This window comes from Thalassophryne amazonica, chromosome 18 (assembly GCF_902500255.1).
Source record: "Thalassophryne amazonica chromosome 18, fThaAma1.1, whole genome shotgun sequence".
In the NCBI taxonomy this organism is placed as follows: Eukaryota; Metazoa; Chordata; class Actinopteri; order Batrachoidiformes; family Batrachoididae; genus Thalassophryne; species Thalassophryne amazonica.
The window spans coordinates 12,719,576-12,791,664 of record NC_047120.1 but is presented as its reverse complement, the minus strand read 5'-3'; the positions used below and the strand labels follow the sequence as shown (position 1 = coordinate 12,791,664).

Sequence of the window (72,089 nt, the reverse complement as noted above, 5' to 3'; positions counted from 1 at the left end):
GTGGAACGCCATAATTAACCTTAGTCTGTGAAGAAGACTCCCCATTTACATGAACAAATTGTAATCTATTAGATAAATATGATTCAAACCACCGCAGCGCAGTGCCTTTAATACCTATGGTATGCTCTAATCTCTGTAATAAAATTTTATGGTCAATAGTATCAGAAGCAGCACTGAGGTCTAACAGGACAAGCACAGAGATGAGTCCACTGTCTGAGGCCAAAAGAAGATCATTTGTAACCTTCACTAATGCTGTTTCTGTACTATGATTTCTAAAACCTGACCGAAACTCTTCAAATAGACCATTCCTCTGCAGATGATCAGTTAGCTGTTTTACAACTACCCTTTCAAGAATTTTTGAGAGAAAAGGAAGGTTGGAGATTGGCCTATAATTAACTAAGATAGCTGGGTCAAGTGCTGGCTTTTTAAGTAATGGTTTAATTACTGCCACCTTAAAAGCCTGTGGTACATAGCCAACTAATAAAGATAGATTGATCATATTTAAGATCGAAGCATTAATTAATGGTAGGGCTTCCTTGAGCAGCCTGGTAGGAATGGGGTCTAATAGACATGTTGATGGTTTGGAGGAAGTAACTAATGAAAATAACTTAGAACAATCGGAGAGAAAGAGTCTAACCAAATACCAGCATTACTGAAAGCAGCCAAAGATAACGATATGTCTTTGGGATGGTTATGAGTAATTTTTTCTCTAATAGTTAAAATTTTATTAGCAAAGAAAGTCATGAAGTCATTACTAGTTAAAGTTAAAGGAATACTCGGCTCAATAGAGCTCTGACTCTTTGTCAGCCTGGCTACAGTGCTGAAACGAAACCTGGGGTTCTTATTTTCTTCAATTAGTGATGAGTAGTAAGATGTCCTAGCTTTACGGAGGGCTTTTTTATAGAGCAACAGACTCTTTTTCCAGGCTAAGTGAAGATCTTCTAAATTAGTGAGACGCCATTTCCTCTCCAACTTACGGGTTATCTGCTTTAAGCTGCAAGTTTGTGAGTTATACCACGGAGTCAGGCACTTCTGATTTAAGGCTCTCTTTTTCAGAGGAGCTACACCATCCAAAGTTGTGCTCAATGAGGATGTAAAACTATTGACGAGATAATCTATCTCACTCACAGAGTTTAGGTAGCTACTCTGCACTGTGTTGGTATATGGCATTGGAGAACATAACAAAGAAGGAATCATATCCTTAAACCTAGTTACAGCACTTTCAGAAAGACTTCTAGTGTAATGAAACTTATTCCCCACTGCTGGGTAGTCCATTGAAGTAAATGTAAATGTTATTAAGAAATGATCATACAGAAGGTGGTTTTCAGGGAACACTGTTAAGTCTTCAATTTCCATACCATAAGTCAGAACAAGATCTAAAGTATGGTTAAAGTGGTGGGTGGACTCATTTACATTTTGAGCGAAGCCAGTTGAGTCTAATAATAGATTAAATGCAGTGTTGAGGCTGTCATTCTCAGCATCTATACTCAACAAAAATATAAACGCAACACTTTTGGTTTTGCTCCCATTTTGTATGAGATGAACTCAAAGATCTAAAACTTTTTCCACATACACAATATCACCATTTCCCTCAAATATTGTTCACAAACCAGTCTAAATCTGTGATAGTGAGCACTTCTCCTTTGCTGAGATAATCCATCCCACCTCACAGGTGTGCCATATCAAGATGCTGATTAGACACCATGAGTAGTGCACAGGTGTGCCTTAGACTGTCCACAATAAAAGGCCACTCTGAAAGGTGCAGTTTTATCACTCAACACAATGCCACACATGTTGCAAGATTTGAGGGACCGTGCAATTGGCATGCTGACAGCAGGAATGTCAACCAGAGCTGTTGCTTGTGTACTGAATGTTCATTTCTCTACCATAAGCCGTCTCCAAAGGCGTTTCAGAGAATTTGGCAGTACATCCAACCAGCCTCACAACCGCAGACCACGTGTAACCACACCAGCCCAGGACCTCCACATCCAGCATGTTCACCTCCAAGATCGTCTGAGACCAGCCACTCGGACAGCTGCTGAAACAATCGGTTTGCATAACCAAAGAATTTCTGCACAAACTGTCAGAAACCGTCTCAGGGAAGCTCATCTGCATGCTCATCGTCCTCATCGGGGTCTCGACCTGACTCCAGTTCGTTGTCGTAACCGACTTGAGTGGGCAAATGCTCACATTCGCTGGCGTTTGGCATGTTGGAGAGGTGTTCTCTTCACGGATGATGCAAAGGAGATGTGTTGCACTGCATGAGGCAAATGGTGGTCACACCAGATACTGACTGGTATCCCCCCCATGAAACAAAACTGCACCTTTCAGAGTGGCCTTTTATTGTGGACAGTATAAGGCACACCTGTGCACTAATCATGGTGTCTAATCAGCATCTTGGTATGGCACACCTGTGAGGTGGGATGGATTATCTCAGCAAAGGAGAAGTGCTCACTATCACAGATTTAGACTGGTTTGTGAACAATATTTGAGGGAAATGGTGATATTGTGTATGTGGAAAAAGTTTTAGATCTTTGAGTTCATCTCATACAAAATGGGAGCAAAACCAAAAGTGTTGCGTTTATATTTTTGTTGAGTGTATGTGGATGTTAAAATCGCCCACTATAATTGTCTTATCTGAGCTAAGCACTAAGTCAGACAAAAGGTCTGAAAATTCACAGAGAAACTCACAGTAACAACCAGGTGGACGATAGATAACAACAAATAAAACTGGTTTTTGGGACTTCCAATTTGGATGGACAAGACTAAGAGTCAAGCTTTCAAATGAATTAAAGCTCTGTCTGGGTTTTTGATTAATTATGCTGGAGTGGAAGATTACTGTTAATCCTCCCCCTCAACCTGTGCTGCGAGCATTCTGACAGTTAGTGTGACTCTGGGGTGTTGACTCATTTAAACTAACATATTCATCCTGCTGTAACCAGGTTTCTGTAAGGCAGAATAAATCAATATGTTGATCAATTATTATACAACCCCTGGCAAAAATTACGGAATCACCGGCCTCGGAGGATGTTCGTTCAGTTGTTTAATTTTGTAGAAAAAAAAGCAGATCACAGACATGACACAAACCTAAAGTCATTTCAAATGGCAACTTTCTGGCTTTAAGAGACACTATAAGAAATCAGGAAAAAAAAATTGTGGCAGTCAGTAACGGTTACTTTTTTAGACCAAGCAGAGGGAAAAAAATATGGAATCACTCAATTCTGAGGAAAAAATTATGGAATCATGAAAAACAAAAGAACGCTCCAACACATCACTAGTATTCTGTTGCACCACCTCTGGATTTTATAACAGTTTGCAGTCTCTGAGGCATGGACTTAATGAGTGACAAACTGTACTCTTCATCAATCTGGCTCCAACTTTCTCTGATTGCTGTTGCCAGATCAGCTTTGCAGGTTGGAGCCTTGTCATGGACCATTTTCTTCAACTTCCACCAAAGATTTTCAATTGGATTAAGATCCAGACTATTTGCAGGCCATGACATTGACCCTATGTGTCTTTTTGCAAGGAATGTTTTCAAGTTTTTGCTCTATGGCAAGATGCATTATCATCTTGAAAAATGATTTCATCATCCCCAAACATCCTTTCAATTGATGGGATAAGAAAAGTGTCCAAAATATCAACGTAAACTTGTGCATTTATTGATGATGTAATGACAGCCATCTCCCCAGTGCCTTTACCTGACATGCAGCCCCATATCATCAGTGACTGTGGAAATTTACATGTTGTCTTCAGGCAGTCATCTTTATAAATCTCATTGGAACGGCACCAAACAAAAGTTCCAGCATCATCACCTTGCCCAATGCAGATTCGAGATTCATCACTGAATATGACTTTAATCCAGTCATCCACAGTCCACAATTGCTTTTCCTTAGCCCATTGTAACCTTGTTTTTTTCTGTTTAGGTGTTAATGATGGCTTTCGTTTAGCTTTTCTGTATGTAAATCCCATTTCCTTTAGGCGGTTTCTTACAGTTTGGTAACAGACGTTGACTCCAGTTTCCTCCCATTCGTTCCTCATTTGTTTTGTTGTGCATTTTCGATTTTTGAGACATATTGCTTTAAGTTTTCTGTCTTGACGCTTTGATGTCTTCCTTGGTCTACCAGTATGTTTGCCTTTAACGACCTTCCCATGTTGTTTGTATTTAGTCCAGAGTTTAGACACAGCTGACTGTGAACAACCAACATCTTTTGCAACATTGCTTGATGATTTACCCTCTTTTAAGAGTTTGATAATCCTCTCCTTTGTTTCAATTGACATCTCTTGTGTTGGAGCCATGATTCATGTCAGTCCACTTGGTGCAACAGCTCTCCAAGGTGTGATCACTCCTTTTTAGATGCAAACTAACGAGCAAATCTGATTTGATGCAGGTGTTAGTTTTGGGGATGAAAATTTACAGGGTGATTCCATAATTTATTCCTCAGAATTGAGTGAGTCCATGTTTTTTTTCCCTCTGCTTGATCTAAAAAAGTAACCGTTACTGACTGCCACAATTATTTTTCCTGATTTCTTATAGTGTTTCTTAAAGCCAGAAAGTTGCCATTTGAAATGACTTTAGTTTTGTGTCATGTCTGTGATCTGCTTTTTTTTCTACAAAATTAAACAACTGAATGAACATCCTCCGAGGCCGGTAATTCCATAATTATTGCCAGGGGTTGTATCATTTACTAACAGGGACTTAGAAGAGAGAGACCTAATGTTTAATAAACCACATTTAACTGTTTTAGTCTGTGGTGCAGTTGAAGGTGCTATATTAATTTTTATGCTTAAATAGATTTTTACTGGTTGTTGGTGGTCTGGGAGCAGGCACTGTCTCTACGGGGATGGGGTATTAGGGGGATGGCAGGGGGAGAGAAGCTGCAGAGAGGTGTGTAAGACTACAACTCTGCTTCCTGGTCCCAACCCTGGATAGTCAAATTTATGGAATCTTTGAGCATGAAATTGGTGGTTCTTTACAAGACGTGACACCAGAAGCAGATCTCCCAACTTTCCAGATGTTTTTGGGGTCTTTTAAATGTTCAGAGGTTTTGGATTAAAAAACATTCAGATTTAGCCTTCTTAATTAGGAAGGTGCTTTTGTTACAGAGCTGACGACCAACTGGTTTAGATTCAGTGAATCACAGGTAGATTTTAGGCTGTCTGTGGCTAAAGACAACAGGTCAAGGTTTAGGTCCCCCACTAACACAAGCTCAACAGGGTTTAACCCTGAGATACAATTATTTAGTGATCTTAGAGCCTCGCAGCAGACCAAAAAACATAATGGGCCCAACAGAAAAATAACTAAAATTCACCCGAGGGGATTTTATCTCACTTGTGGTTGTGTAAGTCCACATTATGAAGTTGTAGGTTTCAATCCTTTCACTGCCTCCTCCTTTCAATGGTTGTGGAAAGTCAAGGAGGCACAGATTTGTCCTACCACTCAACAGAATCAAAGTTCAGCCAGCCCAAAGGCTGAATCAAACTCTCTCTCTCTGAATCAGTTGCAGTCTGCGGATCCGGGTACAATTGGCTCACCACATTTGGACTGGATCAGTTCATGGAATCATACATTAAAAAAAACAAAAACAAAACTGACCTGTATAACACAGAGCAATGTTCAAGAAACTCAGACACATTATCATTTTCCACCATTTAGTTTAAACGGTGTCAAACACTCAAATTAACAAAACAAAAAAATTGTAACTCTGCTTCTTACCAAAGGTTCACGAAACAGGGCTCTCCCGAGGCCTCAAAATGGCGTCCATGCGACACCGACACACGACAGAACAAGCATTTCTTTTAGTACCGAGCAGGGCTGGACTGAGACCAAAAAACGGCCCAGGCATTTTTGGCCATGGCGGCCCACCATGATTACTTATACGATACATGAAAACACACAACATACCAGAGGATATATGCACACATTGTGTTATTTCAAACATTAAAATAAAGCGCAGTAGAATGTGCCACAAATTACTGCATTTACAGTCGTTTTTGACAGGAAGGCGATCAGAGAACCTCTGCCTTGGGTTCCTGAAGCATGGATCTGCTTACTTTTTTCAATTACAGTCGTGTTCAGAATAATAGTAGAGCTATGTGACTAAAAAGATTAATCCAGGTTTTGAGTATATTTCTTATTGTTACATGGGAAACAAAGTACCAGTAGATTCTCCCAAATCCAACAAGACCAAGCATTCATGATATGCACAGTCTTAAGACTATGAAATTGGGCTATTAGTAAAAAAAAAAGTAGAAAAGGAGGTGTTCACAATAATAGTAGCATCTGCTGTTGACTCTACAAACTCAAAACTGTTATGTTCAAACTGCTTTTTTAGCAATCCTGTGAATCACTAAACTAGTATTTAGTTGTATAACCACAGTTTTTCATGATTTCTTCACATCTGCGAGGCATTAATTTAGTTGGTTTGGAACCAACATTTTGCTCGTTTACTAGTGTGCTTGGGGTCATTGTCTTGTTGAAACACCCATTTCAAGGGCATGTCCTCTTCAGCATAAGGCAACATGACCTCTTCAAGTATTTTGACATATCCAAACTGATCCATGATACCTGGTATGCGATATATAGGCCCAACACCATAGTAGGAGAAACATGCCCATATCATGATGCTTGCACCACCATGCTTCACTGTCTTCACTGTGAACTGTGGCTTGAATTCAGAGTTTGGGGGTCATCTCACAAATTGTCTGCGGCCCTTGGACCCAAAAAGAACAATTTTACTCTCATCAGTCCACAAAATATTCCTCCATTTCTCTTTAGGCCAGTTGATGTGTTCTTTGGTAAATTGTAACCTCTTCTGCACGTCTTTTATTTAACAGAGGGACTTTGGGGGGGATTCTTGCAAATAAATTAGCTTCACACAGGCGTCTTCTAACTGTCACAGCACTTACAGGTAACTCCAGACTGTCTTTGATCATCCTGGAGCTGATCACTGGGTGAGCCTTTGCCATTCTGGTTATTCTTCTATCCATTTTGATGGTTGTTTTCCATTTTCTTCCATGCGTCTGTTTTTTTTTTTTTTTTTTAATCAAACTACGCTGTTCTTCTGAACAATGTCTTGAACGTCCCATTTTCCTCAGGCTTTCAAAGAGAAAAGCATGTTCAACAGGTGCTGGCTTCATCCTTAAATTGGGGACACCTGATTCACACCTGTTTGTTCCACAAAATTGACAAACTCACTGACTGAATGCCACACTACTATTATTGTGAACACCCCCTTTTCTACTTTTTTTTTTCCTAATAGCCCAATTTCATAGCCTTAAGAGTGTGCATATCATGAATGCTTGGTCTTGTTGGATTTGTGAGAATCTACTGAATCTACTGGTACCTTGTTTCCCATGTAACAATAAGAAATATACTCAAAACCTGGATTAATCTTTTTAGTCACATAGCACTACTGTTATTCTGAACACTACTGTATGTTGCTGAGGTGCTTTTTTAAGCAGACATATTTCCCCAGCAATATTACCAATTCCAAAAAATTGCCATAATCGAGGCTGTCAATGTCCAAGTTGTACGCAGCTTGTGCTCCTACCTGTAGCTTAAGCCTCTCTTCCCTATGACCTTCACAACCTCCACTACACGTTCCAACACCTGACGCCTCTTCTTAACCTGCTCACGGTGTCCTGTCCAGCTGTCTTCCTTCAAGGAGGTGGTCAATGCTTGCTCTGGAGCAGTTTAAAAAAAATATGCCTCAGTGCACTGTTTGTGCCATGCCTCTCTCATGCTCTTCTATTCTTTGGTGCACATGCCTCCAGTCTGTCATGCCTCTAATAAAAGCACTTGGATCATTGGGTTTACTAAAAGCAAGGCAAACAAAATAAAATAAAGCATGACGTTGACTACAATACGTCAGCCATTTCCGTGCTATGTCTTCTGTTCTGTTAAAGAGCCTCTGGATGACTGGGTTTGTGGCATCCTGTTGTGGATGAAGCTTAAAAAATTCCTGCCTCTTTGTGGGATGAGGGCGGCTAAAATAGTCAACTGCCTGATCTCTGTGTGACTCCTCCACTCCTTCAACAGTCTCTCTTGATTAAACACAGAGATAAAGAGGCAGGAATATTAATTTCACTAGTGTTATTTCTCTGGATACCTACCAATAATCATCCATATTTCAGCAAAGCAATGTTTCACTAATATTACATGATCAACTGTAAGCTATAACACCTGCAAACAACAAATTTATAACAAGCTGAAATAACACTGAACACTTAGGCTAATAGGTGTTTACATGAGAGTGACATGAGCCTGTCATAAACATGACATAATACGTCATGAACATTAATGGCACGTCATTCAGTTTTTGTAATATCTGCACACCAGTGTCAACTTTACATTAGCCTACAAAAATCAAATGACACTTTATAACAGTATAGCCTGCATTAATGTTCATGGCTTAAACCAAATACAGTAGCCAAGGCCTGTTATCTAATATGGTAAGAAGGACAATAAATCTACTCATAGCATTATTCGAAAACAAAGGCTACGAGTATTTTCTCTCTCTATCTCTCTCACACACACACACACATGGGTGACCACCTCCTAACCAAAGAGGTTGTGCATAAAATTCTATAGGCTAATTCATGTTTTAGTCTGACTGAATAAAATGAGTACTGTAATAATTTACACTTTTGGCATATAATAATTCTGCCCATACTGATTTAGTGAAGATGTAGCCTAACCAGTCGTTCAAGAGCCCTCTGTCCTCCCTTTAAGACGGTCATTCTGCTAACATTTTGCCGAACTACTTCTTACCGGGTTGTCAGTAGCTATTCTGACCTCCTCCTGGGCCACTTCTCTCTCTCCTCTTCCTCCTTCTCCATCGCCTCGACTTCTGAATCCACCTGGATTGCTAATTCTTCCTCTATGTTTTGCCTACAACTCTGTTCCACCAAACTCTGCGCCACCTCAACAGCTTGTGTGCTCGGGGCTGCTTTTGATGTTGACAGCGCTGCACTCGTTGATGGCCCTGCATCTGCTGCTGTGGCTGAAGCACTGGCAAACATATCTGTAAATTTTGCACATTTTGCTGCGTCAACTTGTAGGCTTTTGAGCCTTTTCTCTCGCAGCTTCTCTGCGCCTCCCTTGCGTTTCTGTTGTTTATCCATTTCGATAGCCGGATATTCTCTTAACTCTCTCCAACTCCGTTCAGCTCAAATGGCAGAAATTGATAACCTGGGTCAACATGAGGGGGAGGGGGAGATTTTATTGGATTAGCCCAGTGTCCTTCAAGAGATTCTACCAATGGCCACATTTCAAATGCCGTCACGGCTGATTTAAAAAAAAAAAAAATATATATATATATATATATATATATATATATATATATATATATATATATATATATATATATATATATATATAATTATGACAGCCCCGGCCCAAAATATGCGTGGGCCCTAAGCCAGTCCACACCTGGTGCCGAGCACCACACCTCGCTGCTGTGCTGGTGCACAAAAATACACCAACACACCACATGGTATTTTACACAATTACATCTAACCAAACCTTTACCAAATGATTACGAACTTAACATTTCCATAAGCACTGCTCATTGTAGCCATTACTACATCGTCAGAAATTCACATCAGAATTTCTGGTCTCAGAATAAGCTCAACTCACCAGGGAGAATTCCGAAAGACTCAAAAAAAAAAAAAAAAAAAAACCTAGATAGAGCAAAGCTTGTCTCACTGGTAACTCAATGGTTTTTTTTTTCTCTGACAAAGCAGTGTTTTTCTTCTGCGTTTCCCTCCTTTTTCTTGTTTCCAGCACATACCAAGGGGCGGAGTTCACCTTCCCTCCTTTCCTGAGATTTCCCAAATAAAACTCATCTACTTCCAACCCCTTTTCAAAATAAGAGTCTGTATTTAACTCTTGTACATTTTACTCTTTGTCCTTACATTCAATGAGTCCTTACAGACTCACTGAATGTAAGGACAAACAGACTCAAACACGGCTTTTATCTATCTGCAATAACTATGCTCAGTGCCATTAGAGGATAATAAGTGTGACTGTGTCAACTATGTATGTGGAGGTGTGTGTGGTGTGAATGTATGTATTTGTGTATGCATGTGAACTAGTAATTTAAGTTTTTAAATTGTTTTTACATATTTATATACATAGGAATGTTGCACTGATTGGAGAGCACTTTAAATTTCGTTGTACATATTACAGTGACAATAAAGACCTATTCTATTCTTTTAATACAGCATATCCTAATTATTAACCATTTATATATATCTGTGAATTTTCAGACCTTTTGTCTGACTTAGTGCTTAGCTCAGATAAGATAATTATAGTGGGCGATTTTAACATCCACACAGATGCTGAGAATGACAGCCTCAACACTGCATTTAATCTATTATTAGACTCAATTGGCTTTGCTCAAAATGTAAATGAGTCCACCCACCACTTTAATCATATCTTAGATCTTCTTCTGACTTATGGTATGGAAATTGAAGACTTAACAGTATTCTCTGAAAACTCCCTTCTGTCTGATCATTTCTTAATAACATTTACATTTACTCTGATGGACTACCCAGCAGTGGGGAATAAGTTTCATTACACTAGAAGTCTTTCAGAAAGCGCTGTAACTAGGTTTAAGGATATGTTTCCTTCTTTATGTTCCCTAATGCCATATACCAACACAGTGCAGAGTAGCTACCTAAACTCTGTAAGTGAGATAGAGTATCTCGTCAATAGTTTTACATCCTCATTGAAGACAACTTTGGATGCTGTAGCTCCTCTGAAAAAGAGAGCTTTAAATCAGAAGTGCCTGACTCCGTGGTATAACTCACAAACTCGCAGCTTAAAGCAGATAACCCGTAAGTTGGAGAGGAAATGGCGTCTCACTAATTTAGAAGATCGTCACTTAGCCTGGAAAAAGAGTCTGTTGCTCTATAAAAAAAAGCCCTCCGTAAAGCTAGGACATCTTACTACTCATCACTAATTGAAGAAAATAAGAACAACCCCAGGTTTCTTTTCAGCACTGTAGCCAGGCTGACAGAGTCAGAGCTCTATTGAGCCGAGTATTCCTTTAACTTTAACTAGTAATGACTTCATGACTTTCTTTGCTAATAAAATTTTAACTATTAGAGAAAAAATTACTCATAACCATCCCAAAGACGTATCGTTATCTTTGGCTGCTTTCAGTGATGCCGGTATTTGGTTAGACTCTTTCTCTCCGATTGTTCTGTCTGAGTTATTTTCATTAGTTACTTCATCTAAACCATCAACATGTCTATTAGACTCCATTCCTACCAGGCTGCTCAAGGAAGCCCTACCATTATTTAATGCTTCGATCTTAAATATGATCAATCTATCTTTGTTAGTTGGCTATGTACCACAGGCTTTTAAGGTGGCAGTAATTAAACCATTACTTAAAAAGCCATCACTTGACCCAGCTATCTTAGCTAATTATAGGCCAATCTCCAACCTTCCTTTTCTCTCAAAAATTCTTGAAAGGGTAGTTGTAAAACAGCTAACTGATCATCTGCAGAGGAATGGTCTATTTGAAGAGTTTCAGTCAGGTTTTAGAATTCATCCTAGTACAGAAACAGCATTAGTAAAGGTTACAAATGATCTTCTTATGGCCTCAGACAGTGGACTCATCTCTGTGCTTGTTCTGTTAGACCTCAGTGCTGCTTTTGATACTGTTGACCATAAAATTTTATTACAGAGATTAGAGCATGCCATAGGTATTAAAGGCACTGCGCTGCGGTGGTTTGAATCATATTTATCTAATAGATTACAATTTGTTCATGTAAATGGGGAGTCTTCTTCACAGACTAAGGTTAATTATGGAGTTCCACAAGGTTCTGTGCTAGGACCAATTTTATTCACTTTATACATGCTTCCCTTAGGCAGTATTATTAGACGGCATTGCTTCAATTTTCATTGTTACGCAGATGATACCCAGCTTTATCTATCCATGAAGCCAGAGGACACACACCAATTAGCTAAACTGCAGGATTGTCTTACAGACATAAGGACATGGATGACCTCTAATTTCCTGCTTTTAAACTCAGATAAAACTGAAGTTATTGTACTTGGCCCCACAAATCTTAGAAACATGGTGTCTAACCAGATCCTTACTCTGGATGGCATTACCCTGACCTCTAGTAATACTGTGAGAAATCTTGGAGTCATTTTTGATCAGGATATGTCATTCAAAGCGCATATTAAACAAATATGTAAGACTGCTTTTTTGCATTTACGCAATATCTCTAAAATTAGAAAGGTCTTGTCTCAGAGTGATGCTGAAAAACTAATTTATGCATTTATTTCCTCTAGGCTGGACTATTGTAATTCATTATTATCAGGTTGTCCTAAAAGTTCCCTGAAAAGCCTTCAGTTAATTCAAAATGCTGCAGCTAGAGTACTGACGGGGACTAGAAGGAGAGAGCATATCTCACCCATATTGGCCTCTCTTCATTGGCTTCCTGTTAATTCTAGAATAGAATTTAAAATTCTTCTTCTTACTTATAAGGTTTTGAATAATCAGGTCCCTTCTTATCTTAGGGACCTCATAGTACCATATCACCCAATAGAGCGCTTCGCTCTCAGACTGCAGGCTTACTTGTAGTTCCTAGGGTTTGTAAGAGTAGAATGGGAGGCAGAGCCTTCAGCTTTCAGGCTCCTCTCCTGTGGAACCAGCTCCCAATTCGGATCAGGGAGACAGACACCCTCTCTACTTTTAAGATTAGGCTTAAAACTTTCCTTTTTGCTAAAGCTTATAGTTAGGGCTGGATCAGGTGACCCTGAACCATCCCTTAGTTATGCTGCTATAGACTTAGACTGCTGGGGGGTTCCCATAATGCACTGAGTGTTTCTTTCTCTTTTTGCTCTGTATGCACCACTCTGCATTTAATCATTAGTGATTGATCTCTGCTCCCCTCCACAGCATGTCTTTTTCCTGGTTCTCTCCCTCAGCCCCAACCAGTCCCAGCAGAAGACTGCCCCTCCCTGAGCCTGGTTCTGCTGGAGGTTTCTTCCTGTTAAAAGGGAGTTTTTCCCTTCCCACTGTCGCCAAGTGCTTGCTCACAGGGGGTCGTTTTGACCATTGGGGTTTTAACGTAATTATTGTATGGCTTTGCCTTACAATATAAAGCGCCTTGGGGCAACTGTTTGTTGTGATTTGGCGATATATAAATAAAATTGATTGATTGATTGATTGATATATTAACTGGATTACATGTGCAGCTGTTAAAGTATGTTTATAACAGATTTAATTTCTTGTTACAATCGTTCAGACGAGCCGCTGACATCACCACTCGCTCTGTTCACTTCTTTACTCAGCTTGAGGAGCTTCACGTCATGTTGGTGATTAGATCACTCCATGGACCACAACATTTGTGTGTCAAAGACTTTTTTTTTGTTTTGTTTTTTTTTTACTTTTCAAAATTCTCCATGCGCAATAGCACGCACCGGTGCCCCTCTCACATTCAGTCTGCACCCGTTAATGATGAGTTTACTCTCCAACGTGACACAGGTCATGCTAGTGCGTGAGTCAAAGTCATGCTCGTGTCGGAGAGCCTTAGCTATCAGCCAGTCTCCATTTCTCTTATCTGCATGAGAAGACACAACAGGATGCCATTGCAGTGAGTCAACAGGGTGGATCCTGAAAAATAGGCCAAACAATCAACTGCAGAGTCCTGTTTTTGTGTGCTCCAGTGTGCCACTGTGTGTTTGTCTTTTTCTGAATCAGTTTCCACGTCAACTACGTTCACTAAAATAAACGATCTTTTCTGTATTTAAAGCGTTGCTTCTGAGCCCTTTGTTCAGGATGATTTCAACAAAAAGCCGGGCCATTTACACCAGTTAGTATTTTTATATTGAAAAGATATTCAAAAGTGAGATTTTTCACAGTCTGTAGACGTTGAATAAACATTTGGGTTTATACTGTTTTTGACTGGCATTTTCAATAGTGTCATTTTCCCCCTATACAAAGAGTAAATTGGAGCAAATCATAATGTTGGAGCCAAAGAGGTTATATATGAGTCTGCACTCACAGAGCCGTGTCCCGGCAAGGAGGTGTGGTCGCCATTTTAATTCTGGACAGTTTCCTGAGCACCGCTTATAGAATTTCAATTAGTCTCATCAAGAAACAGGTGGAATATGCTGGAAAGCTGTGCATGTTGGCAGTATCCAGGTCAGAATGGCATTTTAACACACATTTTGTGAGCTTTTTTCTGAGTGTGTTCAGTTGCGAATCCCCATTGAAAATGTATTAACATCTGGGAACTTCGTCAATATTTTGCCCGGTTAGGAGGCGTCATGTTGCTGTCCATGAAGGGACGTTCACATTTAGTGGGCAGCATTGGGATTGTGGACACCAGTTCTCATATATAACCTCTTTGGTTGGAGCATAACTAGCAAGGCTACTTTGTGTTGCTTTTTTTTTTTTTTTTTTAAGAAGCTATGATCATTAATTGAGCCTTTAAAAAGTAGCATTTTAACATTGAATAAGTGTTTAATAAAATGGTTATAGTAAAAATATGTTGAAAAAAGGTTTGAAAGTGAAATTTTATTGAACGTCTAGATGTTGAATAAACGGCCTAAAGCTCTTTGAACGTGTCTCAGATGGTACAAAGTGCTGTAGAAATGCAGTCCATCAACATTTTGTTTTTGTGAACAGCAACTTTACAAACTATTAATTAAATTATTTGGCTTATATATTTTTAATGAGTTGTAATGTCATAATAGATGTGTTCATATCATATTTGATGACTTCTGACATTTTGTTCGGGTGCCATGCAAGTAGTAATAATAATATCCCAAAATAAAACAAAAAAGAATTAAATACAACAAAAAAAATAATGAAAAGATGACTAGCCTTAAATCTAATTACAGTCGACAGAAAATGTTTTAAAAGTCTTAGTCACATTTCAAATGCCAACAGGCAGCCTGTTCCACAAGATACGACCACTGCAAAAAAAAGGCTCTGAAGCCTGCTGACGTCTTCTTAACCCTTGAGACACAGAGCAAGTCTGCATCCAAGGACCACAGGGCATGAGGAGGCACATAAGGCTGAACAAGTTCAGCAAGATAGTTGAGTTCATGACCGTTTAGACTAGAGCCTGAAATGTCTAACAAAATCTTGAAATCTAGTCCTCGAGTCAGTGAAGGGAAGGCAGAATATCTGTGATCAAACCTGGTTTTCATCAAAACTCGAAATACAGTAATTCTGTACCATCTGTAGACATCCTACACTATTTTATAGCAATCCAGAAAATAAAACACTGCAATAGTCAGTTGTGGAAAACAAGGACGTGAAATTTAAAACAAATGCTGATGTACATTTCCACTTTATCAGTTCCATCAGTGCAATAACTTACTGTCGTCAGGTCAGACTCATCACTGATACTTTATTTTAATGAGTGTTGTTCTGACATTTATTGTTAATTTGTTTCTTTATAGTCATGCAGCCATTGTTGGTGATTAAAGAAGAAACTCTCCCTGAACACCAGGAATGGAATCTGAGTGTAGACCAGGAGGACATTAAAGAAGAGAAGCTGTGGATAAGTCAGCAGGGAGAGCAGCTTCAGCAGCTGGAGGAGGCAGATCTCACCAGGTTTGATTTCACTGCCATCTGTATGAAGAGTGAAAATGATGAAAAACCAGAGTCATCACAGCTTCATCAAAGCCGAAGTGATGAGAGCAGAGAGGCTGAGCCTGTAGCCAGCAGCTCATCTGTACACAGAACACTGACAGCAGAAGCTGATGGAGAGGACGATGGAGGACCACAAACAGCCAGCAACTCAGGTCCAAACAGTAATTTACAACCAGATACCAGTGGCAGGAGTTCAGACAGTTCTGGAACTGAGACTGATGACAGCGATGACTGGAAACAGACGAGAAAACTTCAGCTTTTCAACTTTTAAATGTCGAAAAAATACCAATATTGTTCGTTCAGTCAACACTCATGAGAAACAATGTAAAAGCTCTAAATATGGAAAAGCATCTGGTCACATGAACATCTGCGGAAAACCATTTACCTGTTCTGATCAGAGTAAAACACAGAAACAGAAGGGCACTCTGAACAAACAGATTAGAATTCAGATAGGACAAAAAGTGTTCTGAGTGTGGTCAAAGATTTGGACAAATGTGCCACCTAAAAACACACATGATAATTCATACAGTGCAGTTGTCTGCAATTAAGGGAACGATCACCATCTTGAAGAGAGCCCTCGGATACAATGCCAGATCTGGTTAGGATAACGAGCCTAGGGTGCAACTTTAGACCCCAGGTTTGGGGCCCATTGCATTGTACTAAAAAGACATCAAAGATAAATGAAAAACCAAAGGCAAAAAGCATTTATCTGTTCTGAGTGTGGTCAAAGATTTGGACAAATGGGCCACCTGAAAACACATGATAATTCATACAGGACAGGAGTTCCTACTGGACACGAGCCTCGAGTGTCCTCGGTCCCACTGTGAAGGGCTTTGCCAGGAGAGATCTTGGTATGAGGATGTTTCTAAAGAAACAAACCCCAGCTAAAACCTCCACAAAGCGCCTAGGCACCAGGGTGTATGAAGAAAATGGTGCAGCTTCTCTGTGCTGTGGGGAGACATCTCCTCTATAGCAGCACTCAGCTGGGTCATCCACCAGATCAGCGGTGTCATCCACCAGATAGTTGTGATCCTGGACCCCAGCAACAACACCATCAATGGGCTGAAAGAATCCAGTGAAACTGCATCATTGTAAATTGGTCCATTGGGGAGAAGAAAAAGATCTCTCACTGCTTCGCCTACTCAAACTTGAGAAGTGGGGCAGGAGATCAAAGGCAGTATTTGAGGAGAGGAAGGGTCACCATCTTGAGGAGAGCCCTCGGATACAAAGCCAGTAATGTTAAGGGTGCAGCTTTAGACCCCGGGTCTGGGGCCCACTGCACTCTATTAGAAGGAAATTCAAGGCAAATGGAAAAAGACAAAAATATATCTCCCCCGTCGAGAAGGCGGCTTAGGTCTTACGGAGATCAACCAGGCTTATAGAGCATCTTTAATAAATATCGGGCAGTACTTAAAGAGTTTTCAAGAAGAAGTCATGAAAAAGGTAACGCAACATCATATTAAGACCTTGTCACAACAGACCTTCATTATTAAATTGGCAGAAAACTTTGGTGGAGATCTCTTGCAGAGAAAGAAAGCAATGATCTGACACCTGCAGCGACACTAGCAAGACAGGCCAGGGAAAAATTCTAGAAATCAAGTCAGAGCCCCCTGAAGACGTTCGAAGGCTGGAAGCCCCGACTTCACCACGCAGATGTAAGTACACCGACCGAAATTAAATCACGGTTAAAACTCTGGAATAACCCGATTTTTTTTTTTTTTTTTTTTCTGTTACAGCCCGTGGAGAAGCAGGTCAGCGGCAGAGAACCGTAAAACGATCCACGGATTTACACGGTAAGGAGTCGGAGTTTATGTATTTATTTATTTTAAATATTTAATAACTAACGTTTTTCTCTTTTTTTTTTCAGCACGCGGTGGTGGGAGATCGTCTATTTTCCACCGAGACGCAAGGCTCGAAGATATTCTGAGCTGGATTAATCTCATCTCACAACTTTTTTGAAAATGTGTATTCTGTTTTTTTTTTTTTTTTTTCGTATTCCGATGGAACGGGAGAATTCATTTTGAAGAGGTATATTAATTGATTTTCTTGAGGTAGATTCATCCTGGTACGGATTTTAAAAGATGGAAGGAGAGAATTCAGGTCAGGAAAATAACTTCGGACGTGTATTGGATTTAAACGCTTCAATAATCGACTCAGTGGGGAGCGCTCCTGGAACAGATGGCCCATTACCCGAGGCGTTAAATTCGCCGCCTCGAAATAACATCGAGTCCGGAGAGAGACTTTTAAGCCGTGTTCGTTTAACACCGCTAAATGATACTCTTAACAATTTGGCAGCTGAACGAGAATCGGAAGAAATTAACCCCTACATCATTTCTGCGATTAACGCGATAAATTCAAGGGTCCAGTCTGATACTGAAGAGCCCCCTGACCCCCCGCACACCCCGCCTCGAGACGAGTCCGGTCCCGCGGCGTTGAACCAGGTACGTCTGACTCCTCTAAATAACGCCGTAAACCTCCTCGCGCGTGAAGTTAATCCTCACGTACAATCCGCGGTTGATGAATTAAATCAAATGCCTAACGACGCGCGCTTTTTTCCGCCTTTAAGAAGTCCCTCCCTGCGCAATGCGCACGGAGAAGATATTTTAAACAGAGCTCGTTTAACCCCGATAAACGCGGCAATCTCTGTTTTGATGGAAGGCGGGGATGATGCACGACCGGGGTCCAGCCGACACTCTCCCATGACGGGCGGTGGGGCTGCTAACGTCATCAGGAGACCGGCTTTTAACAATATCGAAATCAGGCAGCCTCTAAATTTCCACCGCGTCGACGAAATTCCAGACTACGCGGAATTTTATCGTAACGTCGTTGGGACTCTTCAGAACTCGGTCGAAAAGGCTTTAACACACGCCAGGGCCGGGGACTTTATCCAAATGGAGATTCGTGGGGACTCAGTCTACAACGAGGCCGCTTTGATCAGCTCATATAACGACGCGGGCAATGTGACGGGCTTCCAAAATCTGCTAGAACGATTGATACAATCGAATTCCAACGTTTTATCTGACGAGTCTCTGGAATTAGTGGTCCAAGTCATCCGCAACCAGAACGGCGCGGGGAAGCGCAGAATAGATGACCTCCTCCATCACGAGGTTCTGAGGAAAAAATCCAAATGCCTTAATATCGTGTATAATTCTGACAACAGTTTATGTTTCGCGATAAACCTCGTTCAATTATTGAATCCTCATCTGACTACGCACGAGGCAGAGCAGCGCGGGCTGGCGTTACAAATTAGCGTCGGGTTAATGGCTGCTACGCCGGTATCTTTAGAGCAGGTGGGAAAATTTGAAAACGTTCTGGGTTGTAAAATTGTGGTGTTTTTCAGAGCTGAAGGGGAGAGAAAGCTGACAAAATTCCAAACAGGAATACCGGCGCAGCAGAAAACTCTTTTCGTTTTTCTGTTTAATAATCATTTTTACGGAATCACCGATTTAAATAGATTTTTGGGAGTGAGATATGTATGTGAGTTTTGCTTTGAGGGGTACAATAACCCCGCCTCCCATAATTGTCCGTCATATTGTAAAATTTGTGAATCCACGCAGTGTTACGAGAAAAATAACCCGGTATTCTGCAGCGAATGTAACAAGAAGTGTCGCTCGCCCGCCTGTTACAGCCTGCATAAACAGCCGAAGTATCGTTATCTTTCCTTACAATGCGCTTATCTCAGATGCCTAAAGCCCTGGGAATCCGGCTGAAAGACGAAATCGTCCGCAAAGGTTACTTTCCGCACCTGTTCAGTTCAGAAAAAAATCTGAACTATGTCGGACCGTACCCTGACTCTGCGGCTTACGGGGTCGCAAATATGTCAGAGGGAGAAAGAGAGGAATTTAACGCGTGGTACGTGAGCAAAAAAAACGCAATTTTCGTTATGTATTGGCCGTTATGTATTGTGATAACGATACAAAAATCCTGGCTGCAGCCTGCTCCAAATTTATGGCTGAATTCATCGCTGAAACACGCATGGATCCTTTTACCTGCGTTACAATCGCCTCGGCGTGTATGAAAGTCTTCCAGACTAACTTTCTCGCTCCAAAAACGCTGGCGATCCCCTCTGCCGACACTTATAGAACGAAGCATAAAAAATATTCGGATGTGGCCGTGCAGTGGTTAGAATGGGTTGCTGAGATGCAAAACATTACTGTCGATCACGCTCTAAACAGGGGCGAGAAAAAAATAGGTTATGTTGATGGGTATGCTCAGATTGACGGGCGGATAAAAGTGTGGGAGTTTCTCGGGTGTTTTTACCGCGGGTGTGCAACGTGTTTTACACAGCATGAAATAAACCCTCTCACAAACACCTCATTTGGAGAGCTCCATGCAGCGTGTCAGAAAAAAATAGCCTTTCTGCAGGCTATGCCGAGCGTCACCCTCAGCGTAATTTGGGAACATCAGTGGCTTGAAATGAGGCTGAGGGATGAGAGCGTTCGCCGTTTCCTCAGCCGCAGGGGGTTACCGCCGCCCCTCGAACCTCGCGACGCTTTATACGGAGGTCGGACTTGCGCGTCCCGTCTGAGGTACACGGCTAAGCTAGATGAGAGGGTCTATTACGTTGACGTGACCTCTCTGTATCCTTACGTTAACGTAAATTTCACATATCCCACGGGGCATCCGGAAATTATCGAGAGACATTTCCGAGACCCCAGGACTTATTTCGGGCTCATCAAAGCCGTCGTGTATCCGCCCCGGGGGCTAAAATTCCCCGTCCTCCCACACAGAACTCCTCACGGTAAACTGGCGTTTACTCTGTGTCGCACCTGCGCTGATGAAAATAATCAAGCAGGAGCGTGCACACAGTCAGCAGCAGAGAGCTCTGTCTGGGACTTGGATGACCCCGGAATTCCACAAAGCTCTGGATACAGGCTACGTTGTAGCTAAGATTTTTGAAGTCTGGCATTTTGAGGAAAAAAGTGATAAAATCTTTGAGGGGTACATAAACACCTTCTTAAAACACAAGCAGGAAGCCCCCGGTTTCCCTCCCGAATTTGGTAAAGACCCCGAGAGCAGAGCAAAATATATCACGGAGTACTGGCTGAATCAGAAGATTAGTTTAGACCCAGAAAAAATCAGTCACAATCCGGCATAACAACAGATGGCTAAGATCTGCCTCAACAACTTCTGGGGGAAATTCGCCCAGAGGTCAAATCTGACGCAGACCGCACTCGTTAAAAACGTTGACGATCTGTTCAGGTATCTGTTTTCTGAAGAGTACGAGGTCACATATCTAACATTCCTCAGCAGTCAGGTGGCTATGGTTCAATGGAGGTACGGCCCGCGGTACGTCAGCCGACCGGGTAAAGCCGTCAATATTTTCATCGCAGCGTTTACAACGGCGTACGCGCGTTTGACCTTGTACGGTTTTATGGAGGCTGTGGCAAATCCTGACAGGATTCTGTATTATGATACCGATAGCCTGATTTACGTTTGTAGGCGGGGTGAAACCCCGCTGCCTACCGGTAATTATCTGGGGCAGCTCACGACGAGTTGAACGGCGACGTCATCACAGAGTTTGCAGCAGCGGGGCCTAAAAGTTACGCATATAAAACTGTACGAGGTAAAACGGTCATGCGTGTGAAGGGGATCACTCAAACCCACGAGAGCTGTCAGAAAATAAACTTTGACAGCGTCAAAGATCTGGTCGAGGGTTATATAAAAGACCCCGCCCTCACTGCATCTATCAAAACACCGCAGCAGGGAATTAAACGTCATCAAAGCAGTTTCAGTTTGACAAACGTGTCATTTCAAAAATCCTTCAGGGTGGTGTATGACAAGCGGCGTCTTTTAAAGGACGGGGAAACCGAACCGTTCGGATTTTGAAACATGTCTCACTCGGGAAATACGGTGGAGTTTGACCCCAGACTTCAGCCCCCATTCTCGTGTCTCATCGTTAGACCGAGTGGTTTGGGAAAGAGTGTGTTTGTGAAAACATTGCTGGAAAATTGTAGCCACGCTATGAGATATGTGCCTGACAACATTGTATGGCTGTATACGTCTGAACAACCTCTGTATTCTGAACTGAAGAATAAAAATATTAAATTTGTAAGAGGACTCCCTGACTCATTTCTGGACGACAGCCTTTTCCCTGAAGGTCAGAGCCATCTGGGTATTTTGGACGATCTCATCTTTCAAGCAATGGATCATCCTGAAGTTGTAAGAATTTTCACCCAGTACAGACATCACCAGAATATGAGCGTCATCATGATCACACAGAACGTGTTTCATAAAGGGAAATACAGTCGAACCATCAGCTTGAATTGTAATTATATGGTGCTGTTTAAAAACCCCAGAGACAAGTTACAGATGAACATTCTGGTTCAGCAAATGTTTCCCGGCAGAAAACAATTTTTTTTTGGAGGCTCTTGATGCTACGAGCGTACCTTACGGGTATTTATTACTGGATTGCACGCAGGAGTGTCCAGATCAGTTCAGACTGAGATCGGGATTACTCCCGCACGAGTGGCCCGCGGTTTACAGAAAGATAAACGGATATGAGCTCTCTTTTAAAAAGGAACGCCCCCGCTCTTAAAGCACTAATCAGAGCCGGGGCGAGGGAGCGTCACCACAGCCTGAAGACCTGCAGGCCGGAGCTTCTGAAAACTTTATCCGAGATCGCTTTGAATATATTAAAGGGGAATATCGCCTTGAGCGACTCTCAATTCCGTGCCTTGAAAAAACGAAAAAGAGTTTTACGTCTTCTGGCCAATAGAAAAACCAGTTACAAAAGGAAGCGGGGAGCACTGATTCAAACGGGCGGCTTTCTCCTGCCTCTGCTCGCCGCGGCCCTGCCTGTTATAACGAGTCTAATACTACCTAGAGGATAATGGCGTTCAAAGCGGCGCAAAAGATGTTTTTACTGACTCCTCAACAGATGCTTCAACTCGGACATTCCATTCCGCCGAGCAGAAATAACAAACAAATGGCGGAAAATGATTTAGACTCGCGAATGTGGGCCATGCTGGAGGAACATACTCACTCCTCTTATGAAAAAATTAAAAAGTATGAGGCTCTGCTGCAGCGCTATTTAACCCTGATCAAACTGGGAACTCGAATCACGCGTTTCACCCCCGCAAGAGACTCGCGTCGCTAAACAACCTGAGGAGGAGGAGCTGGATGAGACTGTCACAGAGGTCCTGAAGAATATCCCCTCCAGAGAGCGTAGAAACACTGAATATATTATGAGGAAATTGTCGATGGGTGATACGTGCTGGAGTCCGTCGGGGGAATTTATTTACAAGGGGAAAGTCGTGAGGGGGGTCTCACGTCATAGATCTTATGAAACATCTCGGATCCTCATTCAAGAAATCGAGCCCCCCTACAGGTTGGGCGAAGTTCCTCAATATTCTACAGGAGCGGAACATTCTGGTGGTGTGCGTATCAAACCTGCAAGCCCGCGAGCAGTTTCAGAAGCTTAAAAAAGGACGGAGCAGCTCGCCGGATGAAACCCTTCTTTTAACCAATTCGCCGGCCAGGAAGAAACTTAAGAAAAAAAAAAAAAGACTTCCAACGCTGGGAATGGTTCTCACCATAAAAGGAGGGTGTCGAATTAAAAACTGACTGGATATTATGATCAAGATTTTTAAAATACATCGCAGTCAGACACGTTTTTGTATATTGTTACTAATAAAATGACTGAAACTCATCTCCGGCCTTCATCACTTTTATTCGGCATATGGTTTAAAAACAACTTTCAGCACTTCTCTACTTAATAACAACGATGCAAAAAACGAAAAACATTAAAGGTATGATCGGGGGTGCGTTTTCTACACATCTGGAACATTTTTCACAAAAAAAAAAAAAAAATCAAAGGTCAACGCTTCTTTCTACGGTTAATAACGGGGGTTTAAAGCGTGCAAACGCAATAAAACTTTAAAGGTATGATCGGGAGGCCGCTCTCACACATCCATCCCGTTTTCAGGCGAAAAAACACAAAAAAATCAAAGGTCAACGCTTGTTTCTACGCTTAATAACGGGGGTTTAAAGCGTGCAAACGCGATAAAACTTTAAAGGTATGATCGGGAGGCCACTCTCACACATCCATCCCCTTTTCAGGTGAAAAAAACATTAAAAAAATCAAAGGTCAAGGCTTCTTTCTACGCTTAATAATGGGGGTTTAAAGCGTGCAAACGCGATAAAACTTTAAAGGTATGATCGGGAGGCCGCTCTCACACATCCATCCCGTTTTCAGGCAATAAAACACATAAAAAATCAAAGGTCAAGGCTTCTTTCTACGCTTAATAAGGGTGGTTTAAAGCGTGCAAACGCGATAAAACTTTAAAGGTATGATCGGGAGAGCGTTTTCTACACATCCGAAGCATTTTTTCACAAAAAAAAAAAAATCAAAGGTCAACGCTTCTTTCTACGCTTAACGGGGTATTAAATTATCCAAATGCGATAAAACTTTAAAGGTATGATCGGGGGAGCGTTCTAAGACGGGGATTACATTTTCACACGGACAAACATAAAATAATAGGAACGCCGGTTAACACAAGCCGTGACAATATTTAAACTCATGCAAAGGCCCTGCTAGCTGGTTACAGGAGGTATTGCAGCTTTTCTTAAGGCAATAACGATATCTTTTCACAAAATCAGAAACCAAATCATCATTCGCGATAGTATTTTCGGTGTATAAAGACACCACGTCCTGGTACGACTTCCCGGCGGCTCTGTTATACAGATAATACATGCAGTGTTGTCCGCATACGTCCAATAACTCGTGCTGAAGCTGTTTGTTGTGGTACAGAATGTTTTTAACATCTGGGAGATTCTCCAGATGTCGCAGCATGCTTTTAGGGTAGTATTCAAAGTACGGGCTGAGGCCGAACGAGTCAAAAATGGCTCTACCATTTTTTTCAACAGTGAGCGCTAACCAGTGTTCCCCCGGTAAATGTCTAGGGTGGGTGTTTACAATGAAATATATGGGAGGGTCCGGCTTGATCCGGAATAACTCGTCAGACGCGAAAACACAGATGAACAGGTCTCCTATTAAGCCCCTCATAACAGTGTCCAATTCCAGGGTGTTCATCAGTAAAAATCCAAAAGGACCTGTCGCTTGGAATTAATCTCCAGGAGAAAATCGTAACACGCATACACTATCAGCGTGGTGGTATGCGGAGTCGCGACTCTGAATCTCATCTCAAGTCGCAGGGTCCCTGTGGAGACGGGGCTCAGAGCGCCGCTGTCCGCCTCCGGGTTTAAATTGAAGACGTACAGCGCATAGCCGTGTGCAAAATCCTCCCGGTCTATACAGAGAGGCAGGTCCTTGAGGTGTCACCCGGTTGCCGTGTAGAGATTGTAAAACTCCCTCACAGAGAGTCCGTTGTTAAATTCAGGCTGGAAAGCTTTAGCCTGGCAGCTGTCTCCCGTTTTGACTGAGTGTGAGGTACTCCAGGTCATAGTGTGCAAATTCAAAGTGGACAGATCTCTTCTCGCTCTGAATGCATTGTGATTCACCATACCCAGAACCACATATTTGGGCATGGTTCCTAAAAACAGGTTCTCCTGGTTGCATATCCTGGAATGGCTGGGGATCACGTAAGTCTTAACGTTGATTCGTGATAACGGGTACACGGCGTTCTCTTTCATGAGAGCTGTGGAGTGACCCAATCTCACTGCAGGGGATATGGTGACTTTCTTAACGAATAGGGACGCGCCCAGAATTTTCAGCTTGAAAGTGGAGGCCGCCAGCCCCATCAGGCAGAAAGCATCGCTGGCTCAAATTAATTTAACTCTTAGATCAACATTATTCAAAAGAAGCCTCTCGCAGAAAAATATGTCCGCGTGCAGTGGGCCCTGAACTTGAAATTCACGCGATTCGGCGCTAAAGCGTGCTCTGCTTACGCGTCCTTTATACTTTATTATGACCTCAACGTATTGGCTTTGCTCGATGGACAGCTGGGTCCCGGTGACGGCGAATAAATCCAATTTGCTCATGGTGCATTCGGGGGAATTATTTCGCAAAAGAGACATTGTTTAAGAAAAAATATCCCCGGACAACCTCCTCTTCTTATGCTTCCTTCGAACTGTTCTGCTTTTTCCAGGGGTCTTTCCCTTTTTAACCGTTTTGATCCGTTTCCCCGGGGAGGCGTTTCCGGGGCCTTCTTGAGAGCACCATGATCCCGGACCCCTGCTGCTGCTCGGGTTCCTGACTCCGTCCGGCCCTCTCAACAACGCGGCTCACTACATCGGAAGCGATGCTTCGAGCTGCGTTTTTCAGGTGAGGTTTGGCGATCGTGTATCCTTGTTTAATCAGCGGCGACACAAATTTGAACAGTTTTGAAAATATGTTCCCGAGCCCGCGCCCGTACATAACAGGAGTGCCGTGGAAGCCGTGAAGGCCGTTCCCGACTTGATTTTCATAGTAAGGCACATATCTATAAATGTCGGCTTTGTGCGCTGCCCCGGCCATTTTTTTATCCCACCGGTTTAAAATGTAATGTCACAACCACTTTACCGTATCTGAAATTCACCAGTCGATCTTGATCGCTTTTGATTTCGATGCGTATCGTCTCAATATGTCTTTTGGAGACCGGGATGTAATAAGCGGGATTGAATTTCTTTGTAATTATTTCCCCGAAACGACCTCCAATTTCAAAAGCTCGGAGGAGAGGAGCAAAACCTCCCCATCGCCTGAGGCTGTACAACGTCTGTATAACATAACAGGTGATACATGCCGCTTTTATATCGGGGTAGCGGGGAGAGCTCGTGACCCCGGGTCTGTATCTCAGCCATTGATTAGGCTGTATCCCCAGCATGTACGCCGTCGGGGCTTCAAAATATACCTGGCAGGTACCATCTCCTTCCCACAGAAACTTTTTCTGGATATCGTCATATTTTAAAGTCAGCTTCGGATCTATAGTCTTCAAACGAGGGTTTATCCACGCTGCAATAACCTCAGTTATCGTAATATCCCGTGTTAAAAAATTGTGAGTGAACGGCGAGTTTGTTCTTGGGCGGTAAGCCCGTAATTTTCTTCACCTGAAATGTACAGCAGGGCTTTTCCGGGATATTTAACCAGGTGTGTGGATAAGAAATTTCCGTCAGCGCCACATCCCAGTCACCCTCTAGATCCAGGTGTCGAGCCAAGTCCACCTGGTAGCATGAAATTGTGTTGTCCGGGAATACTTTTAGGCTGGCGATTGAAGGCAGAGTCATATAAAATCCGTGTTTCAGATCCCGATCCATTTCTCATATGTCGGTTGAAGATAGATGTTGTCATATTTATACGGCCATCAGCTGGTCCGCGGGAACCCAGGAGTTAAATTTCTCAGGCCAATTTTTCCATCTGACAAATACAAATTTCTTCCCCTTGGTAAAACGTTCACGAATAATTTCTTGAACCTGATACGGTCTGTCTTTTGCTATTTTAACCTTCTGCAATTCTGGTTCATAGAATGAACCTTCAATGATCTCGCCGTCATAATCTTTCAATTTATAAACGGGCGGCGCACGTTGTATACATTCTGACACCGTGAATATTTCATCCGTAAAACTTTGTTCATATTTTTTATCAAAAACTCCCCTGAGCTTGGAGACCCTGACTATATTTCCGACCTTATATTTAAACTTCACAGGTCTCCTGCGTAGGGTGGATGCCCCGTACAAATTTTGAAACACTCGATCTATGTTTCGAGCGTTAACCTCATTCGGTCTCATCTTAATGCTTTTATGATAACTCTCGTTATAAGCCGTGAGTAAAGACGGCAGGACGTCGATGTATCTTCGTGTGTTTTTAGCAGTAAAATATCTCCACATTCTCATCTTTAGCGTGCGATTAAACCTCTCGACAAACGAGGCTTTCAGATCACTGGCCGTGGCAAAATGTAGAATCCGGTGTTTTTTCATTAAATCTTTGAATGGTTTGTTAAAAAACTCTTTCCCAGCATCAGTCTGCAGCTTCAGAGGCACCCCGCTGTGCTTTAAGAGCGAGGCAAAGGCCTGTGAGACTTCGCGCCCTTGCTTCGACTTCAGGGCTCTGGCATACGCTTTTTTTGAGAAGATATCGATAACGGTCAGCAGGTACTTGTACCCATCGTTAAAATCTGATAACCCCTGCATGTCGCATAAATCCGCCTGAAATTGGTTAAGCGGGTTTGTGACAAATACTCTATTTTTTGGAAAATGCGTCCTGGCAGGTTTGTGTAATGTGTATGCATCTTCCCCCGACAGGAAATCTCTGATATGCTTCATACGAATTTTAGATCCGAGTTGATTGCGCAGAGCCCTGTGTAAACGCTCCGGTCCTCCAAAACTCCCCGGATTTGCCGGACTATAATACATAGCCCTCATTAAATCCTCATCACCCATCTTTTAAGGCGGATCTCTTCAGAATGATGAAGCGGATAGTCCTTTTTCATTTTTATGTTTTAGCGAACAAAAATATTAATCTCTTGTTTTAAATAGGCGCTCTTGGAAACGTTAAATTGAACTCTGATTCAGCACCGCGGGGAGTGCTCACAGATCAGCCTCGACCTTTTAATAAGACCGTGTTAAAAACCCCGCATAAATTCATACGAGAACCTTTTTTTCCACCAAAACCTCGTTTGTATGACTCTGTCTTGCAATATGAAGCGCCTTGGGGCAACTGTTTGTTGTGATTTGGCGCTATATAAATTTGATTTGAAAACATTTCACCCTTTTTTCAACAATATTATTGGAAAGAACACAGACCGTCTAAGTTTTACAATATATGCTTTATTACATTCATTAAAGTCACACACAGAGAAAAAAACAATTGTTCATGTTTATTAAACAACATACGTGGAGGAAAAAAGTATATGTTCATGTTTATTAAACAACATACGTGGAGGAAAAAAGTATACATTCATGTTTATTAAACACGTGGAGGAAAAAGTATACGTTCACGTACAAAACTGGAAAACTCTGAGTAATACATCTCCCCTGCATTTCTGGTTTATTTCAGTATTCAGCTGTAAAAGTGTAGGAACAATCTCCCCTCTGGGCAGTCCCAGCTGTTTCATGCGGCACGCCATCACATCCACAAACAGAGTGTATAATGTAAGCAGGTGCAGCGGATTACACCGTGTAAAATCGTCAGTGGTCAAAACAGAGATTTTCAGTAATACGTTGTACAGAGATTTTTCAGATGAATGGCGAGCCGCGTTGTAGATATGTTCTGTCCAGACTTCGGGCCCGGGACGACGTCTGATAACGTCGAAGACCCTCTCCATAACGCATGATGGCGGGGTGTCTGGGGTCTCCAGCCTGCGAATGACGGCCCGCTCCAGCTTATACGAGAGTCCACGTATAATATAAACTTCCCGCAGGCTTTGAAAGAGACTCATCACACAATTACCCATGACTGTAAACAATATAATGATGATATTAAAAAATAAAAAAATGTAGGGTTTTTTTTTCAGTCGTCGGGGTTATAGACGGCTACCATCCCCTCCAGGTCGAGATCGGCGTCTTCACCGAAACGTGTACAGTTCGTTGATCTTTACTTCAAAATTATCAGTGTATTTCAGCTCAGTGAGGATGTTTTCTACCACCCCCTGGACCCTCGCCGCCGATGGGTTGAGGAAGCGCTGGGCTAGGAGTTTTACCACAGCCGGAATGGAGGTCGGTCTCCAGAGTCTCACCATTTCAAAATGTGCGGTAAAGAAATATTCATTTAATGGCTCCAGGCACTCGTGCTGGCGCTGGTCTGGGGTGATCGATCTCACACCCGTAACAGAGTTTTGTCTGTAACTTTTGATCACAGCCAAAAGTAAGTGGGCCACGCCGACTTTCACCATTTTCAGGAATTCCTCTGACAGGAACCCATCTGGCCGGTCTGATGCGTAAGATGTGGCGTATTTCTCAGCCCGCTCGAGGTCTTGTACCTCCCCCGGACTCGCACCTCCGTGACAGCGGGAAGACAGCCCACACCTCCCGGGCTAGAAAGCGCGTGAGAAGGATGGATCTCGCCCCACACCAGTTCGAGCTGAACTCCCCACGGGGTCTCGTACCCGCCGCGGGTCCGTGAAGCCTTCTGGCGCCGGTCTTGGTTCACGACCGGCTCGGCGGATCTCGTCCAGGCCTGCCCCGGGGATGGCGGGTCTCTTCCACAGGCGAGTGCGCAGTCACAAGTAATGTCATCGGCCGGTGCGATGGGGGAGGTTGAGGAGCTCATGCTGGTCCGTCGTCCGATGCTTAAATGAGATGTGGTCCACTGGTTTTTTTATAGAAATCCCGTGCATGCGGGGGAGGAGCTACGGCAAACGACCCCGTCATCAGGAAATCGGATGTAATAAAACATTCAAGCTTCATCCAAAGATTCAAGCTTCTCTACTATGTTATAAAAGACCATCCGGCGTGACACCCCCACTGTGCAGGTCACACACACACACACACACACACATCCCCAGACAGACACACACGCACACAGCTAGCGTCTGCAACAGGTATTACAGCCGTGGGGTCATGTTTCCGTGAGGAGCTCTATGCGTGGGTATTTGACCGTCTTGCTGCAAAGACTTACAGCCGTTACAGCTGAGAGAGGTTATTTTTAACCCTTCTTTAATTTAAGAATTAAAAACAGAAAAGGAGACGCATTAATTTAAGAATTAAAAAATATTAAAGGGGTATTAAAATATTTGTGTTTAATCACTAAATTGAAGAAAAACCCCCATAATTGTGCAAAAGATACGGGTATTTTTTAATCCTTCTTTAATTGAAGCATTAAAAACCATAAAAGGACGCGCTTTAATTTAAGAATTAAAAAATATTAAAGGGGTATTAAATATTAGACACTGATTTATGTTTAATTATTTCAGAATTAGTTAATTCTTTAATACATTAAAAAAGATCTAGGTATTTTTTAATCGTTCTTTAATTCATGAAATACAATGACATTAAAATATTAGACCTGGGTAGGAGGGGAGGTAGGGTTTGGAGGCGGAGCTTGGGCGGGGTTAGGGGTGGAGCTTGGGGTGGGGCTAGGGGAGGAGCCAGGGGCGGGGCTTGGAGGCGGGACTAGGGGGTTAGGGCGGGACATAGTGACGTAGTCGATTCTGATTGGCTGTGATGTCATAAGGGCGGGATTAGGGGCGGTGCTTAGTGACGTAGTCGATTCTGATTGGCTGACAGGGCCATAAATCAGTTTTTGACATAAGGTCGCTCAGTTTACTCTCTCATAGACAAAGACGGATCTATACGGTGGCTTACAAAGGGAAAACTTGGTTTTGATGGAGAAAGAATTATAGTTGGAGCACAAGATCAGGGGCTACTAACAAATGGCTTAAAAAAAATGGTAGGAATTTCACAGAGTGATCAATGCCGATTCTGTCATGCAGCTGTTGAGTGTAAACCACTTATATCAGCATGTCAGATCCTCATGGCAGACGGACATTACACAAGCTGACACCTCCAGTTCCTTGCATACAAGGAACTGGAGGTGGAAGTAGAGGGACACGTTTGGGAGCAGGAGCCAGCACCATTCTCATCCAGTGGAAAAGTGACTATCTTTTATGACAAAGAGATCCCAGCAGGAAGACATATCGAAGGAGGTGCAGTAAAACCTGATAATGTCTTTTGGAACAAGCATGAGAAGACAGCAAAAATTATTGGTGTGACAGTCCCCAATGACTATGGCCTGAATAGAGCTGAAAGGGAGAAAATCACGAAATACCAAGAACTTAAAAATGATCTACGAATAACGTGGTCATTGAAAGAAATTGATATTATACCAGTTGTGGTGGGAGCAACAGGGCTTATGAAGAAGAACCTGAAGAAATATCTTGAGGCAATCCCTGGTCACCCAAGTGCCCATGAGGTGCAGATATCCGCAGTTAAAGGAACAGTCAGTCACCATCTTGAAGAGAGCCCTCAGATACAATGCCAGTAATGATTAATGATTAGGATGCAACTGTAGACCCCAGGTCTGGGGCCCCATTGCACTCTGTAAAAAAGAAATCGAAGAGAAATTAAAAAAAAGACAAAAAGCATTTGCCTGTTCTGAGTGTGGTCAAAGGTTTGCACTAAAGGGCACCCTGAACACACACAAGATTCAAGATTAGTTTATTTGCCATTTGTAGTTAAAAAAAAAAAAAACACATAGGAAATGATTGTGCAAAAAGCTCAGTCCATCACACACACAAAAAAAACAACATTAGACAGACATGGAACAAATAATCACATAAAGACACATTGACACTGTGAAATGCGAAGTACATAGATCAAGTTAAAAGTTAAGATCAGATACGTAAATAAGATAAGGTGCTGTAGTCAGGCTTAAAGTGCACTGTTCAGGCTGATCACAGCTTGCGGGAAGAAGCTCCTTGCATAACGAGGTCTTACACCTAATAGAGTGGTACCTTCTTCCAAAGGGAAGAAGCTCGAATGTGTCTCTTCCAGGGTGGCCAGAAGGATCATTTATGATCTGAAAAGCTCGGTTTAAGAGTCTACTTTTGTACAGAGCCTCCAGCACAGGCAGGTCACAGTTCAGTTTTTTTTGGCCGAGCGGACCACCTTATACAGCGCTCTCTTGTCTTTGGCAGTAATGTTTCCAAACCAGACAGTGATGAAGATAACAAGAAGACTTTCAATAGTGCACCAATAAAAATTCACAAGGATTTTAGAGTTCATGGTGAATTCTCTAAGTTTCCGCAAGAAGAAGAGACGCTGACGAGCCTTTTTAACAATATTTGTGGTGTTTTTGTTCCAACTGATATCATTAGACGTCAGCCCAAGAAATTTACATTCTTCCACAATTTCAACTTTAGAGTCCTCAATAGCAAGAAGTGAATGGCTGTTATTTCGACTGAAGTCAACAACAAGTTCACAAGTTTTAGAAGTGTTCAGGAGCAGATTATTTTCTTTGCTCCAATCCACAACTTTCTGTACCTCTGCTCTGTAGCAAGAATCATCATTTGCACTGATCAACCCAATGATAGTTGTGTCATCAGCGTATTTAACTATGTGATTACTGTGATGGGAAGCCACACAGTCGTGAGTGTACAGTGTAAAAAGGATGGGACTAAGGATACATCCTTGAGGGAAAACCAGTGCTCACAAACATTTCATCAGAAAGATGGCCATTAATTTTCACTCTCTGAGATCTGCTGGTTAAAAAACTAAAAATCCACTTACAAATGGCATCACCCAAACCAAGAGTCTTAAGTTTTTGAACAAGTCTGGATGGAACAAGAGAGTTAAAAGCCGAACTGTAATCAATGAACAACATTCTAGCATAAGTATTACTAGAGTCCAGGTGGCTATAAATACAGTTCAAGGCAAAGGAGATTGCGTCCTCAACGCTCCTGTTCTGTCTGTATGCAAACTGGAGCGGATCCACAGACACTGGGATCTGGCCTTTAATAAAATCCAGCACCAGACGTTCAAAGCATTTCATTAAAACAGAAGTGAGTGCCACCGGTCTATAATCATTCAAACATGTCACAGGTGTTTTCTTTGGCACTGGAATGATGATAGATTTGTTAAAACTTTCTGGGACAGTACAGTTCCTGAGTGACATATTAAAAAGATCCGTAAGAACAGGAGCCAATTGCTCCGAGCATAGTTTGAGGACACGAGGAGGGACATTATCAGGGCCAGGGGCCTTACGAACCTTGGTCCTAGATAGGGCACGCTGCACATCCTCCTGCCTCACAGTCAAACTGCTGTAATCCAAGCTTTCAGGGAAAACAGCAGGCTCAAGATCAGCAGACTCGAAACGACAATAAAAATGATTCAGATCATTAGGCAAGGCCTGATCAGTATATTCCCTGTTTTAGGTTTCCATGAAGTGATGGAATTGAGTCCTTTCCATATCAGCTGGGGGTTATCCTCTTTAAAGTAGTCTTCCATCCTTTCTCCATATGACTGTTTGGCCACTTTAATTGACCGCTCAAGAGAATATGTGGATTGTCTGTAAGCACTAATGTCCCCAGATTTAAATGTTGAATTTCGTTCCTTCATCTTCATTCTAACATCTGAATTGAACCACGGGTTCTGACTGTTGTATACTTTAATGACCTTCTTTGGGATACAACAGTCAATGCAAAAGTTTATGTAATCAGTCACTGACTCACAGTATTCATTCAGATTATCAGACTGAAAAACAGACCAGTCTGTAGCGTCAAAGCAGCCCTGTAGATTTAGACTGCCCTCTTGTGACCAGCATTGTACAGTGCGTGCTGTAGGTTTGCACTGTATGCTCCTTTGAGGACTCCCCTCTTACCAGGCTCGGTGCCAGAAAAAAAATATTAAGGGGGCGATGAGTTTATCACAGGGGGCGGGGTCGCCCCCCCCACCCACAAAAAACTGCGCACCAGAGGGTACCTGCCTGTGAGCGTGCATAATGAATTGGGTGCGCTCCTAGAAAGCTCGTGTATTTAGGCTACACCGTTGTAAGAGAGTGACTAAGAGTAAAGAGTGATGACAGTATTTTTTAATTATTATTTGAACGTATAGACCCTCGGTCAAGTGATCTCCTGCATACCACAAAACCAAACCAACAACAGATCTGAGAAACGACACAGTAGATTAACCCCACATAAACCTTTCATGTAGATATACAGTGGTCCCTCGTTTATCGCGGGAGTTACGTTCTAAAAATAGCCCGCAATAGGCGAAATCCGTGAAGTGATAAGCCAAACAATAACAATTTAATGTTGTAAATTGTGCACAACGGAATACAGACAACAACAAGTTTGGAACTACAGTCAATTACACGTTGGGTGACGTGTGAGCAGGCTTGAGGATAGGAGACGCCCGTCCAGAACCGAGCCGGATCCCACACAGCCCTCACCGCCAACGGATCTGAAGAACACCGGAGCCGCCAAGTCCTGAGTCCCCAGGTGGTCACCGTCTCCAGCTGTCAGACCTGGTACTGCTGGCAGAGAACAAAACAGCACAGGTGAGTGTGAGTACACACACTGAGTAATCCCACAGTCTGTGTTCTTTTGGGAGGGAGCACCTCCACCTCCAGTCACACACTCGTGCAGCTCCTGTCTAACCACTTATCTGGTTGGGGTGTGAAGCGAAGCCGTCGCTGATCACACCAAATGCCAATCCCTCAGATAAGGCACACCACAGGAAAACGGCTGCAAAGAAGTTCAGACTCTAAGTCAGAGTTAAGTGTAGCAGAGAAATTACCTCCAAGGTAGCTGATTTCTCGGCGGGGAGGTGGAGTTGCAGTCCGGCCTTTAAGGTGGTGGTGATGTGGATGAGTGACAGCTGGTGCTGATGACGAGTGACAGCTGTCACTCCCGGTTGCTATGACGCCCTCTCGTGCTTGAAGCCCGCACTTCAAGCAGGGCGCCATCTGGTGGTGGTGGGCCAGCAGTACCTCCTCTTCAGCGGCCCACACAACAGACTGACCAGTATTTCACAGTTCCTCTGATCGTGCCTCTTCATCCTGACACCGCGCCACTGTCGCGCCTTTTTCCACTCACACCTCGCTGCAGGTGTCTTTTTCTGAGTGAAGAACACAGTTATGGGTAGTTGTTGGCGCTCTTTTTTTTTCTGGGCGAGAAGATTCTTATAAACAGACACGCAGAACACAATGCGCATGCTCTCCCTTCGCGGTGCCACAACAGGTGTCCCGTCATCTCGACAGAACACCGGCCTGCTTGATGAGGATGCAGAGCACAATGCGCTGTTTAAAAAAAAAAAAGCATGCAAAATTGGACTAAAAAATCCGCGAAACTGCGAGGCGCTATATTTTCCAGTATTTCTTTTTCTTTTTTTTATTTTTATTTTTGATAACTCTCATATCCAAGGGGGCGAGGTTGATGACGTGAGGGGGCGTTGCCCCCAAACGCCCCCTCGTGGTGCCGGGTCCGCCTCTTACATGTGATAATTCATACAGGACAAGTCAGTAATGTTAAGGGTGCAGCTTTAGACCCCGTGTCTGGGGCCCACTGCACTCTATTAGAAGGAAATTCAAGGCAAATGAAAAACGAGACAAAAAGCATTTGTCTGTTCTGAGTGTGGTCAAAGGTTGGACGAAAGGGCCACCTGAACAGACAAATGATAATTCATACCTGAAAAATGACCTAAGAACAACATGGTCATTGAAAGACATCGATATCATCCCAGTTGTGGTGGGAGCAAAAGGCCTGATGAAGAAGAACCTGAAGAAATATCTTGAGGCAATCCCCGGTCACCCAAGTGCACATGAGGTGCAGTTGTCTGCGATTAAGGGAACGATCACCATCTTGAAGAGAGCCCTCGGATACAATGCCAGATCTGGTTAGGATAACTATAGAGCCTAGGGTGCAACTTTAGACCCCAGGTTTGGGGCCCATTGCATTCTACTAAAAAGACATCAAAGATAAATGAAAAACCAAAAGCTAAAGGAGGTGCAATCAAACCTGATATTGTCATCTGGAACAAGCAAGAGAAAACAGCCAAAATCATCGATGTGACAGTCCCTGATGACTATGGCCTGAATTGAGGGGAAAGGGGAAAGATCTCGAAATCCCAAGACCTGAAAAATAACCTACGAACAACATGGTCATTGGAAGACATCAATATCATCCCAGTTGTGGTGGGGGCAACAAGCCTGATGTAGAAGAACCTGAAGAAATACCTTGAAGCAATCCCTGGTCACCCAAGCGCACATGAGGTGCAGTTGTCTGCAATTAAGGGAACAATCACCATCTTGAAGAGAGCCCTTGGATACCATGCCAGCTCTGGTTAGGATAACTATAGAGCCTAGGGTGCAACTTTAGACCCCAGGTTTGGGCCCACTGCATTCTATTAAAAAGACATCAAAGATAAATGAAAAAACAAAGGTAAAAAGGGATTCAGTCGGCTAGTGGAAACAGTCCATAAGTTCTCCAAACACATTGGTATGGAATTTTGACTGGATAAATGCTGAAAATGCACAATCAAAAAGGAAAAAAGAGGATAAGCAAAACATAGTTATATGAAGGGAGCTACATTAAAGATTTGGCTGAAGACTCCACATACAAATACTTGGGAATTGAAGAAAATGCTACAATAGAGCATAAGAAAATGAGGGGGAAAAAAAACAAAACACAAGAATACCTCAACCACTTACAAAAAGAACAGCCAAACAGTTGACACCGAAGAACAAGATCACAGCCATAAACTAGGGATGTGGACAAGTAGGCCAGTGCCTCGTTTAGGTTCTGCCTAATTGCATGTGACCGCATTTGGGGGAGCTGCACAGGGAGTTCCCTGCAATTCGTGTTGCTGTTGGAGGGATATCCTGATCTATTTTTGGGTCGATGGCGTAAAAGAATTAACCATTTCCCACCTGGTGTTCGAATTTTCATCACAGGCAATCTGAGAGAGAAGTTACCTGATTTCTTGTTTTTGCTTCATCAAATTCACTTAAACTGTACCTGAAGCAAGAATAGGGATTAAAAGTCAATGTATAGTGAATAAAGATTAAGGATTTCTCTTCATTTTTATTGAATTTCAGAAGGATTGGCCATTTCACAAAGATTCTTTTCACTCACCAAAATCCAGTGACTGCCAGTGTTGAGATGACAGCCATTTAGAATGAAGGAGAGGTGGTAATCCATCATTCCTGAAAAAAAAAATCATGGAGAAAACTTGGATATTAAGGAAGTTATGAGACAAAATATGAAGGAAAATGTCCAACTCGGTCCTGTTGTTTCATCCATTCTTTAAGACCAGGAAAATGAACTCGATTCCCAACACAAAAATGCCCATAACTTCCTTAATACCAAAGAGAATCACATGATTTTGGTGTCATTTTAAAGCGTTTTTTATGTTCTTTCTGAATTCACAGTCAGATTTTATATTAGTATGGGATAGAATTATTATACACATCTCTACATAAACCAGTTTGTAATACCAGTGGTGACCTGTGGGTTTGGCATACCAGACTGGCCACAGCATGAGCTTAATAAGTTGGATACAAAAACCCGGAAGATGCTCACCCTCCACAAAGTCACGTGCATAAATCAGTGCATGGACAGAATATATCTCCCTCGCAGAGGAGGAGGTCTGGGTCTCACTGAAATCAACCAGGCCCACAGCGCATCGATAATGAGTATTGGGCAGTACTTGAAGAGACATGAAAAAGGTCACACATCATCACGAGAAGACCTTATCCGAACAGACCTCAGTCACCAAACTGGCAAAAAACTTTGGCGGAGAACTCTTACAAGAGAGAGAATGCTGGGGGAACTTCCAGTAGCACAGGCAAGATGGACGCTTAAAAGCGGCGCTCTGATTTCAGCCTTTGATAACCCCAAAACTTAGTCTTTTTGTCAATAAATTTGCACTGAAAATATATTGAAAATGAACAGGGATAGACAATTGAGGTCCGGGACAAAGGACAAGAAAATTGGTACGAGTTCTCACCATGATTCCAGCCATGCTAGTCCAGTTAACTCGGATGATAATGGCACAGAAGAAGCTAACGCAGTCGCCATAAGTAGCACCATCCGCTCTGTTTTAAGTGAAGTTATGGTTAAGGAGTTGGATGAACTAAAGTCACAAATGAAAAATGATCTTTCCGACTTTCGGGAAATCATCAAAGATGACATGAAGGCCCAAATGGATGAGCTACACACTAACATCAACCAGTTAATACAAGCAGCTACCAGTCAGATTGCGAATGCTACGCAACGTCTGGAGGAGGTTGAGAAAACTGTGGGTGCGGGAGAAAAGTGGGACCTGGCTGTAAAAGACACTTTACTGGATCTTTTCAACAACTAGCGAGTTTTACAAAATACTGGATCTTTTTAACAACCAGCGAGTTTTACAAAATAAGTTGTCAGAGCTGGAGAGTCGCTCTCGCCGCAACAACATTCGCATGTACAGATTCCCAGAGAATGAGCGCCCCAAGGGCGTCCCCACTGCACTGTTTGTTGAGAACTTAATAATGACTGAGCTAGGCGACAGTCTGGACATCCAGCAAGGGACAGCCCTGGACATTGAGTGGGCTCACTGAGCTTTGGTTCCCAGGCCGACAAACAGCTGCATGTTCAAAACAAATGTGTTTATTGTGATCACGATTATGCAGCAGACATACAGCAGAAAAGAAAGGAATACACCCCAATTAAGAAAGTGCTGAAAGAAAATCAAATCCGCTTTCAGACACCCTTCACACATACATTTCCAGACTGGGACCGTCACCTGTAACGACGCTAGAGAAGCTTCTGAGGAGATAGAGAAGTGGGGCTACACGATTGGACCACTACGAGTGAACAAGGCCAGTGAGCACAATGCGGAGACCTTATCCAAACTCCTGCCATGGCGTGTAGTAGGGGGGAAAGCGCCGTGCCAACAGCAACTACCAGGAGACCATCAGGGATCGACTGCAGGAGTTTCAAAGACTCGAGGACACTGAAGATGAAGTCTGAAGCACTCTTTAAGTTGGGATGGTCATGATCAGACAGCAACCACAGAAGCCTATACAGTAACTTCTTCTGGGTTGTCTTGGTGGCTTTTCTCACTCTTCTGCTTCTTGCACAGTCAGTTTTTCCGAACTGTCTGCTTCATACAGATTTACCATAGAGTACCATGCTGTTTGTATTTCTTAATAATCGATGTAAATGTAGTCAAAAACATTCAATGACTTGGAAATGTTCATGTGTCCATCCCCTGACTTGTCTGGGGAAGAAAACAGCAGTAAAACCCATTATTTACAGGTATTATACCAAAGTGTCTCATAATCTTGGTTTTTATATTTTTAATTAATTTATATCAACTTGTAGAGGTTTGCTTTCAGTTTTAGTTTAAGGAAAATAATTTTAGAAATTTTATTTTTTTGTATTAGAAATGGAATAAACAAATTAAAATATATGAAATACCAAGTGTTCCAATACTTTTGGAGGGCAGCTCTTCTGTGACGTTCATGTCATCATCAGAGCCTCAAAAAAAATCAGTAACTGATTGGTGTCAGAAGAATCTGTGCTTTAAATTCACCTCCGTCCCCCAGTTGTCTTTTTAATAGCAGATGATGTGTCTTCAGTCCTCTGTGCCACAGTGTTACAAGCCAAACAAACATTTGAAATTTGTTGCTTCTTCTCAGGGCAAATGTTCTCCACCAATGGTGTGGCACAGTTTTTGTTAAACTCGGCCTCTGTTCATGGTTTGTCATGTTTAGTGATGAAGTTGGTCACTTCCCAGCCTGATCTGGTGATGTTTTCATCATATGTCCACTCGAGGTAAGCGGATTTTCAGCGTAGAGCAGAAAGGAAGTAGTTTTCACACAAGTTGAGGCAACATAATGGTACTTAAGTTGACTGGATGCCACACCTAAAAAATATAACGCTACACGACACCAATTTATGATTCTTGCTGTGCTCCATTGTTGCCGAGCTATAAATCACACAGCCTGGCTGCAGCTCCTCTGCGCTCTCACCTCCTCATGAGTTCTCTCATGATTGTGTTAAATCAAGTCCATCAACTTCTGCTCACAGACAGATCGCCAGGTAGAGGACATGTCCACATCCAGTGTCCTCATGGAGGACATCTCCACATCCACTCACGGAATAAATGTAAATAAAATCTCATAACTGTTGATTTATAGCTTGTAGTGCAACTAAACTCACATCACACATCAGTGAACTCCGTCTGATTGTACTATAACACATAGGTGGGAAAATAAACTTTTGTATAATTTTAGTTTCTTTTAAAATTCAATAAATTTGGAAAAAAAAACTCTTTAATTTATCACTTGTAGTGTAACCAAACTCACAGTCACACATCAATGAACTCCCTCTGGTTCTACTACAACACTTAGATTGGAAAGATGTATGATAATATAATTTTGAAGCTTTTTTTTTACAGTAATAAATTTTAATAAAATCTCAATAACATTTTATTTGAAGCTTGTAGTGCAACCAAACTCACATATCTGGTTGTACGACTGCACTCAGTTTGGAAAAATGTCTTTTTGCATATTTTGGAAGAATTTATAATTTTTAAATATTCAATAGTGTCATCTTTATAAGGTAACTTTGAGATGGAGAAACTTTCAAAGGAAAGTAATAATTACAGTGGGACGGACGGTCTCATTCAGCCATACCTTATTATGAAATATACAGATATGATCCAAATATTTACAGATGGATCTAAGGAAACATTCGCCCGGGACCGTCCAGATCCAGGTACAGAAAAAACGGGCACAGCGGTTTACATTACCCAATTTGATAAGTTGATAATAAAAAGACCAGTTAGCTGTCTTATCTGTGAAACTGATAGAAATTTTTCTTGCACTTTGGTGGGCAGAAGAGCTGAAGTTCTGTCACCAGGTCATCTGTTCAGATTCAATGGCAGCATTAATCCACATTTCAAATGGCAAACGTACTGATCAATGAGATTCTTCAAAGCTGATTTAAACTACAACAACAGAATATTTCAGTATGTTTCATGTGGGTTCTGTCTCATTCTGAAATTGAGGACAATGAAGCAGTAGATCAGCTGGCAAAAGCAGCTCTGAAATCAGAAACACAGATCAACATTCCACTTAGTAAATCTGAAGTCAAAACGATCATCAAGACAGAAATGACCAAAGTGTGACAAAAGCAACACGACAGAATCTAAGGGTCGATTTTTATATAAAATTCAGGGACAGGTTGGATCAAGGAGACAGGAGAGATGGAGTCACAGGGAAGAAGAAGTAATTACACGACTACGTATAGGTCACACAGGTTTAAATCAAACTCTCAACATCATTAGAAAACATGAAACCGGTCAGTGTTTGAGATGCAGCAGAAGAGACGGCTGAGCAGGTCTTACTGGAGTGACAAGAACATAACAGACAAAGAAGAATTCTATTAGACAATGACGGAACACCAGGACAGAACAGTTTAACACTCAAGGGGTTACTTTCTTTTTCTACACCTATACCACCAGCTTGGAGGCATGTATTATTTTTAACAGAATATATATTATTACTCTATTATTAGAATATATATATTATTAAACAGAGTATAGTATAGTGTAATTTCCTCCACCTTTTTTCTCCCCCTCCCTTATCAACCACATTTCCTCAATAATATAACATACATCACCCTTCATTAATACTCCACACTCCAACAGTTGGTGGCAGTAATGCACCATGTCGGTTTCGAAACCGCCAAAAAAAACGATAGAAGAAGAAGAATCCAACGAAGAACTTTCCTTATGGCGGCCGAGGCTAAAGCTAGTTAGCTGGAGACGCTGGAAACTCTTTTCTGAACAGAACAAACTTCACGCTGTGATCCCCGAATATGGTTTTTAAAGAGCTCCAGAAGCACAAAGGTCGACAGTAAACCGGAAGAAGAAGGAAAGGTGACGTTAGCGCGAAAAGGTGGAAGAGCTGAGAAGGTTGTTGAAACAGCGGCTAACTGCTTCTAATGCCGAGATATTTGAGTTGGGAGAAACAAACAGATCGCAGAGCAGCAAGAAGAAACGAGTGGATTTAAAGAAGAGAAGAAACTAGTCAACGTGCTGGATGCTGTTTTCAAGCCTGAAGTTCGCTGATCCAGAGCAGGTTTGTCCACTAAACTTTTGAATTCAGCTCTCTGTTTAAACAATGGAAACGTGGCGCTGCCGCAGGTTGTTACATTCTCAGCGCCATCAGGCAGATTTTCAAGTTTAGGGTGTTTGGGTACTGATAATCACGAAATGATGGTAAAATGTAACGAAATGGAGCACATTGAAACAGACTGACTCCAAATAATTACTTTGATTTAATTCTTGAGCTTTTGTTTTTGTGAGATGAGCTCAGTTCATGTAGTTGGGGCAGGTGCGCCATCTGGTGTTCAAGAGATGAAACTTGTCAGTAAGTCAGTCTGCTCCATTTCTCTACGTTTCACCCCCGTTTCGTTATTATAAGTCCCATTTCGCTTAAAAATAATAAAATAAAAGTAATTAGTTGAATCATATTTGGAATCAGTCTGGGTCAGTCTGCTCCTTTTTTGTTACTTTTTACCCCCTTTTCGTGATTATTAGGCTCCATTTCGCTCCATTTCATTCATTTCGTATTTTAGTATTTAGTATTTTAGTATAGTCGGGGTGTTCACTGTGTTTTCTCAGATAATTTTGCTTAAATTGTTTGAAATTTGTCATTTTTCAGCCATGCAGAGTCATTTTTCTTGCCACCATTGATTTCCTGTGTAAACTCATAAAGCAGCCATCAGTTTAGAAAAAAACATTAATGGACAAAAAAGACCATTCATAGACATATGAAGAATCATTCATTATTTATTAAATAATGAAGCACTGTCACAGGTGATGGAAATATTAAAAATATGTTCAATAGAGTAGGGAATTATATAATCTGAGGGGGGAGATTAACTTAAAACATCAGTGGGCACGTACAACATTAAAAGATTTTTGTATTTCTGTTTGTGGATGTGGAACTGACTGAGGGTGGAGCTCAAGCAATGTGGTATAGGTACATGTTTTTTTTTTCTAGGTATAGGGAGGAGGAAGGGTGTTGAGGGTTAGGGTGTTTTGTTGATCATTGTTTAGTTGTGTGCACTTTGTTTTTCTATCTTGTAAATATGTAGTATAAAAATCACACGCATTGCATATGTATGTATGTAGGTATGTGTATATATGTATATATATGTATGTATCTACACTAGATATGTTTATGATGATGGGATTTGAGTTTGTGTTGTGTTAAACGTGCTTGTAGAATGGCCCAAGCAGAGGGTCATCCCTTAGAGTCTGGTCTGCTTGAGGTTTCTTCCTCAGTACATCAGAGGGAGTTTTTCCTTACCGCTTTCGCCTGTGTGCTTGCTCTGGGGGTTGGTAATGAGTATGTATATACGGGGTGGGCGTTTATAAGCTTTGCTTCTGCTCACCCCCTTTTGGTCACACATGTCACTGTGGAATTGTCTTGTGTATCAGTTTTTGTTATTGTTGAGTCTGTGTGCCAAATAAATTCATTCATTCATTCTATGGCAGGTTACATGTTACCCCGTAACATAACTAAGCATGACAGATGGTGCAAACTATTCCTTCTTAAAATGCTATTAACTCAACCATTACAGAAATTCACTGTATGTCAAACTGTGTCAATGGCCAACAAACCATCCGCTGTTCCTCCCAAGACAAGATGGCTCTCTAGCCACCCATCCAAGATGGTCAAAACCAGATGGTGTGTTGGGTGGCACAGCGCCAACTCAGCGTGCAGCAACAAGGGAAAGACGGCTGTCCCCTCCCTTTACAGTAAATCACTGTATGTCAAACAAGGTCAAATTTGATTTGATTTAGTTTATTTCAATCAGCAAACTCATGCAGTAACAGAAAGTAAATGAATGAATAGATGAAATCAAACAAAAAAAGGAAAATACATAAAATACTGGGAAAAAGACACATGTAGCTGAGTGAAAAAGGTCAAGGCTGAAGCTATCTAGCTTTTAAATACCAAAACGTGTTTATACCGTTTCAGTATTAAAAACACTTCTATCAAACTACGAACATTCATATGAAAAGCTTTTTTTTTTTTTTTTTTTTGCCTCCTTGCTCTCGGCCGAGGCGGTTGCATTTTTCTCTTCTCCCTCCCTCCTTATCTTTCCTGCTGCTGTGGCGTGTTGTCTGTGAGGCTGTCAGCTTTGCTCTTCTGGAAACAGTAAAAATGGATCTGTTAAAGTGGTCTCTGAACGCAATTGACACTATTTTTTCTACAAGACATTCGGGAGCGGAGGACCCGGCCTGTCCTGCCAGGACACATGTGATGGGTTACGTGATGGACAGTTGGAGGAAATGGCAGGTCATGTGCCTTTACACGCTGTCTGTGGAGGACGTCGAAGATGTGTATATATTTGGCATGGTGGTGACCGGTTTCCTGCTGTGTGGAGCGGGCATAGTGCTGGTTTACCGGGAAAATTAAGAAAGTGGAAGCGGCAATAATTGGCCCTCCCAGGCTGCCCCACATGATTGATTCGATTGGAAGGGCAGTGTCAGCTCGGTCGGCGGGTGTTAACCGCGTGTTGGAAACCATCTCTGGTAGGATTGCTGCACTGGAAAACCGCATTGATTGTCTGTAATGACCACATCTCCTCTCCTAATTCAGATGTATTGGAAGCCACTTGTCTTAGACTGTGGAATCTTTCAGGCGTCTGCTAATCTGGATTTTCATTCGGCTTCCCAAAACACAGCTGCACTTCAAGGCCGCTGTGATAAAAACCTCCTGGAGAAGAACAACGCTCATGCCTCACCCCCCCCCCCCCCCCCCGGTCTTCCCCCGCCCTCAGCTTCTCCAGCTCTGACGTTGACTGTGGACAGTGGACTGTTCAGGGCTGGGCCCTTCCTCCCTCCAGAACGGACGAACAAGGCCGTTGATGGCGCCTAAAGGCAGCCTCCGGGTGTTCTGTCTGATAACTAGACTCTTACAAATCTCGGTCGTCGTCTCTCGTCCTGTTGTTATGTGTGATCATTGTTCATTGTGCTGATGGGTTTTTTCCTGCATTGCTGCTGCATGATTCAGTGCAGCAGCAATGAAGGTTTTTCTTTCCCAAGTCTTACCTTGTGTGTGGTTTTTATGTGTTCATGTACCGGGCCGGCTTATGTGTGTGTTTGTTTGTCGTCATGAGACCGGTCATGGTTTGCTCAGCCCTGCTGTTGACCTAAGGCAGGACATACATCTGGAGCTGGTCCCCGGGCGCCTAAAGGCAACTTCTGCTCCTAACTGGCAATTAGGATGGGTTAAATGCAGTAATCACATTTCATTGTGCAGGGAAGATGTTCCTTTGTGCATATGACAATAAAATTCTTTTGAATCCTTGAAAACAATCCCAATGAATCTCTGGGTGAATAGGATTAATGAATGGAATAGTTTTGACTGTGTTGAATGTTTGGTCTCCAAAGTAAAGATCAAAAACATTGATGTCCATTGGATTCTATGACATGTGACATGCGACTCCGTAACATGATAACTAAGCATGACAGATGGTTAGGGCTGCCACAAACGACTATTTTGATAGTCGACTAGTCAACGATTATTTTTGCGATTAGTCGACTCGTCAGATCATACGTAATTTCCTAAATTTAAGGCCTGCAGCATTTTCTGAGAAACATCAGGGGATGAAAACATGAACATTTCCAAATCAGTGACTATTTCTTAGACTTCATTTTCATCAATACAAATAGTGTGGTACTTTATAGTAAATCTGTGTCAGGTAGGCAGTTCTCAAAAACTAAATGTCCATGCTGGAAGGAGACAAGTGAGGGAAGCCACAAAGACACATCTCTTGGGTTCTGTGAGTGGAGAAACTGGGAATAGTGCAACATTTTTATTTTTATCTTCATTTTACATATAGTCCAAACTTTTTCTGCTTTGTGGTTGTTTCTGTTGCATTTCTGAAATTACAGAACTGCTATAAAGAAAAGTGTGGACATTTTATTGTGTTTTAAAACTTTGTGGAGCAAATGCAAACACCAAACTCTTATAAAGAAGGAAAAAATACACAGACATGTGCAGGCAAACTTTGATATAAACTGAACAGATCAGTGCAGGTTGATTTGACTCCCCATATTTTTTTTGTATAAATAAATCAGAATAAAATGAGGTAGCTCACTTTGAAATAATTAAAACATAGCTGCAGCTTAATAACTCTGAATAATAACAAAAATCAGCAGCTTGTATTTTTATTCTGACTCCAGTTCATTTTAGTGTGATGAAGTCATCCTTTTCTTCTCCTCATCAGTCACATTTTGTGCTTAAACACTACATTAAGCTCAAGATTGAACAAATAATACCTTTGGAAAATAACAGCTGTTAAAGTTCAGAGTTTTCACCTGCTTTTTGTGATCTGTGCCTCCGAACATCACTGAACAGCTTCTCCATAGCAGGGTTTTTTAACCCGTGTGTGTGTAATTTTTGCTCAGTTCATTTATATATTCTCATTTTTTTAAGGATATTTTTAAGGATATTTAACCATTTATTTCATCTCATGATCTCATAAATTCAGTATACGACGTGCACACAGTGTGAATAGGACAGTGCCGTCCGACCCGCAGCGCCACAGTTGGGTTTTGTTTTTTAAACATGTTCACTCGGGTTAAAATCCTCTCTCTCTGCTCCGCACTCGCTGTCTCACGTGCACTGATGTTTCTCAGCAGAATGTAACGTCTTGTGCCTCCGGAATCTCCCTCACCCTCCCTCCCTCACAGTCTGCAGTCAGTTGACTCCGCACGCATGCACACACACACACACACACACACAGAGCTCCTCCGGTAAACTGCGCGTTTTAGACTGCTTTGAACAAGACGGCCACTGTTTAAGTCGGCCGTCTTTCCCAAAATTTGAACGTCCAAATGAAGACAGGACGGCCCGCTGCCTAAAAACTATGAATTGCGAGAAACACAAAGACTTAAAATAAATGACTCATCGACTGCTAAATTAGTTGTCGACGGTTTCAATAGTCGACGTAGTCGTGACTAGTTGACTAGTTGTAGCAGCCCTACAGATGGTGCAAACTATTCCTTATGAGAACCTTATCAACCCAAACAATAATTTGCATCATTGTTTACTGAAATTGGAGAAACTTTAACTTTTGACCCCTGTACAAACTGAAACTGACCTTTGCCACCATTTTTGCTGTTTCTACCCATTAACTCCAGCACATTCAGCCATAGATAGTCCAAACTATACCTTTTCGGAATTGTTACGATCAGACAAATAATGTGGTATAGTTTTCAACATGATTGGAGCATTTTTAAATTTTCACCCCTGTGTAATTATTTACTGACCCCTGCAGCTCATTAGAGGTCAGCTCCAGGATGTCTCCATATCTGAAAATAAACATGTTAATTTAGGATATGTGTGCCAAATTTTATGCTTTTATCACAAACTGAACGATTCTGATGGAAATTTTAGCTAAGCTGCACCACTATGGCACACCAGAACATGTTCTTCAGTTTCACTATATTTTCATTTATATAGCTCCAAATCACAACAAAGTTGCCTGAAGGCACTTCACACAAGTAAAGCCTGGGTCCCATCGAATAATAAAGGCTGAATAATAACCCACGCAACATGTTTTCTTTGCTACGAGAGGGTTTCTTCAAGTATCGTCGGAGAATAGTGGCTCTGAGACGCTCTTGGAGGCATTATCTTCAGTTTAACGAGGCTCCTCTCTGAGCGTGGCGCTAATTTGAAGATGTTCAAAATTTAGCAACAACAGCATGGGGCGGTTTGTGTACGAGTTACTATGATGACTTAGAGCAGGGGTGCCCAAGTTCGGTCCTCGAGATCTACCTTCCAGATACTTTTAGTTGTCTCCCGTGTGCACACAATTCCATCTGCTTTGTGCGCTGGATGCTGTATATAAAATAATTATTTTGTAGCGGATTAATCATTTTCTGCCGAACCTTGGATGCTGAAAACACCTCTAATTGCTTCTGGAATCACAGAGGACTGTTTCATCTGGACACTTTTTTTCCCTCTCTTTCCTGCTCCATGTGGAATATATTTTGAACAGCTTAAGGTAACTATTTTTTAATGTTTTTATAGCTTGATAAAACAGTTCCTAGCTGTAAAAGTATGTCTGTAGTTGATTTAATATCTTGTTAATGGATCACATGAGCTCCGCTGTGACTCATCATGCTCCAGACAAGCATTTAGGCAGAACGTTAGCTCACAAAAAAGTGATTTTTTTTTTTTTTTTTTTTTTTTTTTTTTAGTCAATAATGGACAAACACAAAGTTACCTTCACAGAGAAACCTTTGGCTAGTTGTTTTTGTTCCCATCATTTTTTTTTTCTCAACCTTGCACGCTGTAGCCTGATGCACATATAAAATTCTACTCAGAAAATTTTTTTTTTTTTTCTGTGAAATCCAGAAATATTTTTAACGAACCATTTTCATAACTTAGAATGTAAATATAAATTGGAAACTTCAAAAATATATGTAAAAATGTTGCATAAACAAAGTTATATACAACAATTCACATTAAAATGCAGAAAATTCTTCAGGCATTTTTTTTGTGGCTATTTACATGCAATAAGATGCCACACAAATTATATTTGTGCCACTCAGAAAAACAAATCCTGTTCAATGCACACCAGAAGCTCCAAAATTTGTACAGATATTCCACCTCAATATCTATGTGTATTTTTCCCTAATTCCTTGTTTTTGTAGCACTTTTGTTGGTATTGGTACATACTGTCCTGACTGTTTAGTGGCCAACAAAAAAAATAAAAAAATGGGTTTTGGACTTTGGGGGTGGGGGGAGGTCTCTATCTGAATTCCTGTGTTCTCTGCCCCTGGAACCTAACCCACTCTGCTCCGCTCCAGGAGTCGGTGCTGGAGCAGAAGTGCATGAGTCCTTGAGCAGCTGTAAAGAGAAGCACGTGGTCCAATCCACAGAGTCGCTCTGATGGGTAAATCCACCCCCTCTCATCCAGACCAGAACAATAAAGTCCACTTCATCACCAGATTGATCATTGAACATCGCGCTGTTCCAAGATGCCTGATTATTTTGACGCACTAAATAAATAAAAAAAAAACCTGCACTACACACGCTAAAACACTCCACCAGACACTAAAACACACCCCAAGCACGGTAAATATCACAGCTTTCAAAACTGTTTGTGTCTGCTTTTCACTCCACACTAAGCCACAGTTTTCTTTGCTCAGCAACCAATTTACGTGGATTGGGGATCATTGTTTATTTGGTAATATATTTTACACCAGTGATAAAGAAAAATTTGTGTAGTTTTTTTTTTTTACACCAGACACATGGAAGAAAAGTCCCATTCGTAAAACCTGCGCACACCCAACGTGGAGTCTGTGTTGTCATCAATCCCACGTGGTATTAGGGATTGTGGTTGGTTAGTTTCTGATTTTTTTTTTTTTTTTTTTTTTTTTTTTCTTCCCCAGCAATGGTGACACCCCTTTCTCCTGCTGCAGTTGAGGGAGTCCTCTTTCATTCCCTCTCGCTCCTCCAGCTGAAAGGAGGAAGTGAGTCGTTTCTGCTGCGGCTATCTGCAAAACGCACAGCAAATGTGAGAATATTATCCTAAAAAAACTCGTGTAAATTATTAATCATAATTCAAGTTATACTTGGGCTATTAACAAAATTTTAAAAAGTGATGTGACGGATGAAGTCTCCACTTTCAACACACATTCAAACAGACACTCAGAGTGGAGCAGGTTGTGCGAGATGAGATTTATTGTCATTGTCATTACACAAGTGCAACAACAACAAAATTACATTTACACTCCAATTACCTCAGACAAAATGCAGCAATGAATCCACAGTTATTACAAGTTGAATGTAATAATGGCGCACATTAGCATTAAAGACAACACATATATGTTTGACATTATGTGCACTAAACTTGAAGCAGTCCGTCATCCAAATTGAGGCAAAGTGGGTGAAGGCTGCAGCAGGAGGGGCCCGCGCTGCCCATCTTGGGGAGTTGAAGATTGCAACAGTAATAACCGCACTGCCTCTAGGGTGGCAGGGAGGAAGCCAGGGTGAGGGGAGTGGAGAGACACAAGGGGTGGTAATAGGGATGGATGGAGGGAGATGTGCGTCATCTGCAGATGAGTTAAGTTTGTGTCAGTTTCTGTCCGTGTGTGCATAAAGTCTGATGTTGCAGCAGCAGGCTGGATAGGGGGAGTAGATAGATAAGAAGGGGGAGCCGAATTCCTTCACCAAGTCCATAGATCCTTCTGGGGGAAGAGCAGGGCATTTGACCTTCAGGAGCCGATAAGGCTGCCATGTTGATGTTAGGCGGACAGATACAGAATATCATTTACTGCACCTCTGACTGTCTAGAGTCCATATTTATGAAGAATATTCTCCGGTCCTCAACAGCACATTCCTTTGCAATGCAGCGATATGCTCCAAGATGGTATCCATTTTGTGTTTGAGTTCAAGACTTAATGCAGTCTAAGATTGCACTGCCTTGCCCAACTCATTAATCTTGACGGACAGATGAGGGAACAAGATTTTGGTAGCAGCTGTCTTGCTAATATTCCTGTCGGTAGGGCAGTGCACAAACCAATCAGCACCAAACATCCTACCATAAAAGCAAATAGAAATAAATCCTCAATGTCTTCCATAGAGAGTGGAGCCAAGCATGCCATGCTCCATTTCTCCCAGGCGTCAAGAATATAGCCCACTGTGTAGGTTCGATCAGGGCACGCAGGGTCCCCCAGCCCTGATTTCCTTGTTGAAAAAATGGTGTCAATCGCATTGAGAGACCAGCTGATCAATTTCATGGTTAATCCAAATCTTAATTTGAAGAATTCACAGTCTGGTGAAGCTGGGACTTTGAAGGTCAGAGCAGAAATTGAGAACAGAAAAGGAGGAGAGGTTTCCGCTCGTATTCCAGACAAAAATATGGACCGAGCGACGACTCATATTTCATAAAACTCATATGTCGAAGTTCCGCTGTATGTTTTTCAATGCCTTTCCATCTTCCTTCCCACAGCTTTTTTCTACTTTAAATGACATTATGTCCTCTTTCATCTGGGCTGGTAAAAAGCCTGGGGCAAACCATGCATGCCTCTGCAGAGACAAATCAACTGGAGGGCTTGGACTTCCTAACCTAACCAAATACTCTTGGGCTGCTAATGTGCACAAAATAATATCCTGGTTCCTTTCCCCCCATCCCGGCTGGTGCCGTAGTGAGTCAGCTTCCTGCTCTTCTTCACTACTGGCTCTGACCTGTAGGACTTTACCCTTTTCCACACAGTGCTTTACCCCTAACCCTGTTGTAATTGAGACATTGAAAATTTGGGCACAAATAAGATGTCACTTTGGATGGCTCACTCTCCCCTCAGCCTCCCCTATTTGCAATAACCACTTATTTTCCCCAGCAAAAATAGACCCACACTATTCAATAATAAACAGCAAGAGGCTTCACAATTTGGGAGACCTGTACACTGAAGGTGTATTTGCGAGCTTTAACCAATTAATCTCCATATTTAATTGATCTAAGTCTGACTTTTTTGTTACTTTCAACTTCAAGACTTTGCAGGTAAGCACACCACATCATTCCCTCATGCACCAACACCCAGTGGGCCAGACCTGGCTCTCAAGGCTAAAACTTTAAAGAATATTTGGGAATCAGAACTCCAACTTGTTTTCTGTGAGGCCTGCTGGGAGAGAGCTCTGGGGGCAGTTATCTCTTCATCCAGTTGTGCCAGACTCTCATTAATTCAGTTCAAAGTAATCCGCCGACTACACTACAGTGAAGAAAAACTCTCTAAACTCTTTGCAGACAAATTTGATGATAAGTGAAATAGATGTCAACAGACTCCATGCAACCTCACACACGTTTTGGGCGTGCCCCAAACCATCTGATTTTTGGTGGCAGTTTTTTTAAATTATTTCAAGGTTATTACACGAAACAAATTCCAACCCCACATATTGCAATTTTTGGTAAACCTCCAGACAACCTCCGTACAACGACCATTCAGAATAATGTTATAGAATTTGTCTCATCGCACATTCTTTTGCTTTGGAAATCTTCTCAACCGCCTTAAATTAAAGTCTGGTTCCATGACATCATGGACCTTTTAAAACTGGAGATTAAATTCTTGCTCAGAGGCTCATCAGAAAAGTTTTATACACACTGGAGAACTCTGCTTGTTTACTTTGATGGACTACCAGCTCAAGAAGTCTCCCTGTGAACAGATAAGTTTGTTGTGGTGGTCGCATTCAAACTTGTTCATTGGGGCCCAGCCCCCCCCCCCCCCCCCCAGGAATGTAGTGAATTTAATTGTCTTAAAGACAACATCATACTGCTTTGCTACAGAGGGAGCAGCTACAGTAATAATAGTTAAACAAGTGAATTCTTTACTTTCAGCACCTTAAATAAATGGGGCTTATATTTTTTTTTATTTTGTATTCTAGTTTAGTCAGATTCATCATTTGTGACATGTCTGTAAGCTTGTGAGTTATGTTTTTACTTCTGGTTGTCACTTGTTTTAGATTCTATTTTCATTTGATTTTGTTTTACTTATACAGAATAGAGGATCATGGATTGGGAGGAGGGAGGGACTTATGAGGAGTTATGGGGTTCTGTTTGGTTTTTTCATGGGGCGAAAGGGACAAAGCTATTTTTGTACCTTAAGACTGACTTGCATTTAAAATAAAAAATTATATATATATAAACATCTTATGGGCATTACTGTCATCTCTCTCTCTCTCTCTCGAATCAGCTGGTTGCAACAGGTACATAAAGAAAGTGGACATGTCAGGTGATCTCTTGGATCAAAGTTGGGGTCTCCTGCTTTCGGATGTCTGTCCAAAGACAGGGACTTTTCAGTGTTGTCTCACACTTGTGATTGGTCAGCCGGGGCAACAGAGCAGCAGCAGATGACTAAATCAGCCTGTTTTTAGTTTTTCCTCCACTTTGTCATTGACGCTGTCTTTCTTTTCTGTGTTTTAAAGTCTTTCTACAAACATGTCTGGAGTCCAGCAGCTGAGATACATGTTGAAACTACAGTGGACACCTGCTGATGAAGGAATGATCACAAACCAGGAAGAAGAAATGTGTCATTTAAAAGAAGAGAACAAAAGAGGCAAAGGGCTGGATGCTGTTTTTGATTCTCCAAATCTCTTTGACAGAACAGGTTTGCTCAGCTTTGTTTGTGTTACTGATACTTTATATCATCTTGTAACGGTCAAATATTTCCTCATGGGTAGGGATGGGTATTGATAAGATTTTATCGATCCGATTCCTTATCGATTCCCTTATCGATACCTCTTGTGAATTTTCTATGTACTAAATGGCTTTACAGCTTTTCCATGTCAACAACATTTTAAATTGGTCACTGCATCCTTGATCTCTGGACATAAATATGAATAAATAAAATCTGTAGTTTTTGTCAAAAGCATTTCCTTTCAGACATTTTGGTGTGAACATCACTCTGTACCTCTGAGCTAAGTTCAGCCGGCTGCTGCACATCAGCACAGGACGTCTCATTTTGGGAGGAAAAATATTTTTTAGCGATTGCAGTTTGTTTGTATTACAGCATTTGGAAAGAAGTGTCAATTGATTTTAAACAGCGTTTCACTTTGAAGTTATTACTTCCGACTGGACTCTATTGTTCTAACCTGACTCGGCAGAGAGCCGCGCAGCATTTGGAGCTGTGTGAACAGAACGGAGGATGATTCTTGTTTCTTTCTCCCAACAAGACAGGAGTCCCAGTTAGTGACTTTTAATCGGCACAAAAGTGACTCACGATTGACACATTCAGGGATGAAAGTGGTGAAAAACAAAAAAAAGCTGAAACCCAAAATTACCCCCCAACACCACCCGCACGAAAATGTTTGAATTCTAGAAGCTCTGAAATGCAATCTGGGACTGTTCCTGACGATAAACTGCAGTGAGTGCAGCATCCATTTTGGTGAGGAAAAACCCAACTTTCCTTATTCAAATTCATTCCAGTAGTATTCTGCTCTTACCAGGATGCAGCAGTTTTCTAGCTTGGCAGATAGTTCTGGAGGAAATCACTGAAGAAATTAACAAATTGAAAATATGGTTTGACAGAAACAAATTGTCATTAAACTTAAATAAAACAGGAATGAAGTGGAGGTGTAAGAGTCACTAGGTGTTCAAAGGAAAGAGTTATTTTTTTTATATTTATTTATTTATGTTCATTGTTAGTTGGTTTTATATTTTCTGTTGTGTTTTCAATCAGGTTCTTTTTGTCTCTTTCTCTAAAATTGTATTCGAGCAGTGTTCCCAGCTGGACGCCGTTCTTTCTTCCACCGCCTGTCACATGCTCTGCGCTAGTATTTTTACATTGAAAAGACATTCAAAAGTGAAAGATTTTTCACAGTCTGTTTGTAGAAGATGAATAAACATTTGGGTTTAGACTGTTTTTAACTGGCATTTTCAATAGTGACATTTTCCCCGTATACAAAGAGTAAATTGTAGCAAATCATAATGTTGGAGCCACTCACACTGAGCCGTGTCCCGGCAAGGAGGAGTGGTCGCCATTTTAATTCCTGACAATTTACTGAGCACCACTCATAGAATTTCAGTTAGTCTCATCAAGAAACAGGTGGAATATGCTGGAAAGCTGTGCATGTTGGCAATATCCAGGTCAAAATGGCATTTTACCACGTATTTTGCGAGTGTTTTTCTGAGTATGTTCATTCGTGAATCCCCATTGATAATGTATTAACATCTGGGAACTTTGTCAATATTTTGCCCGGTTAGGAGGCGTCATGTTGCTGTCCATGAAGGGACGTTCACATTAAGTGGGCATCATTTGGAGTGTGGACTCTAGTTCTCATATATAACCTCTTTGGTTGGAGCATAACTAGCAAGGCTACTTTGTTTTGCTAGTTTTAGCAAAAAAAGTTATGATCATTAATTGAGACTTTAAAAGGAGCATTTTAACATTGAATAAGTGTTTAATAAAATGGTTATAGTAAAAATGTTGAAAAAAGGCTTGAAAGTGAAAGTTTATTCAACGTCTAGATGTTGAATAAATGGCCAAAAGCTCTTTGAACATCAGATGGTAAAAAGTGCTGTAGAAATGCAGTCCATTAATGTTTTGTTTTTGCAAACAGCAACTTTAAAAACTATGTATTAAAGTATTTGGCTTATATATTCTTAGTGAGTTATGATGTCACTATAGATGTGTTCATATCATATTTGATGACTTCTGACATCTTGTTGGAGTGCCATGTAAGTAGTAACGATAATAATAATAATAATCATAGTCATAATAATATCCCAAAATCAAAACTCGAGCAACAGCAATTCTGTACCATCTGTAGACATTCTACACTATTTTATAGCAATCCAGAAAATAAAACACTGCAATAGTCAGTTGTGGAAAACAAAGATGTGAATTACAATTTGTGAAATTTAAAACAAATGCTGATGTACATTTCCACTTTATCAGTTCCATCAGTGCAAAAACTTACTGTCATCAGGTCAAACTTACCACTGATACTTTATTTTAGTGAGTGTCACATTTATTGTTAAATTAATTGTATTGTTTCTTTGCAGACATGCAGCCGTTGTTGGTGATTAAAGAAGACATTCTCCCTGAACACCAGGAATGCAATCTGAGTGTTGACCAGGAGGACATTAAAGAAGAAGAGAAGCTGTGGATAAGTCAGCAGGGAGAACAGCTTCAGCAGCTGGAGGCAGATCTCACCAAGTTTGGTTTCAGTGCCGTCCCTGTGAAGAGTGAAAATGATGATGAAAACCCAGAGTCATCACAGCTTCATCAAATCCGAAGTGATGAGAGCGCACAGGCTGAGCCTGTAGCCAGCAGCTCATCTGTAAACAGAACACTGACAGCAGAAGCTGATGGAGAGGACGATGGAGGACGACAACCAGCCAGCAACTCAGGTCCAAACAGTCATTTACAACCAGATACCAGTGGCAGGAGTTCAGACAGTTCTGGAAGTGAGACTGATGACAGTTATGACTGGAAAAAGACCAGAAAGATTCAGTCACATTTTAACTGTCGAAAAAATACCAGTGTTGTTCATTCAGGCAACACTGATGAAAAACAATTTAAAGGCTCTAAATGTGGAAAAGCATCTGGTCACATGAACAACTCAGAGCAACAGATGGGGAGGAAAGCAAGCATAAAACCATTTAGCTGTTCTGATCAGAGTAAAAGACAGAAAAAGAAGGGCACTCTGAACAAAGTCATTAGAAGTCAGACAGGACAAAAACCATTTGTCTGTTCTGAGTGTGGTAAAGGATTTGGACAAAAGTGCGACCTGAACAGACACATGATAATTCATACAGGACAAAAAGCATTTGTCTGTTCTGAGTGTGGTCAAAGATTTGGACTGAAGGGCAACCTGAAAACACACATGATAATTCATACAGGACAAAAAGCATTTGTCTGTTCTGAGTGTGGTCAAAGGTTTGGACTGAAGGGCAACCTGAAAACACACATGATAATGCATACAGGACAAAAAGCATTTGTCTGTTCTGAGTGTGGTCAAAGATTTGTACAAAAGGGCGCCCTGAATAGACACATGATAATTCATACAGGACAAAAAGCATTTGTCTGTTCTGAGTGTGGTCAGAGGTTTGGACAAAAGGGCCACCTGAACACACACATGATAATTCATACAGGGCAAAAAGCATTTGTTTGTTCTGCGTGCGGTCAACGGTTTGGACAAAAGGGCCACCTGAACACACACATGATAATTCATACAGGGCAAAAAGCATTTGTTTGTTCTGAGTGTGGTCAAAGATTTGGACAAAAGGGCAAACTGAAAACACACATGATTATTCATACAGGACAAAAGGGGAAAGATCTCAAAATACCAAGACCTGAAAAATGACCTAAGAACAACATGGTCATTGAAAGACATCGATATCATTCCAGTTGTGGTAGGAGCAACAGGCCTGATGAAGAAGAACCTGAAGAAATACCTTGAGGCAATCCCCGGTCACCCAAGTGCACATGAGGTGCAGTTGTCTGCGATTAAGGGAACGATCACCATCTTGAAGAGAGCCCTCGGATACAATGCCAGATCTGGTTAAGATAACTATAGAACCTAGGATGCAACTTTAGACCCCAGGTTTGGGGCCCATTGCATTCTACTAAAAAGACATCAAAGATAAATGAAAAAACAAACGACAAAAAGCATTTGTTTGTTCTGAGTGTGGTCAAAGATTTGGACATAAGGGCAACCTGAAAACACACATGATAATTCATACAAGGCAAAAAATAAAAAATTCAAAAATATCCTTCAAAAAGTTAACATAGGACTGACCAAACTGGTCCCAAGAGGAGCCACATTGACAGAGTTAAACTCTGTAAATTATGGAGCGGCATGGTACATACAAAGTAAATTAGCCCCACAAGATTTGGAGAGAAACAGTACCACAAATAAGAAAAAGAATATCATGCCACGATGGAAAAAGAAATTACAACAAAAAATCAGCTGCCTAAGAGCAGAGATCTCCCAAATGGCCACATTTTTGGGAAACAAGAACCACAAAAAGAATCTTCTAAAAAAAATAAATCGCATTAAAAGAAAATACAATGTTGAAGACAAACTTCTAGGTGGAAGGCTGGCTGAACATCAAGCCTTAGTAAAAGCTTTTGCAGCACAAATTAGGAATAAAGACAAGAAAATACAAGCAAAACAGATAAACAAACTATTTGCAACAAACCCCAGACTAGTGTACAGAAAGCTGGCAAATGACACAATAGAAGTACAACAACCACCTGAGAGAAAGGAAATTAAAAAATTTTGGAGACCACTCTTTGAAGACCCAAAACAACACCAAGAGGCTGAGTGGATTGAAAAAATACAACAGAAAAACAAAGACAAACAACAAATGCCAGCAATTGTAATCAATGAAGAAGAGATCAGAAAGAAAATGAGTGAATACAGTAACTTCAAGGCACCTGGCATCGACAAAATCCCAAATTTTTGGCTGAAAAGACTGACAGCATTACACCAACATTATGCTGTGGCTTTCACAAAAATATTGAACGGAGAAGAGGACACACCAGACTGGCTAACGACAGGGAACACAAGCCTAATTCCAAAGACCAAGGAAACACAGCTTCCCAACAAGTACAGACCCATCTGCTGCCTAACAACAACATACAAATGGCTGACAGGAATCATAGCTGATGCCATTTATGAACATCTTGACAATGGTGGCTACCTGGAAAATGAACAGAAAGGATGTTCCAAAAGAAGATTAGGAGCTAAAGACCAGTTACTGACAGACAAAGCTATCCTGGAGGACTGCAAAACAAGGCAGAGGAACCTCAGCATGGCTTGGATTGATTACAAAAAGGCATTTGACAGTGTACCACACTCCTGGATCTTGAGGTGCTTAGAACTATACAACATCAATGAGAAAATAAGAACCTTCCTGAAAGCACAAATGAACAATTGGAACACCACCATCACCCTCAATCACACAGAGGGACAAATAACAATCCCAGACGTACGAGTTCAGAGAGGGATACTTCAAGGAGACAGCCTTTCACCTCTCTTATTCTGCTTAATCATGGACCCGCTCAGCAAGATCCTGAAGGAGCAAGACATTGGATATGACTTAAGTAAAGACAAAGGAAAGGAAAACCAAAAACTTGTGAACCATCTGTTGTTCATGGATGATTTGGAAAATCTATGCCAACACAAAAAACGGACTCACTCAACTCGTGGAAACTGCCCATAAGTTCTCAAAAGACATTGGCATGGAATTTGGACTGGATAAATGCTCAAAATGCACAATGACAAAAGGAAAAAAGACAAAAACCGAAAACATACAATTGGATGAAGGGAGCTACATTGCAGACCTGGCTGCAGACTCCACATACAAATACTTGGGAATTGAACAAAGTAATTCAATCGAACACAAGAAAATGAGAACAAAAACAACAAAAGAATACCTAAACCGCTTAAAAAAGATCTGCAAAACACAACTGACACCAAAAAATAAAATCACAGCCATAAACCAGTTTGCAATACCAGTGGTGACCTATGGATTTGGCATAGTGAACTGGCCACAATACGAACTTAACAAATTGGACACAAAAACCAGAAAAATGCTCACCCTCCACAAAATCACATACAGAAATCAGTGCATGGACAGAATATACCTACCTCGCAGAGAAGGCGGTATGGGTCTTACTGAAATCAACCAGGCCTACAGAGCATCGATAATAAGTATTGGCCAGTACTTAAAGAGCTCTGAAGAAGAAATCATAAAAACGGTCACACAACACCACGAGGCCATAAGTGAACGGACCTCAATCACTAAACTGGCAAAAAACTTTGGCGGAGAACTTCTACAAGAGAGAAAAAGCAACAGTCTCACGCCTGCAACAAAACTTGCAAGACAGACCAGAGAACAATACTGCAAAAAAGAAGGAAAACATCGAGTGGAAAGATGGAAACAACACAAAAGAGCCGGACGTTTCCAAGAAGAACTCGAAAAGGAATACATCGACAAAGTTGGATCAATGCAGTGGCTAAAAAATGGAAAACTTGGTTTTGATGGAGAAAGAATTCTGATTGGAGCACAAGATCAGGGACTTCTAACTAATGGCTTCAAAAAAATGGCAGGGATCTCACAAAATGATAAATGCCGATTCTGTCATACAGCTGTTGAGAGTGTAAACCATCTAACATCAGCATGCCAGATCCTCATGGCAGATGGGCATTATACATCCAGACATAACAAGATCTGTCAATATCTCCACTGGAAGATCTGCAAGGAACTGGAGTTGGAAGTCAAAGAACATGTCTGGGAGCACGAGCCAACACCAGTCTCATCCAATGGAAAAATAACGATCTTCTACGACAAAGAGATCCCAGCAGGAAGACACATAGAAGGAGGTGCAATCAAACCTGATATTGTCATCTGGAACAAGCAAGAGAAAACAGCCAAAATCATTGATGTGACAGTCCCCAATGACTACGGCCTGAATCGAGCTGAAAGGGGAAAGATCTCAAAATACCAAGACCTAAAAAATGACCTAAGAACAACATGGTCATTGAAAGACATCGATATCATTCCAGTTGTGGTAGGAGCAACAGGCCTGATGAAGAAGAACCTGAAGAAATACCTTGAGGCAATCCCCGGTCACCCAAGTGCACATGAGGTGCAGTTGTCTGCGATTAAGGGAACGATCACCATCTTGAAGAGAGCCCTTGGATACAATGCCAGATCTGGTTAAGATAACTATAGAACCTAGGATGCAACTTTAGACCCCAGGTTTGGGGCCCATTGCATTCTACTAAAAAAACATCAAAGATAAATGAAAAAACAAAAGGCAAAAAGCATTTGTCTGTTCTTAGTGTGGTCAAAGATTTGGACAAAAGCCGGAACAGCTGTTGTCTTTGTAGATGACACAAACCTGTTTTGCTCAGGGGAAAATCTGCAACAATTATTATCTGATTTCGGAACTGAAATGATAAAGTTAAAGAGATGGTTTGAATTAAATTAGTCTAAAACTAAATTAATGTTATTTGGAAATTATAAAAAAAAATACATACAAATTCAGTTAAATATACATGGGGTAAACATAGAACGTGTCAAAGAGAATAAGTTTTTAGGTGTCATTTTTGATGAAAAATTAATTGGAAAGCTCATATTCAGCATATTCAAATGAAGGTATCAAAGAGTATTGCAGCATTAAATAAAGCAAAGCATGTTCTTGATGGCAGAGCACTACATACTTTGTATTGTTCATTGGTTGCACCCTACCTGACTTAACTGTGCTGAAGTTTGGGGCAACAATTATAAAACTACAGTGCAGCCATTATTCATTCTTCAAAAAAAGAGCATTAAGAACAATTCATAATGCAGGTTATCGAGACCACACCAACACATTGTTCATTATATCTCAAATATTAAAAATTCACTATGATTTTGTTCAAGACTGTTCAATTAATGTACAAAGTGAAAAATAAACATGTGCCATTTAGAATTCAAGAATATTTTACTGAGAGAGAGGGAACATATAATTTACGGGGCTTGTATCATTTTAAAATTGCTGGCACTAGGTCGATTAGGAAAGGTTCCTGTGTCTCCATGTGTGGCCCTAGATTATGGAATAACCTGACGGATGAACTCAAACGATGTCCAAATATCAATCAGTTTAAAAGTCAATATAAAGAAATTATGTTTTCAAGATATGTATCTGCTCAAGAAGGATGAGTTTTGTGTGTAGCCAATTGTAATTGTAAATTTGTTCGGTAACACTCGGATTGTGTCCTTTAAGTTGAAGTGATTAAAGTGGTTGAAAATGGGAGTGGGAATCGTTGTGTTATGGGTCATTCCATGTCAATTCAATGAATATTCGAGGGCCCTCATGCACTTTGTCTCAGATTTTCTTTAATTTTTAATAAAATATTCCCAGACTATTCAGAACAACAAATCTGAAGTTTGAGGCCTGTAGGCCAAGTAGTTTCTGAGATAAGGCCAATGTAGTGTGCATGGGGTCTGCCGTTTGTTTTTTTTTTTTTTTTTTTTTGTTTTTTTTGTTTTTTTAATGCAAAAAATTATGGCCGTCATTTCTGGAGCCATGTTCAAGGTAGAATATCTCGGCAAATAATGGACTTAGAGGCCTGAAATTTTCTGTGGCACTTGTCATGGACACCCAGACTTTGACTATAGTCAAACAGACATTGACACTAAACTGTGAAGTTTATGTATGCTTAAACTATGGAAAATATTAAATTGGCTATTGTGAGCATCCATGTTTGGGCTACTGAAGTATACCATTACACTCAAAGAAGCCTGTCCATTTCTTGGCTCCTTAATGCCAGCTATACTGGCTATGAAATATGTAAATTTGTTGTATCTGTGGGAAACAGTTATTGTGGGAGAAACCTCTGAAATCTGAAAAAACACTTTGTGGTTGAATTTTATTAGAAGAAAATGTGGGCAGTAAATAAAACTCTTCAAACTGATTCCATTTCGAAGGTATTGATACCTACTTTATGTGTTATAAATATGGCCTTCTTTATTAAACTCCTTCCTGGTTAATTTAAGCATCTAATTATGGTTAATTTGTGCACTCAATGTATTTCTAGTGTTGAAATGATAATTTCATTTTAATTGTGTGCACACACTGCATTCATATGATTCATGGTACACCCCAGAATGCTTGCACATAGATCTGCCAAGGGGATCCCCCAAGGTTTCCATGGTTACTAGGCTTATATAGATATATAGACTTTGACAAGATGATGTTACTTTTGGTTAAAGGGGTAGGCATTAATAAGCTTTGCTTCTGCATACATCCTTTCAGGCACACAGATGCATTGTCAACCCATTTTCAGTGTCAATCCATCTTCTTTTGGTGTAAGCTTTGTTTGTTGTTGTTTTGTGTGTGCTGAATAAATTCATTCATTCATAAACCAGTTTGCAATACCAGTGGTGACCTATGGGCTTGGTAGAGTAGACTGGCCACAGTGTGAGCTTAATAAGTTGGACACAAAAGAAGATGCTCACCGTCCACAAAGTCACGTACAGAAATTAGTGCATGGACAGAATATACAGTACTTACATTATTTTTTATTTTTTTTTATCTTGGAATCTTATCGACTCTGTGCTCTCAAACAGTGACACAGAAGATCTTAAATAGACTTGTGTATTTAAAGTAAAGCAGTGTGTTTGTGTGTTTTTGTTAAACACAGCGCTGTGTGTCGACCCCCTGAAGTGAAAGGACACACTTTTTTTTTTGTAAATCAGCTGACCTGAAAAACACCTTTATCAGACGGATTCTTACTGGATTTGATCAGAACTTTAATTTGTTCATCAACAGGGTGGATTTATCAGTGCAGCTTTTGTGTAAAAGCTTCACATGCGAGGCTGTTTTTCACAGACTGCGGTCACAACATGCACGTGCACTGTCAGGAAAGATCAGAAACGCACAACACAAAGAAATGTGTAAATTTTGGGATATGGACTGGGGGAACTGAAATTCACCCAAAATTTTTTTTTTTCTCCCTTCACTTACTCATGGATTTTTCTTTTGTTCTGGTCACACTTCTTAGATGTTGAAAATAGTGAAACTCACATTTTCTCCTTCAGTTTCTGATTTCTGATGGGTTTTTTTTAAATTCATTTAAACATTGTTCACAATTCTTCCTCACAAAATTCATGATTTTGTTGTAAACAGACTAGTTTGGAAAATAATAAAATTCACCCAAAATGTTTATTTTACTCCAGTTTCTAATAAATATTAATTCTGATGGTTTTGTTTGATTCATCAAATCTCTCTTCTTGAATGCAGAATTTTGAAATTTGAATTTGGGGAAAAATAACATTCAGTCATGAAAAGTATGAAATTTACCCAAAATGGAGAATGTTCCTGAATTTCATGTTTTTTGAAAGGTTAAAAAAAAGACTGCATTTAAGAAAATTTACAGATTGTTGTTAATTTTTTAGAAACGAACTTCAACTTCCAGCAAAAATATTTCCAACCTGCCTTTATAATTGTACATACCTTTATCGGACACACGAGGGCAGCATTTCACCAAAACTAAAAGGCATTCAGGGGATTTTCAAGAAGAAACCATCAGTTTGTCTGAAAGAACCAAATTTGGTGTTTATGTTGATGAAACAGTCCACGAGTTGAGGAGGTTTTCTGTCCTCTTTAAGGAGAATACATTCTATGATCATTAAGATTCTATAAGTGTAGAATTTAGGTTATTTATGACAGAATGTTATGGGTTAAAAACAACAAAAGGTGACAAAGATCAACTTCAGTACACACAGGGGTCAAAGGTTAAAGTTGCTCCAAATTTGTTAAAAAATAATGCAAATTATCAGTTAAATAATGTGGTATATGCTTCAATCTGATTGGAGTATTTTTAAATGCTGAACCCTTGGTTGACCTCTACTTTTGCTCCAGCTGCCACCCTGGGACGGCTCCATGTGTTACTGAACCACAAGGCAAAATGTCACATTGGATATAAATGAAATTAATGATGATTTTGTCTGCTGTCGTCTCCAAACAACAAAGTCAGTTATTACAAATTTGCTGCTTTCTGTGTTTTGACAGACTGCAGATAAACTCAAGAAACCCTTTAAAAAGGGGAGGTGATGGTCTAGTGGTGAAGCTGTTGGGCTTGAGACCAGAAGTTCCATGGTTCAAATCCCAGCCTGACTTAAAAATCACTAAGGGCCCTTGGGCTAGGTCCTTAATCCCCTAGTTGCTCCCGGTGTGTAGTGAGCACTTTGTGTGGGAGCACCCTGTCATTGGGGTGAATGTGAGGCATTATTGTAAAGCCCTTTGAGCGTCTGATGCAGATGGAAAAGCGCTATATAAATGCAGTCCATTAAAAAGGACAGAATCTGCTTTTTTCCCCACCTGTGGAAGCTGTAGCATTATTTTAACTCACCAATTTTCAGCTGTAGAGCAAAATGTCAGACTATGTTCACTGGTGTTTGCCCGTCTTGTTTTTGTTGATATCACATGCCAACATGAAGACAAACTTGATATCTTGTTGGCCGTAATATCGACTGAATTCCTTTATTAATGTGACAATATAAAATTTAACACCTTAGTGCAGAATGGATCATTGAGGTCCACATATGTGATCAAGAGGAAAACACAGTGAAAGCAGCAGCCGCTCTCCACTGGGAGGAGATGTAGTGCACGTCCATTAGTTATGAACGCAGACTGTTAAAAACAGTCTCTGCTGAAAGTTCAGCTTTCTGCACGCTCATGTGTCATCAATGCAGTAACTGAAAAATCTAAGAAATACATCAGTGTGATCAGGCAGCCTGTAAAAACAGCAGCAGCTATAACACGGTTAAAACTGTGTCTTGCACGCATCCAGATTTAAAATCTGACAGACTCTGAATAAAACAAAATAGTAACAAAAGCAGTTAGAGATTTCTAACCTCCGCCAATCTGGATCACCTCCAAAATTCAGTGGAGTCTTCCACGCTGTAATATCTATCTGTGATGCAAATCTGGTGAGAATCTGTGAAGTAGTTTTGACGTAATCCTTCAAAGCGTATATCAAGAGAAATCTTGATCCAGAATCCGGATTTGGATCATCTCCAAAATGTAATGGAGTCTTCCATGGCTTAATGTGTATCTATGGAAGCCCATTTCCGCCACCAAAAAAAAAAAAAAAAAATTCCAGATTACTAAATCATAATTATGAGATTAAAAAGTCATAATTATGAGATATAAAAAGTCATAATTATGAGATAAAAAAAGTCATAATTGCGAGATAAAAAAGTCGTAATTATGAGATAAAAAATGTTGTGAAAGTGTCGTGACACGGACCCACAACAGGGGGCGTTAATGAACGGACAATGGATAAGCCAAAAAGTAACAATTTAATGTTGTGAATCCCACAACGATGTACAGACAACAACAATACAGTGACTGTCAATCATACACCAGGTGACGTGTGGGCAGGCTCGATGATAGAAGACGCCTGGCGAGAGAAAAGCCGGATCCACACAGCTTCCACCGCCAACGGAGCTGAAGAACACCGGAGCCGCCAAGCCCTGCGCCCCAGGTGGCTGCTGTCTTCAGCAGTCAGACCCGGTACTGCTGGCAGAGAACAGAGACAGTCCTGATGAGTGTGAGTTCGCACACGCAGTAATCCCACAGTCTGTATTCAGTAAAGGAGGGAAAACCTCCACCTCCAATCACACACTCGTGCAGCTCCTGTCTAACCACTTATCTGATTGCAGTGTGAAGCGAAGCCATCGCTGATCACACCAAACGCCAATCCCACAGATAAGGACACACCACAGGATAACGGGTGCAAAAGAAGTTCAGATTATTACTCAACGTTTTGAGTCAGCAGAGAAAATTACCTGAATGGTAGTTGATTTCTCGGCGGGGAGGTGGAGTTGCAGTCCAGCCTTTATGGTGGTGGTGATGAGTAGTGGATGAGTGACAGCTGTCACTCCTGGTCGCTCCGGCGCCCTCTCGTGCTTGAAGCCCGCACTTCAAGCAGGGCGCCATCTTGTGGTGGTGGGCCAGCAGTACCTCCTCTTCAGCGGCCCACACAACAAAAAAGTCGTAATTATGAGATAAAAAGTCATAATTGCGAGATAAAGTCGTAATTATGAGATAAAAAGTCATAATTATGAGATTAAAAAAACTCATGATTTCGATTCAATTCCTCAGAATTCAATTGGTGAAACACTTTTTTTGTTGTAAATAGTTTTAAATAATCTCTGCAGTAATGTCTACATTATTCATTCAATGTGGTGTTTTGTATATTTGTGAATATTCAATAAAAAAATCTATCTGCCTGCTGTGCTACATTGTTTTGTCTCTTCCAGAGAGTGATGGAGCTGGAGGCAGACGTCACGGGTCATGAACTGATTTTTGTGGATGAAGCAGGTTTCAACCTTACAAAAACAAGGAGACGTGGCAGGAACATTATTGGACACACTGACATCATCAATGTCCCAGCAGGACAACATGGGGGTAATATAACTATGTGTGCAGTGAGAAGACAAAATGATGACGTTTGCCATCATTCAACCCTGGACCCGAACAACACAGCAGCACACATGCTAACACTCCTGGACACCCTGCATCACACACACACTAACTACCAGAGACCAGAGCAGACCAGCTCCCTCATCATTTGAGACAAGCTTAGTTTCAGTGGGGCTGCTTTGGTCTGCAGCTGGTTTACAGACCACCCACTCTTCACCGTACTCAGCCTCCTCCTGTATTCTCCATCCTTGAATCTGATCTGTCTGGTGCTGGAAGGTGTGTGACCGTCAGCCCCATCAATGCATGACCCTTTTACAGGCAACGGAGGAAACATGTGGGGACACTGACCGGGGTCACACCAGGCCTGGATACGGGACTCCAGGAGATATTTTGCCCAGTGTCTCGCACCAGAAGACATTCCATGCGATGTTGACGAAATCTTGTGGCTGGACTCAGAGAGAAGACAAGATGCAGACGAATTTTTTTTCTGATATTTTTGAAACTTCTAAGGTTGTTTTCTTGAATTTTCACTTTATTGTTTTGGGGAAAAAAGTTGGTTTTGATGTGTGGAAATTAACATCCATATTTGACATTTGAATCATTGTGTGCATTTGTGTTTACAGAACTACATGTATGACCTCAAACTGACCTCATGCAGAGAAAGCTTTCGACCATCAGTGTGTAGTTGGTGCATCGTGTGCTTAGTAATATGATAGTAGTAAGTCCCTTCGGCTGCTCCCTTGTTTGCACTCGGGGTTGCCACAGCAAATCCAAGGTGGATCTGCATGTTGAATTGGCACAGGTTTTACACCGGATGCCCTTCCTGATGCAACTCCACATTACATGGAGAAATGTGGCAGGGGTGGGATTTGAACCCGGAGCCTTCTGAACTGAAACCAAGCGCATTAACCACTTGGCCACCACCCCTGCTTAGTAATATTATGATTTGTGTTAACTGGAACAAAATAACGTTTGAAGAGTTTAGTAAGATTTGTGTGCTTTTGCAAGAGATACACAATGTTTTACTGATTTGGTGGAAGGTTTTTTTGATTTGTGTGTAGAGTTTATCAAAAAATAGTCAGTAGTTACAAAATTGTGCTTAAGTGTGATGGAGGCCAGCAGGAGGCGCTGGATTTTAGCCGACTGGTCAGAGTGTCTGCCTCTCATGCCAAAGATTGTGAGTTTGCGTTGCGAGTGGGAGGAATCAATCACAACAACACAGAGAGAGAGTAGAACTACTATGTAAGCAATCAGAAAAAACAAATCCTGTAAATTCATGCAGTTGTATTTGTAGTGAATGAGAGTACTTATTCCGTATACTTTTAAAATGCACAAATGTCTGCATTATTCTGTCTAAAACTGTTGATGTTCTAGTTCAGCATTATGTTCACTTTAGTGCAGGAAACACTCATGATTTTAGTTTCAATGACTACAAATTCGATTGATGAAACATTTTTTGTTAATGTGATTATTTTAAACTATCAGAATAATAAAACATTGAATTATTTATTCAACTGCACTAACTTCTGCATAATACATGCTTAAATCGTACTTGTGCACAAGTGTTGTGCTCGCTGCTCGGTTTAGTGCTCCATACAGAGGAGACGACAAACTTCACCCCAAAACTCTTAACTTTTTATTGGAGTCTGTCAGATTTCAGATCCTGATATGTGAGCAGTCTGCTGTCTGTGGAGCAGGACACTATTTTAACCCCATTATTACTGTCAGTGTGAATGTGCATGTGAAAATCTGTCCACAGGAAGATGTCATGCACCATCCGTGCATGATGGTACCAGCCAGGACCTCTCTGATAACGTGGAGTGTTGGACATCACATATTTCAGCCTGCAGGAAACTATTTTACAAGTGGGTGAGTGCCCTGTTCAGTTTTCTTCTTGTAATTTTTTTCCTCAGTGGAGCTGATCGGCTTTGTGATTATGTCCGCCAAGGACGTAACAAAATCACTGGCATTGATTTATTTATTCGTCTGTAAGCAGGGTGACGTCATCCAGATCTGGATTCTGGATCAAGTTTGACTTTATATAGGTTTTGATGTCTTACATCAAAACTACTGCACAAATTTTGTTGAAAGTTTCAACAGATACATATTAGGCCATGGAAGACTCCAGTAAATTCTGGAGGTAATCTGGATCCGAATTCTGAATCAAGCTTAACTTTATATAGGCTTTGAAGGATTACGTCAAAACAAGTGCAATTGTTCTCACCCAATTTTCACCACGGATACATAGGCCATGGAAGACTCCATTACATTTTGGAGATGATCTGAATCCAAATCCGGATTCTGGATCAAGATTTCTCTTGATATACGCTTTGAAGGATTACGTCAAAACGACTTCACAGATTCTCACCAGATTTGCACCACAGATAGATATTAGGGCACGTAAGACTCCACTGAACTTCGGGGGTTATCTGGATTGGCGGAGGTTAGAAATCTCTAACTGATTTTGTTACTATTTTGTTTTATTGAGAATCTGTCAGATTTTAAATCTGGATGTGTGCAAGACAGTGTTAACCCCGTTATAGCTGCTGCCGTGAACGTGCAATTCAGCTGTTTTTACAGGCTGCCTGATCACACTGATGTATTTCTTAGATTTTTCAGTTACTGCATTGATGACACTTATGAGCGTGCACAAAGCTGAACCTCCAGCAGAGACTGTTTTAACAGTCTGCGTTCATAACTAATGGACGTGCACGTGCACTACGTCTCCTCCCAGTGGAGAGCAGCTGCTGCTTTTACTGTGTTTTCCTCTTGATCACATATGTGGACCTCAATGATCCATTCAGCACTGAGGTGTTAAATTTTTATATTGTCACATTAATAAAGGAATTCAGTCGATATTACGGCCAACAAGACATCAAGTCTGTCTTCATGTTGGCACAATGTGACATCAAGAAAAACAAGACTGGCAAACACCAGTGAACATAGTCTGACATTTTGCTCTACAGCTGAAAATTGGTGAGTTAAAATAATGTTACAGCTTCCACACAGGTGGAAAAAAACAGCTGATTCTGTCCTTTTTAAAGGGTTTCTTGAGTTTATCTGGAGTTTGTCAAAACACAGAAAGCAGCAAATTTGTGAAAACTGAGTGACTTTGTTGTTTGGAGATGACAGCAGACAAAATCATCACCATTAATTTCATTTATGTACAATGTGACATTTTGCTTTGTGGTTCAGTAACACATGAACCCGTCTCAGGGTGGCAGCTGGAGCCAAGTAGAGGTCAACATTTAAAAATACTCCAATCAGATTGAAGCATATACCACATTATTTAATTGATCATAGTAATTTGAATCACTATTAAACAAATTTGGAGCAACTTTAACCTTTGACCCCTGTGTGTACTGAAGTTGACCTTTGTCACCTTTTCTGTTGTTTTTAAACCCATAACGCCTCAACATTAAGTCATAAATCTAAATTATACACTTATAGAATCTTAATGATCAGAGAATTTATTCTCCTTAAACAGGACAGAAAACCTTCTCAGCTCGTGGACTGTTTCATCAACATAAACACCAAATTTGGTGCTTTCAGACAAACTGATGTTTTCTTCTTGAAAATCCCCTGAATGCCTTTTAGTTTTGGTGAAATGCTGCCCTCGCGTGTCCAATAAAGGTATTTACAATTATAAAGGCCGAAATTGAAACAAAGTAAAACCTGTTATTTGTTGAAAATATTTTTGCTGGAAGTTGAGGTTCGTTTCCAAAAATGTTATGCCAATGTGTAAATTTTCTTGAATGCATCCTTTTTTCTTTTTTTTTTTACCTTTCAAAAAACATGAAATTCAGGAATATTCTCTATTTTGGGTAAATTTCATAGTTTTCATGACAGAGTTGATATTTTCCCCCAAATTCAAATTTCAAAATTCTGCATTCAAGAACAGAGATTTGATGAATCAAACAAAACCATCAGAATTAAAATTTATTAGAAACTGGAGAAAAATAAACATTTTGGGTGAATCTTATTATTTTCCAAACTAGTCTGTTTGCAACAAAATCATGAATTTTGTGAGGAAGAATTGTGAACAATGTTTAAATGAATAATAAAAACATCAGAATTAAAATCAGAAACTGAAGGAGAAAATGTGAATTTCACTATTTTCAGCATCTGAGAAAGAATTGTGAACAGAACAAAAGAAAAAAAAAAAATCCATGAATCAGTGAAGAAGGAAAAAATATATATTTTGGGTGAATTTCAGCCCCCCCCCCCCCCCCCCCCCCCAAAAAAGTCCATATCACAAAATTTACACTTATTTCTTTGTGTCGTTGTGAGTTTCTGATCTTTCCTGACAGTGCACGTGCCCATTGTGACTGCAGTCTGTGAAAAACAGCCTCGTGTGTGTGAAGCTTTTACACAAAAGCTGCACTGATAAATCCACCCTGTTGATGAACAAATGAAAGTTCTGATCAAATCCAATAAGAATCCGTCTGATAATGGTGTTTTTCAATAGTCAGTTGATTTACAAAAAAAAAAAGTGTGTGCTTTCACTTTAGGGGTCAACACAGTGCTGTGTGTTTAACAAAAACACACACTGCTTCACTTTTAATACACAAGTCTATTTAAGATTATCTGTGTCACTGAGAGCATGGAGTTGATAAGATTCTAAGATTCAAAACAAAAAAACAAAACACTAAATAATGTAAGTAACGGAGGCCAGCAGGTGTCGTCGTGCAGATGTAGTTTGTAAACCTAACTCCCAACAGCTCAAAAGGATTCTCTGGTCAAGGCCAGAGACCTGGGTTTTAGCCTTCTGGTTAGAGAGTCCGACTTCCATGCCGAGGATCATGAGTTTGTGTCCCGAGGGGAGCGAATGGGCGGAGTCATAACAACACAACGCAGAGTGCAGCCGCTACATAAGTATGTGGTGTATTATTTTAAAATGATGATAAATTCAAGATACATTTACACTGGAAATCTGACTCAAAGAGAAAGATTTCACGTGATCTCTCAATACATTTTTTTGAAGCCATTTGTTAGAAGTCCCTGATCTTGTGCTCCAATCAGAATTCTTTCTCCATCAAAACCAAGTTTTCCATTTTTCAGCCACTGCATTGATTTAACTTTGTCGATGTATTCCTTTTCCAATTCTTCTTGGAATCGTCCAGCCCTTTTGTGCTGTTTCCATCTGTCCACTCGATGTTTTCCTTCTCTTTTGCTGTATTGTTCTCTGGTCTGTCTTGCGAATTTTGTTGCAGGCGTTAGACTGTTGCTTTCTCTCTCTTGTAGAAGTTCTCCAATAAAGTTTTTCGCCAGTTTGGTGACTGAGTTCTGTTCAGATAAGGTCTTCTCGTAGTGTTGTGCGACCTTTTTCATGATTTCATCTTCAGAGCTCTTTAAGTACTGTCCAATACTTATTATCGATGCTCTGTAGGCCTGGTTGATTTCAGTGAGACCCAGACCGCCTTCTCTGCGAGGGAGATACATTCTGTCCATGCACTGATTTCTGTATGTGACTTTGTGGAGGGTGAGCATCTTCCTGGTTTTTGTGTCCAACTTATTAAGCTCACGCTGCGGCCAGTCTACTATGCCAAATCCATGTCACCACTGGTATTGCAAACTGGTTTATGGCTGTGATCTTGGTCTTTGGTGTCAACTGTGTTTTGCAGATCTTTTTTAAGCGGTTTAAGT

The 72,089-nt window shown here is 41.1% G+C and overlaps 2 long non-coding RNA genes across 2 annotated transcripts; one reads left to right on the top strand and one right to left on the bottom strand.

Annotated features, from left to right (window-relative positions):
• Window positions 1–33,779: 33,779 nt before the first annotated feature.
• Window positions 33,780–56,220, bottom strand: LOC117530332. The gene is made up of 3 exons (XR_004566322.1): window positions 56,187–56,220; window positions 35,546–35,623; window positions 33,780–33,792 (listed from the first exon to the last, which is right to left on the bottom strand). It is a non-coding gene; the product is annotated as an uncharacterized LOC117530332 (long non-coding RNA).
• LOC117530329 lies at window positions 41,710–55,572 on the top strand. The gene is made up of 3 exons (XR_004566319.1): window positions 41,710–41,864; window positions 52,939–53,120; window positions 55,517–55,572. It is a non-coding gene; the product is annotated as an uncharacterized LOC117530329 (long non-coding RNA).
• Window positions 56,221–72,089: the final 15,869 nt, after the last annotated feature.